Below are 72,089 nucleotides of genomic sequence, written 5' to 3'. Positions count from 1 at the left end.
CCAGCCGACCGCTTAGAACATTGGGGTGTTTGCGGTTTTAGAGGTGTTTGAGTCTCTACTCTATGGGTAGCAAAAGATGTGAAGCCAGGTTCCTGGGAGAAAGTCTTTTGCTTACATATTATTAGCTGGTGTACCTGCTCCCTCTCTGTGGGGGTTAGTCAGTCCCCTAGTTTCACCTCACTGAGGGGATCAATAAGGTTAACCATGCCACACTCCACATCTGGGTGGTCAGTTGTTCGGTAGTTCTTTCGTCAGTCGAACTGACAATGGTGGTATAGGGCATAGCTGTATTTGGTCGAACGGATAGGCGAAAGGGTAACATAAACTTTAAAAATCCAGGGACAGAGGGTCTTTCACAATGTGGGACACTCCGGCAGACCTGGTATGAACCTTTTCGGGTCAACTTGGGGATGTCCAGACTTTGGATTATGGACTGAGTTCTGTCTGTTGAGACAACCCGTCGGCGTGGCCATTCAGCTTACCGGGCCGCTACTGTATAGTAAAGTTGTAATGTTGAAATGCCAAGTTCCATCTCAGTAGTCGGCCATTGTCTCCTGTGACCCGCTTAAGCTACACCAACAAGTTGTGGTCAGTTATTAATGTAAATTCCCGTCGGTATAAATACGGGGTAAGTTTTTTCAGGGCCCACACCAAAGCCAAACACTCTTTCTCCACTGCCGCGTAACTCACTTCCCAGGGTAATAGTTTTCGGCTGATGTACGTGACAGGGTGCATTCCTCCATCCTCTCCAACTTGGCTTAAATGGCCCCCAGTCCGAACATGGAAGCGTCTGTATGGATAAAACGTTTGTTAGAGACTGGGGCAGCCAAGACAGGGGCATGTACTAGGACATCTTTTAAAGGCAGTTTCAAAGGGTAGGAGACCACAGGACTTGTCTAGGTAGGTTCTTCTTGGTAAGGTCAGTGAAGGGTTTGGCTATGGCCAATAATACGCGGCTGTCCTTAGGAAGGACTTGGGTCTTGGTGCGTGGTGTGGGCCAGATAGCGCATATATTTAAATTAACTGTTTCCTCATATATGAGGAACATATATGTTGCCATATATGTTTCCTCATACATGAGGAAACAGTTAATTTAAATCAAGATGATCTTATCAAAAGGAAGGAGGTTCATGGTGTTGAAAGTAAAAGCCATGATAATGTACCTTTAGTATTTGATTTTAATATTGCACATAGGGATGTTAAAAGGATAATTATTAGGCATTGGCACCTACTAAAGGAAGATACAGAGTTGGCCAAAATTATACCACATAAACCTTTTATAACATTTAGGGGCTCCCCCATTTTAATCTCATTTTAACTCATAAACAACCCGAAAAAATTGCACAGAAACATTTTATGAACGATAGAAAGGGTTTTTATTCCTGCGGCAAAAGTACAGGTTGCAAATATAGCAAAAATAAGACCTTAAATGGTATTAACAAATTTAAGAGTAAGCATAATGGTAATGATTTTGATATTAATGATTTTATCACTTGTTTTACTAGAAATGGGATTTAGCTTTTAATTTGTTCATGTGGACAGCAATATGTGGCTCGCACAATACACCCACTCCACAAGAGAATGGGAGAACATGTAAACAATATTTTAAGAGGTGTAACTCAGCATAGTGTCTCAGCCCATTTGAAAGCAAAACATAATATGGACCCCAGGGGTTTAATTTTCTTAGGAATTCAAATAGTCAATAAACCATACAGGGGAGGAGACCATATTTTAAAAATTAGAAGAGAAGAAATTAAGTGGGTCCACAAATTAAAAACCCTAGAACCATATGGTCTTAACAAAGAATTTGATCTTTTTATTTTTTTATAATTATTTATAGTGTTGAATATACAAATATTTTTTATGATGATTATTTTCTATGATCATTTTTTATGACATTAGTATGATAATTTATGATATTTTAAATAATAAGTGCATATGGTTCACATTATGTGTACTAATCTTCCTTTCTTTCCTTCCCCTTTAAGTAGGTATAGCTCTACTAACTGATAGATAACAATATGATGATATTGTTATATTTGTTTCTAGTAAAATTATGCTTTAAAAGATCTAATTTAGTGGGGGGGCGGGGCCGGGCCGCCGAGCTGAATGGTCGCAGTAAAGACCAGCTCCTGCAAACCATTTGCTATTAAGCATAAAAATCAGGACTTTCAATATCTTAAATGACCCACAACTGCGACCCTCAGTTTGTAAGGGCCACCGGAGCCGAGGAGAGGCTTGCTCCTTGAGTTTTAGTCCCTCGGGGGAAAGAACTCTGCTGTACCAGGCGGGACCTTGCCCGGCGGTGAGTGGAGCGGACGGCCGCCGCTCCACTATCCTGCCCAATGGAGCTCAACAGACAAGCTACACCGTAGCAGTCCCGGTCCCGATCCTCCCCCCTCTGGACAGGAGGGGTGATCCCGGTCCTCGCCTCATACCAACAATCGGAGGCAATACCATGTTGCCACATGGGCTCGGGGCCCAAAACAAGATGGCCACCAAACCTGGACCCGCTTGTTTGAAGGCCTGCTTACAGCCTACTCTCATGGCAGACCTGCTTGTACAGGACCCTGAAAATTCATGCCCACAACTCTGGACGAAGCGGCAAAAGAGCGGACAGCCTCCGGTCCATTAGTGCCAACCTACCGAAACACGATGCTTGGAGCAGCCCGGCTGCGTGTCCCTCGGGTGATACCACCGAGGTGTAGACACAGACGGGTGGTGCAATCTGAACACCAACCTCGACGGCACAACCTCCCAAGCCAGATAACCCTTACCCTAACCGCAAACTGCCCAGGGGGATCCCTGTCAGTAATTACCCAGCAGAAAGAAGACTTTGAACAAGCAGTGCCGGATACGCGGGACAGAAAGCCCACACGCCCTGGTCCCAACGACCGGTCAGGAATGGCCTCAGAGAGCCACTACACCAGAGCGACCTGCTCAAGCATGCTGGACTCAGTCCTACCGCACATCGCAGGATGACTCTTGGACGCAGGGACTAAACTCCTACCCGGGCCTGAGCACGAAGATCGGCACTGATACTGCATCACAGACCACAATCCACTCCACGGACTGGGTAACCTCCTTTTCCTAACTGGTCTAGAGGGGGCAGGAGAGGCCCAGGCTGTGACATGGCGATCAACTCTATCTCCTTACCAGACTGTGGTGGCGGAGGACCATCAGCTGCAAATGTTGTCCTTCATCAGTTTCCAGTGCTGTAGAGTTTGGTTGTAATTTATATTGAATATGCTTATTTTTACATCAGTCAGCGGTACATATATAAAATGGTCTCTAGCATGTTACCTACTTGTTACACTTATCCTGTAACACCTGATATACCAGCATACCCTCTCAAAGCCTCATCTTAATGCTTAGTGACAGCATATATACCAGAATAGGCATGTTGTGCAAAACCTAAATCGAGTGAAACGTAAATAAAATGCACGTTTTCTTGTTTAATTATACAAAAAAAAATGCTGTTAACAGGGACTGCAGGGATTCCCCCTCGGTGGGCATTGGATAGGGGGCACATAAACCAGTGTGGCGGTCTCACTGATAGGGGCCAGCAATAACACAGCTAGGCTAGTCCGACTACACTGCATATTTGCCTGCAAATTTTTACACTCATAATACCCAGTGGCACCAACTAACTTGACACTAGCCACATGACTCAGACAAGACACACTTGCCTAGCATAGGCCTAAACATCTTAAAAATCTGTGTCAGATACCAGTGGAATAGCTTGTTTAACTCATACTTAATAGTAATATTAATGCCTTACTGACATAAATAGTTTAGCGACACAAACGACTAAGCCTGTTTTACACTGAGAACATACTATTAATGTTGAAGCTTTTTCTTGCTTAAAATTGTACCTCATCTTGTGACACAACGTTTCCAGTTTTAGCCTGATACTATTATAAAATGTGCTGTCAAATGTTAACTGTCTATACATACACAAGAAAAAGAAAGAATGAAAAAAAAAAAAAGATCTAATTTAGTACAGACAAAAGATTGGGTCTTGTAACATGTGAGGCAATGATATAGTGTGTGTGTAATTTATTGTAAACTATAGTTAATAGTTAAAATTTGGTAGTGTAATTTTAACATTTTAGTAAATAATCCCCTACGTATGCAATGAAACATGGGTTTTAACAATTATGTATGATAATGAGTTCTTTCATTGTGGCCAATCATATGGCTTGATTTGCAGACTTTTTGTGCAGGCTCCCTCAGCATTGTCACACGAGTAGTCTGGTAATTGTTCCCAGAATTCCCTGCTTTCAACTATAAAACCAACTGTATCCTTTTGGCTGCCATGCCAACCCTTCAGGGACGCAGTCATGCTCCCCCCTCCCTATTCGCTCCGGAGGTTGGCCTAACTGCTGCCATTTCCATCAGGCTGAATTAATTCTGACTGGAATTAGCTTTAGTAAATATGATAACTTCCATTTTAGTTGGAATTTCCACATGTTCACCATAAATTGCCCTGTCGGTGTTTCTGCAGAATAAAGCATGACTGATAGACGCAAACTAGATACAGCACAATAATTTTAACAGCCTATTAAAAAGCATGTTCCTTCTTTTCTGCATGTCTCTGCATGTTTACACATGTTTCTGCTAATCTCTGCTAATTGCCTGTTGATGAATCTAGTTGTGCTGTATCTAATTGAGTTATTTGGCTGTACTGACTATATATGTGATATCAGAGTGTTTGTATGAATAAAGTATTATTTTAATTTTATTTAGTGCGCATCTTCTATGTACTTAGATTTGCATTCTTTACTACAACATGCGTGATTTACTGTTCTAATGACTATTTGGGTAACACAATGTGCAGCACCTACGTTAAGCATCTCCACGATCTGCATGGAGATGCTTAACACTCCTATACAGATGCATTCCTTCAATTCATCTCTATGAGGAGATGTTGATTGGCATAGTGCAGCGTTTTGCTGTGCAGGTGCAATAGCCTCCCAATACTTTCCTATACAAAAAAAAAAGCATTAGATTGGCTGAGATCATCAAGATTGATGATCTCAGTCATGGAGGCCTGGCCAGTCACAGCGAGATCAGTGCAGCGAGGGAGAAAATGAAAGCAAAATTATCTTTTAACTCCACAGAGGGGGACAGACACCTAAACAGCTAGTTTAACACTATAATGTTTGGAATATTGTTTGTATTTGTGACACTATAATGTTCCTTTAAACAATGCCATTATGGCGTTCTATGCCACCTCCATTATAATGGGCTTTAAAGCAACTTTCTACCCCAGTAGCTGAAATATACTCACCTTCCCGGCGATCCACTTCGGGAGGACTGTCTGACAGCCCAGGCAGCCCTCCCCAGCAAATCAGGCCCCCAGGGACCATGTGATCGCCATCAAAGAGCGATCACATGGCCCCCTATAACTGGCTGTGGATCTGCCAGCAGGGGGACAGTCTGGGCTGTCAGACAGTTACCCTCCTGGTGGGAAGAATAAAAAAAATCATTATTAGCATTGTAAAATAAATCAAATATATATATACACTTATACACTTAAGTAATATATATTACTTATATATATATATATATGTAACGTCATACGTAGTGTATTTTAAGATTAATATAAGTAAATGTATTAGTATTAAAATGTACTTAGAATGAAGTTACATATGATATATATATATATATATATATATATATATATATATTATATAAATAATACATATATATATATATTAGATGTGTATATATACATATATATATATATAATATACATATATATATATATGTATAATAACAATAATACATAAATAAAATAATAAAATAAATAAATAAAAAAATGTAATGAAAATAAATTATATATATAATTGAATGTAATTCTAAGTGTATTTTGTTATTAATATATATATATATATATATATATATATATATATATATATTAGTAACAAAATACACTTAGAATTACATTCAATTATATATATATTAAAATTCTACGTGTATGTTTAAGTAATCTTTTAGCATAATTATGTGATTTTATTAATTAAAATTTCATTGACATGCCTGACAACCCATGCAGAAAGTGCATAGAATGTAATTCACAAGCCCTATATTTAATCCTGTAACTTTCCAAGGCAACATAAAACCTGTACATGGGGGTACTGTTTTACTCAGGAGACTTCTTTGAACACAAATATTAGTGTTTCAAAATGGTAAATTGTATTACAACGATGATATTTTTTAGTAAAAGTGAAGTTTTTTGCATTTTTCTCACATGAAAGGCACTTTTACTGACAATATTATTGTTGTAATATGTTCTACTGTTTTGAGATACTAATGTTTGTGTTCAGTGAAGTCTCCCAAGTATAACAGTACCCCCCATGTACAGGTTTTATGGTGTTTTGGAAAGTTAGAGAGTCAAATATTAGGCTTGCATTTCATTTTTTTCACATTGAAATTTGCCAGTTTGGTAATGTTGCCTTTGAGACCGTATGGTAGCCCAGGAATGAGAATTATCCCCATGATGGCATACCATTTACAAAATTAGGGAACCCAAGGTATTGTAAATTGGGTATGTCCAGTCTTTTTTAGTAGCCACATAGTCACAAACACTGGGCAAATATTTATTTTTGCTTGTTTCACACTTTGGCCTGTGTTTGTGACTAAGTGGCTACTAAAAAAGACTGGACATACCCCACTTGCAATACCTTTGGTTGTCTACTTTTGCAAATGGTATGCCATCATGGGGGTAATTCTCATTCCTGGGCTACCATACGCTCTCAAAGGCACACAAATATTAGTGTTTTAAAACAGTAAAACATATTACAACAATAATATAGTCCATAAAAGTGCCGTTCGTTTGTGAAAAATGCAAAAAACTTCACTTTTACTTAAAATATTATCGTTGTAATACAATTTACCAGTTTGAAACACTAATATTTGAGTTCAGCGAAGTCTCCCAAGTAAAACAGTAACCCCTATGTACAGGTTTTATGGTGTCTTGGAGAGTTACAGTGTCAAATATAGTGCTTGCAAATTAAATTCTCTGCACTTTCTCCCTGTGTTGTCAGGCATGTCAATCAAATTTTAATTAATAAAATCACATAATTATGTTAAAAGATTATTTAAATATACACATAGAATTTTAATATACCGTATATACTCGAGTATAAGTCGACCCGAATATAAGTCGAGACCCCTAATTTTACTCCAAAAAACTAGGAAAACGTATTGACTCGAGTATAAGACTAGGGTGGGAAATGCAGCAGCTACTGGTAAATTTCTAAATAAAATGATATCCCCCCAAAATTATATTAATTGAATATTTATTTACAATGTGTGTTTATAATGAATGCAGTGTGTGTGTGTGTGTTTGTATGAATGTGGTGTGTGTGTTTGTATGAGTGCAGTGTGTGTGTATGAATGCAGTGTGTGTGCATTAGTGCAGTGTGTGTGTGTATTAGTGCAGTGTGTGTAGTGTGTGTGTGTGTATATAATGCAGTGTGTGTATGAATGCAGTGTGTGTAGTGTGTGTATGAATGCAGTGTGTGTGTATGAATGTAGTGTGTGTGTGTGTGTGTATTAATGCAGTGTATGTGTGTATGAATGCAGTGTGTGTGTGTATGAATGCAGTGTGCGTAGTGTGTGTGTATATAATGCAGTGTGTGTGTATGAATGTTGTGTGTGTGTGTGTGTGTGTGTATTAATGTAGTGTGTGTGTGTATGAATGCAGTGTGGGTGTGTATGAATGCAGTGTGTGTGTGTATGCGATGCAGAGTGTGTTTGTGTGTCTGATGCAGAGCCTTGGTGGGGGTGGGCATTTTTTATTATTATTATTATTATTTTAATATTAAATTATTATTTTTTTATATATTATATTTTATTTTCTATTATTATTATTATTTGTAATATTATTAATATATTTTTATTTTATTTAAATTTGTATTTATATTTTATTCGTCCCCCCTCCCTGCTTGTTAGCTGGCCAGGCAGGGGGGCTCTCACTCCCTCGTGGTCCAGTGGATGGGCTGTGTAGGAGGGGGGCTGTCAGGAAGCTGTAACTTACCTTCACAGCAGCTCCTGTCAGCTCCCTTCTCTCTCCTCCGGTCAGCTCCCACTGTAAGTCTCGCGGCCGCGCGTTAACCCGTGGCAACGCTCTGACCCCGCGGCTCTCGCGAGACTTGCAGAGGGAGCCAACCGGAGGAGAGAGAAGGGAGCTGACAGGAGCTGCTGTGAAGGTAAGTTACAGCTCTCTGCCAGCCCCCAACAGGACCACGGGCTTGTAATGAGCCTGGCGGTCCTGGTCTGTATTATGGTAATGTAAGTTGCCATAATACAGACACTCACTCGAGTATAAGACGAGTGGGGGTTTTTCAGCACAAAAAATGTGCTGAAAAACTCGTCTTATACTCAAGTATATATGGTATATGCATTTATAGGTATTTAAATTCTCTGTGTATACTAATGTAATCTTTTATGTAATTATATGTATTTATCTATATAAATATATTTGCGGTTATTTGTATTTTATATATAGATATATATATATATATATAGAATGTAATTCTAAGTGTATTTTGTTACCAATATATATATATTAATAACAAAGTTGGAATGAAATTACATATGAATATATAATTTATATTAAATTTTGTTTCAATATTTTATTTATTTAATTATTTATTTATTATTGTAATTATACTTATATATATAATATGTGTATATATCTATTATATATATATAATATATATATACATATTATATATATATGTAACGTCATTCTAAATGTATTTTAATACTAATATATACTAATATTAATATTAAAATACACTTTGTATGACGTTACATATATATAATATGTATATATATTATATATATATAATATATATACATATATTATATATATAAAAATACTTTTAATTTAATTTTACACGTCTAATTTTTTTTCTTTTTACACTACCTACCAACAGGGGGACTGTCTGACATTTTAGACAGTCCCCCTGCTGGCAGATCCACAGCCAGCTATAGGGGGCCATGTGATCACTCTTTGAGAGCGATCACATGGCCCCCGGGGGCCTCATTTGCTGGGGGAGGGCTGCCTGGGCTTGCTGAAATGCATAATGTGTGAAGAGTGTGTCCTCTTTTTTTAATTTTTGCAAAATGTGCAGATTTCAATAAAAAAGGACACTTTTATAAATTAATCTGCTTACATCCCCTTGCTTTCAAGCAAACAACAGGTCCTCTTACTTGCTGGTTTGGTTAGCTCTGTGAAGCTAAACTTAAGTAACATCAATTGCCTATATCACCTGCCTTGCAAAGACTTCTTATTGGGGAAGAAGAGAATGGCTTGCAAAGGCAGCAGATGAGATATGTAGTTTTTTTGCAAGCTGTTTTTAGATATATCCCCAATGAAAAAAATGCACTATTAAAAGCCCTTTAAAGCCGGGCCGGCATAGAATGCCGTAACGGTGTTAAGGGGTTAAAGACGAATATGTAATTTGAAGCCTAGACATGTAGGGTTTATTCACTAAACAGTAAATAGTGGTGAATTTAAAAATAATTTCAATGTAAGGTTGTAGAATTTTGCAAACTTGACTATTTTGGCCTAAATTTGCCAATCTCATTTCAAGTTAAACTATTTTACTTCACAATTTATTTCATATGGTAAACATTACCGAAGACATCTCTCAATGTGCCTACAATAATTAAAGTCAAAAGTGGGGATAAACATTTTGTATGCCACACATTCAGTTCAGTAGTTATGACTGCTTTACATTCAAAGTGAATTTCAACATTTAGGCAACAAATGTCCAAATTAAAAAAATCCTAAAGTCCGTTTAAAAAAAAGAAAAAATTATTTGAATACTTAAAGGGACACTATAGTCACGAAAACAACTTTAGCTTAATAAAGCAGTTTTGGTATATAGATCATGTCTCTGAGCTTTCACTTTTCTATTCTCTGCCATTTAGGAGTTAAACCATTTTTCTTTCTGTTTATTCAGCTCTAGCCACACCTCCTCTTACTGTGACTGACTCAGCCTGTATGAAACAAAAATGGTTTTATTTCTAATCAGATGTTAACTTGCTTAATTTTTTTAAATGTCCTCTTTAAATTGAACTTTAATCACACAAAGGAGGCTCCTGCAAGCTATCAACAGAGCAGGAGATAAGAAATTGTAAATTAAATAAAATGTGCAATTAAGGAAGTTTAAATATTAGATGACTTTACTGGAAGTGTTTAGGAAGTCTGTGTAAGTCACATGCAGGGAGGTGCGACTAAGGCTTAATAAACAAAGTGATTTAATTCCTAAATGGCAGAGAATTGAGCAGTGATACTGCAGGGGCATCATCTAAACACTAAAACTGCTTTATTAAGCTACAGTTTAAGTTCACAGCAATTCTCAATTAGTGAATGACTAATTCTAGCGTAAGAGTACTTGCAATTGAATGTGTGAGAGATATGATATAGACGCTGCTAGTCTCATATGGACTAGGTACCATGGCAACAAATGTTGCTGACTTGGGTAGTACTGATGTAAATTGGGGGTTGAATGGTAAAGAGATCAGGAACCCCTTGGTCACTCAGTCTGTTTCAAATAAGTAGTGATGAAATAAGAATAATATGGCAACTGCCCCGTGTATGTTTCCCCTTTCCACTCCAGACTCTGAAAGCACTTTAGCTTGCTGAAATGCATAATGTGTGAAGAGTGTGTCCTCTTTTTATTTTTTTGCAAAATGTGCATATTTCAATAAAACATGACACTTTTATAAATTAATCCGCTTACATCCCCTTGCTTTCAAGCAAACAACAGGTCCTCTTACTTGCTGATTTGGTTAGCTCTGTGAAGCTAAACTTAAGTAACAGCAATTGCCTATATCACCTGCCTTGCAAAGACTACTTATTGGGGAAGAAGAGAATGGCTTGCAAAGGCAGCAGATGAGATATGTAGTTTTTGCAAGCTGTTTTTAGATATATCCCCAATGAAAAAAAGCACTATTAAATATTAAATGCATGGAAGTTTTCATTTGTGCTATATCTACAAAACAGTGTTTTTTCTTTATGTTGTATTTGGGCAGTGCAGTGTCTCTTTTAAACTATAGTGGTCCTTTAACCACCTTTGCCAATTTTGGAATTTCTTTAACCTTTTTTTGTATATTGACAATTGTAGATTTCTAGTCTACACATTATCTAAAAATAATGGAAAATTGACCAAGAGTTGCTTATACTTTTGATTTAAAACTAATGTGCAGTCAGTTGGATAAACATGTAGCTTTTCAATTTTGCAAGTAAGAATTTTGTTTGTGTATGTAGATTTTATGTTTTTCTTTTTATTAATTACATTTTTATTAAAAACTATATATATATATATATATATATATATATATATATATATATATATATATATATATATATATATTAGAGCTGTGTTTCAAACTCCAAAATAAAACAACTAATTGATGGTTATTTAACATGGTATAACTTCTTATTCAGGATTTTAAATAAACACTTATTATAACATGACTGCATTTAAATAAATTGTCCCTCATTCTTTACAAATTGTCAGTTTTTCCTTTAGCTTATTTTATCTATCTAGGCTTTTTTAGTACTGGCTGTAAATCAAGCTATGGGCCCCAACTTCCCCTCACATGTTGGACTTCAAAATTCTTAACTGCGCCCTCTGTTTCAAAAAGTCAGTGACTTCACCAAGAAAGTTTGATTAGTTTCTTTTTACTTTCTGTAATGAAGTGCCATCCTTTTTACACTTGAAAGGATCCTGGTAATTAATGCAACATTGATCCTGTGAATACAGATGAGCTAACCTAGATAATAGGGTTTGCTATCCAAAGATGGGACTCTATTGTAATAGCTAAGCTTATAGTGCCACCAAATGGCCGATTGATATATTACAAGTCACGATATAAATACTGACCTCTCTTTTTCAGTTATATTTTAGAAGTCTTGTCATGCAGATTTCACATAATTTATTCAGTATGTTTTATGTGATAATACAATTTTGAGTGATTATTCAAATATAGAACACAAGAACATGCATTCTAAATTTGTATGTCAGTATGATTTTTGTCCAAAAAATATTTCTTAACACATATGTTGAACACGAAATATTGCTAAAATAAAAAGCAGGATAATTTATTTTTTACCTGTTTAGCTATTTTGAGCAAAATATTGCTATGAAAAGAAGAAAGGACATTAGATGCACCCAGGGTTTAATTACGACAATATTTGAAACTACAATCGTGTGTGTGTATATATATATATATATATATATATATATATATATATATATATATACACTCATAATATATATTATCATTTATATAGTTTCAACACATTTCACAGTGTTTTACCTTTGTAGAACGTGGATATCTGACAAGCAATAACATACAAAACAATGTTGAAAATAAAGATAAAGAAGGACCTCAATTGAGCTTACAATCTATGAGGGGAGTGAGAGTGTGTGTTAGAGTGTATATATATATATATATGTATGTATATATATATATATATATATATATATATGCATTACAGTCAAAGTTAGCCAAAATATAATACACATATAGATTTTAAAAAAGGAGTAAAGTTTTTTAACATACCAGCGAGTCTGGCTTTGTAATTGTGTAAATTACAAATATCTTCTATCCTTAATATGTTTCTCTGATTAACACAAATAGTGCTTTAAAAAAAACTTTTCTTTAAAATATAATTTACTTTTCCTATGATCACATGAACATATTAGTAAGAAATTACCCCAGGAATTACAAATTATATGCAATCATAAAACAGCAGTGGGCTATTTTATGAAGATCAAATGAATGCAAATCAAACGTAAAAGCTTTTGGATGACTAAATAGGGCTTCTCGTACGGTACACTATTTTCAGTACAGAAAAAGGGTTTGGATTTCAAATACAAGATATTTGAAAAAGGGAAAATAAATATGCAAAACTAACTAAATTATGCTGTTTAATAGTTTTTGCTTTTCATATATAATCCATTTCAGTTTTAAGAAGTAAGTTTCTGGTCTCTATTTCAGCAGCTTCGAAATGACATTTAGATAAAATAAATATGCACACATGATTATCATCATTATTATGCAATTAATAGCTGTGAGAAAGAATAACAGAATGCCAAGTATGTGTACATACACTAGCATTAACTTGAACTATTTAAGCCCTGTATATTCATTCTTGAAAAAAAAAATAGGATAAAGGCTTGCAAATAAATTGCAAAAGTCATGCAACTGTCTGTTTTTTTGTGTGCAAAATTAGAAAACATATATAATAAATTAGAAGGTTGCAGATGAATGTAACCTTTTCCAAATCATATAAATTAACAGTTGAAAATGTTATTGCCAAACAAAAGGAAACATAAGAGAAACTTTACACTTGCTTGTTTGTTTGTTTTTTTGACAGAAGGCATTTTATTGAATTATACCAATATAACATTTGGTTATAAAACACTGCAAATACTAAGTTTAACCCCTGTGCTCGGTTTCAGGTTGGCTTATGTCAATTCTATGCATATTTTTATGCACATAATGTCTTTCATTGGCCATGAGCGGTCAGCTGACACACAGACAATGTTAGTTGAAGGGATTGGCAACCAGTTTGTGCAGCTCTGCAAAAGCTGACCTCATGTCACCAGAGCTGCAAGAAGTCTTGGTGCCTGGCAAAGCAGTTTACCTAATTACCAGAAAACAGTGCCAGGATAGTGGTTATGATGTGTGGAGTAACTCTTTTTTTAAGGAAGAAAATGCATGAAATATTTTTAATATGAAGGCAGCCTTGTATACAGTTTAGAGGGGTACCATAAGTGCCAGGAATACAAAGCTGTATTCCTGAGACTAAACCTGCCTCTGACTCCCCTCTTCCTCGTACCCCTTTATTTAGTTACCTTAACCCCGTGCTAATCTGCCCCGGTGCTCCTCCGACGACGATCAGCAACGACCCAGCGCTAATTTGCATTAGACCTCCCTATTGGAAAGCATTGAATCAATGCTTTCCTATGGGACAAAATCTGACGATGGATGTCATAATGCAGAGCATGACGACGTCCAGCGTCAGATATTGGACCAAAGGTCCATTTGGTTGCAGGAAGTGTCTCCAGTGGCTGTCTGGGAGACAACCATTGGTGGCAGACTTAGTGCTGCAATGTAAACATTGCAGTTTCTCTGCAACTGCAATGTTTAACATTGCAGCACTACGTCTGGGTTCCTATAGTGTTTCTTTAAGGCAAAAAGTTCCTCTTAACTAACATGTTGTTCTAACAAGTAATTATGTTTACTGCAATAAACATTGTTCTACCCTGTACTGATTTTCCATCTTTATGTTGCAATAGAACACATAAATAAGTATAGTGCATATAAACCTCTTTGCAAAGGAACAGGCATCACACAGGTACATTTGACATGTGCACATGTACACAAGTCTACATAAGCCAGTAAATTAACATTTTGTCTTGCCAAATACATGCAAATAAGGCCACATGCACACGTTCCCAGGCACATAGTCTTTCACAAACAATCACACACAGTTACAGGCAGCCACATATGGTCACAGAAAGACAGTCACAGACAGACAGTCATACACACAGTTGCAGGCAGACATTTACACACACAGTCACAGGCAGACAGTCACACACACAGCTACAGGCATACAGTTACATAAAGTCACAGGCAGAAAGTCATACACAATTACAGGCAGCCACATACAGTCACAGGCAGACAGTCACACACAAACACACATATGCACACAGTTACAGGCAGACAGTCACATATCCTCCTGAGACCCAGCTCATTAACTTGTTAACTCATTAAATTTAAAAGATTTTAGAATGGTAAGTTTTATTTTATTTTTACAGGTACTTAGTTAAAGGTCCCCCCCTCATTATTTTTAGAGTGAGGGGGGTAGGTAGGGGCTATTTTTTGGGGGGGGGGGTGACTAGGGGTTTGGGGACCCCTAGTTACCTGGGTGGGGGGGTTACATTTTTATTTAGGGCCGGGGGGAGGACAATAGGTCCCCCCATTGGTATTTATGGACCCCACCCACCACTCAAGAGTGAGGGCCAGGGGGGAGGAAATTAGGTCACCCCCTCAATTTTTATTTAGGGCCCCCACCCACCGCTCAGGGGTAGGGGCCAGGGGGGAGGACATTAGCTCCCCCCTAATTGGTATTTAGTTCCCCCCACCCACCGCTCAGGTGTGGGGGCCAGGGGGGAGGACATTAGGTGTCCCCCCTTATTCTGATTTAGGGTCCCCACCCACCACTCAGGGGTGGGGCCAGTGGGGAGGACAATAGGTCCCCTCTTATTCTAATTTAGGGCCCCCACCCGCCGCTCAGGGGTGGGGGCCAGGGGGGAGGATAATAGGTCCACCCCTTATTGGTATTTAGGGCCCCCACCCGCAGCTCAGGGGGGGGGGGGCTGGGGGGGACAATAGGTCCTCCCCCCTTTTTTTACTGAAGGGCCCCCATCCACCGCTCAGGGGTGGGGGCCGGGGGGCAATAGGTCCCCCTTTAGATTAAAAGCCCCCACTCACGTGTCATGGGGGCTCGGGAGGGGGGCCCCGGTTTTTTTTTAAACATTTTTTTTTTTTTTTTAAATGGGCTGCTTACTGTTTAATAGACATGCCCCTACTCGCGGTATAACAAGTAGGGGCATAATTGACTAATACTAAGTAATTTTTACTTAGTATTAGTAAATTTGGCTGAAAGACCAATTTAGGTCTTTCAGCCTTTTGGTAGATAACTCCCTAATACCGTGGGAATTAGGGAGTTATCTACTAAGCGGCTGCAATAGAAGTCCTGAAAGAAGTTCCGAAATTCCGAAGTTCTGAAATGCTGAAGTTCCGAAGCTGCTGAAGTTGCCAAAGTTCCGAAGTGCCGGAGTCCCAAATTTCGGAATGCCGAACCAGATCGAAAATGTTCCCCATACACATGCCTATTCAAAAGATGCAAAAAAAATAAAAATTAAAGGACTTTCCTATTTTGCAGAAAACTATTGAAAAAAAATCCTTGTTGGCCCCAGCAGTCAGATCTCTCCTTGAATCAAGAAGCTGTTACTCCACATACTAAAAATTACATCCCTGAATACTATGTTTTTGAAAGTATTCATCCAGTTGTTGTTTAAACATCTGTATTGGCCCTGATAAAACCATCTCTTCAGGCAGAGAATTCTCCATCCTTATTGATCTTACTGTAAAAAAAAATGTTTTTCCTTTGCCTTAGACTAAATCTCCTTTCTTCTAGTCTAACTAAGTTAACTATGTCCTATGTATAGTACTGTGAATAGAAACGAATCTCCATGTCTACTGTTTTCTATCTGCTTTTTTTTTTCGTCCTCTATGCACATTGGAAGCTGAACCGAATCTCCCCAAAGCTTGGGGAGACTCACGATAAAAACGTATGATACTCCTTCTACATCTTTTTTATCTCTTTTACATTTCTAGAAATTGGTTACTGCTAATGTGTACATTGTGTACAATTTGTTACTGCTAATGTGTACAATTTGTTCATAGGTTTGATACGTTGCCTAACATTCTCTCTTATGCAGAGAGAACCTGCCAGCATTTTGGATCTGGATTGCCCTTATGGGCGGAATCAGTCTGATATGCAAATGTCATAGGTTCTCTCTGTAATGGTACAGGTGAGCCATAACTATTGTGAGACCTGAGTTGGGAATATGCCTTTATGCCGGTGACAAAAAGATTCCATACTCCTCTCCCTATCAAAACCATACCTCCTTACCCCATCTGACACTCTCTATGTCCCTATCTTTCCCTAATCTATCCATAAAAATAAATAAAAGGAAAGAAAGGGAAAAAGGGGAAACCCCAAAATGAGTTCTAGTCTTTTACTTACCATCTAACTTAGATCACCATGATCCTCCTATGCACAATCTTAAATTTTTCACAAATATAAAGAAAGATCTTTCAGAAAAAAAAGACCCGTCTCTCACCTCCCCTCCCATCCCACCTCGGTCCCCCCAACCTATATCTGAATGTTATCTACCTTCACACCAGGGTAAAAAAAAAAAATGAAACACAAAAAAATGTAGGTATCTCACCTTCTAACCCTCTTGATCCAATGGATTCAAACCAAATTTGGAACCAATAAGGAATCTCTCCCAAGGTTCCCATTTCCTAATATGGTCTCCAACTCTATTTACCCTATAAGCTATTTGTTCAATCAATCTGATATTATTAACTCTATGAAGCCATTCTTTCCATGGTGAAATTATCTTTCTTTTTCAATTAGCTGGGATCCTTTCTTTTGCAGCATTAATAAGTCTTATCTCAAGAGAACCCACAAATCCCTGCCAGTTCTTATCAATATGAAACAACAAATAAGTTCAGGTGACAATTTTATCTGAAACCTACTTACTTTTTTTTAGGATATCTTCCATCTCTGTCTAAAATAATTGTATGGCAAGACATATCCACCGTATATGATATAAACTACCTTCCTCTTTTAAACATCGCCAACATTTATTGGACAAAGATGGATAGAGTCTATGCATGTCCGCTGGGGCTAGAAACCATCTAGAGATGATTTTATACCCAAGTTCCTAAAATTTGTAAGCAATAGAACAGTTTTTATTTATTTAAAAAATTGTATACCATTATAAGTTTGTAAAGTTACGCCCCAAATCCTTCTCCCAAAGTCTAGTGTAATATGGAAGATCGGATATTAATGGGACATTCAAAATGTTATAGATTTTAGATAAAGCATGGGGTACTCGGCTCTTCTGATCACACAGATAACTAATTACTTTTTCTTAATTTCTGCAACAACAAAAAAGAAAGTACCGTATATACTCGAGTATAAGCCGAGTTTTTCAGCACATTTTTTGTGCTGAAAAACCCCAACTCGGCTTATACTCGAGTCAATAGTCTGTATTATGGCAATTTGCATTGCCATAATACAGACTGGGGCTGTGGGGGGGCTGCAGAGAGATGTTACTTACCTTTCCTGCAGCTCCTGTCAGCTCTCTCCTCCTCCGCCGGTCCGTTCAGCTCTTCTGTCAGCTCACAGTGTAAATCTCGCGAGAGCCGCGGCTCTCGCGAGATTTACACTGGGAGCTGACCGAGGTGCTGAACGGACCGGCGGAGGAGGAGAGAGCTGACAGGAGCTGCAGGAAAGGTAAGTAACATCTCTCTGAAGCCCCCACAGCCCCCTCCTACACAGTGCCCATCCACTGGACCACCAGGGAAGGAGAGCACCCCTCCCTGGCCAGATAGCAAGCAGGGAGGGGGGACGAAAAAATGTATATATGTTAATAAAAAAATAAAAATCATAAAATAAAAAAATAATAATAAATTTAAATATAATAATAAAATAAAAAAATAATAATAAAAAAAATGTAATGAAACAAAAAAAAATATTAAAATAATAATAAAAAAATAAATAATGCACACCCCCACCAAGGCTCTGCATCACACTCTGCATTACACACACACATACACACACTGCATTCATACACACACACACTGCATTCATACACACACACACTGCACTCATACGCACACACTGCATTCATACACACACACTGCATTCATACACACACACTGCACTCATACACACACACAGCACTCATACACACACACAGCATTCTCATATACACAGCATTCTCATACACACACACTGCACTCATACACACAGCATTCATACACACACACACACTGCATTCATACACACACACACTGCATTCATACACACACACTGCACTCATACACACACTGCACTCATACACACACTGCACTCATACACAGCATTCTCATACACACACACTGCACTCATACACACAGCATTCTCATACACACACACTGCATTCATATACACACACTGCTCTCATACACACACTGCATTCTCATACACACACACTGCATTCTCATACACACACACTGCATTCTCATACACACACTGCATTCATTATATACACACACTGTAAATAAATATTCAATTAATATAATTTTTTAAGGATCTAATTTTATTTAGAAATTTACCAGCAGCTGCGGCATTTCCCACCCTAGTCTTATACTCGAGTCAATAAGTTTTCCCAGTTTTTTGGGGTAAAATTAGGGGCCTCGGCTTATATTCGGGTCGGCTTATACTCGAGTATATACGGTATTTGAAAATACAAAAAAGGAGCCCTTTTACAGATTTAATTGGCAAAGATCTTCTCAACCTTAGGTAACATCTAAACTACTCTTCAATTTAATGTACACTCCCTCTTTCGTAAAATAAATTAGTAAATTAATTAATTATTGTAAAGGCCAGGTTGAAAATCTAAATTATGAGATATAGGGCAAGCTATGAAATTTACTAACAGAGTACCTAGTGTCCTACATTTTTCCCAGACCCAAAATGTAGGTTACAGGGTAGGATGATCTTTTTCCTTCAGATAAAATGTTGGATTTTTCAACGAAACATAAAAAACTTGAGTATTGCGATCTGGTTGCCTTTTCTGAATAACTCACTTAAAGATTTTTTTTTTAAAGTTTGCTGATTCTGAAAGTTGGCATCAGTAAGCCAGAGTTTTTGTGGTTTTTTTTTTTCTATTATTTTTACTTATTTAGGTAAAAAATACATAAGGTACAGAATTTGTATTTGGGTTTTATGTCTCTTTTTAGTGAAGCACAAGCATTCCCAGGGTTATGCTCTAAACCCTGAAGTGTCAGAAATTCACCAGGGAATTGAAAATGTATGGACCAAATAGGTGAACTGAAAACATGTATTACTTGGAGATTTTTTCCAGTTTGACTAATTTGGCTTTTTAGCCTGGTGAATTCATACATTCATACATTTTCCCATGTACATTTTGTATTGCTGTTTTCTTATGTTTAATTGCTTACACTGGTAATGCAATTCAACCAAGTAAGAGGGGCAAAACAATCTAAGTAATATTACTCTAAGGCAGTGGTTCTTAACTCTTGTATTGAAACCCCAAATTGTGTCCCTGTGCTGTCTAAGTGGATCCCTAGTAGATGGAATAAGCACATCATATTGATCAATCTATGGGCAACCGTTATAGCATATACAGTTCTATTTCCACATGTACTGCTTATATTTCAAAAGTGATCAAAATCTCAGCTCAGAAATTAGTAGCTTATGTGTAACGCATTATGGCAACACAGTTGTACAGCGCTACGGCCCATTGTACAGCGCTACGGAATTTGCTGGCGCTTTATAAATAATAAAATAATATCAATAGTAATAATAATCTAAGTGCCTTTTCTTCTTTTACTTTATGAATAAGGTCATTTTTCTATTATTATTGCTATTGAATATTCAGCATGCTAAATTTGTAATAGAAATTTAATAATGATTAAAGCAAAAGCCAAACAAAATTAACTTATTTTTATACTTTCTTAATTAAAATAAATAAAGGGGATTTTGCTGCTGATCTATGTCTGGGGCTTTCATGAGACAAGGTGTCTCTTTTTTTTGTTTTTGATTGTTTTATTTTAACGCATGATCGCGTATAACGTGATTTCCAGTTTCCCCAGATCTGATCCCCGGTCACTTATTATTAAATCAATTAGATGGTTTGTTAAGGTATATATATTCACTTGTACAGAAAGAAAGGTTTAAGGAGGAAAAAAGCACTGCCAACCTATAGAGTGGAGCAAAGAACAGTGTATAGTTTGAACATCTACCTCACTTTGGAATGATAGTAGTTGTCAGATGCTACAGAAAATAAACAAATGTTCTATAATGTAAAAAAGTTTAACATAAAAATATTAAGTGTACAGATACTGGGTTAACTCACATGGTGTAATGGTATTTGTAGCAGATTGTATTGATGCTGTCCATAGATATTCGTATAAGAAATGTATTCGTGTAATTGTTTCCCTGTATATTGGTAAAGTGTATGTAGTATTCGTATGATGGTTCGGTAGTTTCATACGAATGAAGCTACCGAACCATCAGACCACCCCAGTGAGAAGTGTGTGCCTCGTTAAGCGTTCACACTCTGCAAACCGCAGCTTAATTGTTTCATTGTATGTGCCTGTGTGGTCGCCGTTCGGCATACGAACCACGTGCGCGGCCATCTTACGCATGAAAATCTCAGCGGTGTTTGGTCGTCGAGTGTCTGGAACTCAAATCGGATACTCAAACAACCGAACACCGCTGAGACCTCCAGAGCTCCATAACTCACGAACGGAGAGACTAGGCAGCCCCTCGTTCGGTAAAAGCAATGTACCGAACAAGGGAATTAAAACGAATAGAAGATTAGCTGTGGATGGCAGATATTTCTATGTGTTTTAACTCCTGAACAGAGACCGACCGCAAGGCCAAAACGCATGGAGCCTTTTTCGGATACCACCTCGTGTGCGGTTGGTCAAATTAAACCCTCCACCTAACTCCCGAACCCCTGGTCCGATCTGGGTGGATTTTGGATATGTTAGTCACCCAGATCTGGGCTACCAGGGGATACCCAAATTATTATTATTATTTTGGGGTACATCTAGAATTCAGGGAAAAGTACAGTATGTTTAATAGGATTATGTGTCACCCTGAGGGGAGGAGATGTGTGGGAGGTAACTGTCATATTATTGGCTACTGGGCTAATTATGGTGAATTATGGTGGGGAGGGACCCTTGCATGGGAGAATTCTTTAAAAGGAGGTTGTGTGAATTAAAAGTTCAGTTCTGCTCCTGATGCTGTGTGTCGTCCAGTCATTGGGATCTGTATGGGGATATTTGTGGATTACTTTGTTTGCTGGAATAGTAATACTTTGTATTACTTCATGGTATTTTTACTAATTGTTCCTGAGCCTCACTGGGATCTTTAGTGGAGTTAACCTGTGGAATACCAGGCCTCCGCTACAGTATTGATATAAGGATTTACATCATAAAATAAAGCATAATGAGGTTAATGCTTTAGAGGCAACTCTAGGGGCAGTGTGTAATATCCCATACGCCACGTGCTTCTCGGAGTGACATCACATGCCTGCCTACTTAGGAATACAATGAATAAAAACCAGGTGTAGGGATGATTCAGTCTCTCTGCCTTACCTGACTAAACCTAAGATGTAGTACCAGCTCTGACTTAACCCTAGCCAAAGGGCTGGGGCCTTGTAAGTAATATGAATCCATTGTAACATTTCGCAATGGTTATAGCCTTTTGTAAGGGATATGTTGTAGTTTTATATTGTATAATTATTGTAGTAAATTTACATTCTGCTAGCATTGTTTACTTGTTATCATAATTATATTAAATATACATTTAACATTACAATGTTTTGTGCATTTTCTAACCATATATTCGACCATAATACCACAAACTATAAAAAATATTAATGTTGTTACTCATTGCTAAATTATTATATATTAATTAAAAGATTAATATTCATATTTAAGTCACGGCCACAACACATGGAATGGAGCCATAAATGACAGTCTCAGATCATATTTACAGTGTGCTTTGGTGAAACAATCCCCCTTCAGGGTTCCTTGGAGTAAACTGGAGTAAACAATGAAAACTGGAAAAAAAGGAAGCAATAGTGTGGTGGAATCTCGGTAAAAATAAATTTAGTAGGCCGAGATTACCACGTGGCATGTGTACGTGCATATGCTGACGTATCGATCAGTTGGTTGCACGAGGCAAGATACGATCAGTAGTGTACGGAGCATGTGCAAGAATACAGGATGTAGTATTCCCCTCCTCCATTGTGCCGGTCAAGCTATGCGGTCAAGCAGGAAGTTAATTCTTATTTGTATTGATTGGTCAAGAGAATGTGCGGGTGGAGCTTAATATGGGAGGAGTTATGTGCCTATATAAGGAGCCTGCACTATTGTCCGGGGCTCAGAACTTGCTGTATTTTGGTGACATTAGTCCCTCTGAGTCCCGATCGGTGATCCAATAAAGAATCTCTTCCTTCCTGAAGAAACCTGTGTCCATCTCTCTGTGCTTGGCTTCCGTCAGTTTCTCCGGTATCAATAGCTCCTTGTGTAATATATCTAGGTATCAGGTAATCAGAACTTAAAACAAATAGCTGCTTATCTTTACTACAGCCTACTGACTTGGCTCTTGGTATCAACACTAATGTGCCTGTTTAGTTGGCACAACCCTTCTTTGTTGAAGCAGACAGTGGTACAGCACTCAACACTTCAAAAGGATTTATTTCAAATAAACATAAAAACACTCTTAAAACATTAAAACCAATAAAATGTTCAATATAATACTCAATTGTCCACAGGCTCTCCTCCTCCGATTTCAGTAAAATAGTCCAATCAAAGACTTCTCTATAAGAATCCAAAATAGGAATGGCGTGTAGTGAAGCTCTAGTCCTGACAAGGAATTTTTTCAGCTGGATCTGTGATACAGGAACTCTGGAACAAGGATACATTAATTTCACAGTATTTATATGCCCTAATCTAGAAACATCCAGTGAAACCAAAGAAGGTGGTAAGCGCACACAATAAGAAGAATAAACTACCTTATATACAAAATTCCTCTTATATTAAAGTAACATATATAATGCCCTATACAGAAATAAAGATAAAACACAACATAGTGTAATCTATAAAAATGATTTGTGAGTAAGGTTTACATTTCAGAGCACTCAAAATTTTTAGAGCCTATTAAAGTTGGCTCTGGACTTATAGAGCGTATCTGTCTCCTTATAAACACTGGTTAGGATCCACAGAAGTACAAAACTGATTGAATCATGAACTCCAAGAAGAGGTTAATAGGTTAAAAGAATTTATTACTTTAGTGTATAAAAACAAAGTATAAAAAACAAATGCACAATGCGTTTCAACCCCAAACTGGGTCTTCCTCAGGTGTTGATAAATGCCAAACTGACATAAGTCTCTCTCTCTCTATATATATATATATATATATATATAGAAACTCCCATTGCCATATATGGTCCGAACCGGAAACTCATTATGCCACTTCCAATATGGCAACGTTTCCAGTTTGGACACATACTTCCTGTATAGCTGTCATATTGGTAACCCCTGACATAAAATACATATACAGATAAAACAAACACATGTTTTCTTGGATATATATATATATATATATATAGAGAGAGAGAGAGAGAGAGAGAGAGATACTCATATATATATATATATATATATATATATATATATATCCAAGAAAACATGTGTTTGTTTTAACTGTATATGTATTTTATGTCAGGGGTTACCAATATGACAGCTATACAGAAAGTATGTGTCCAAACTGGAAACGTCGCCATATTGGAAGTGGCATAATGCGTTTCCGGTTCGGACCATATTTGGCAATGGGAGTTTCTTTTTTAACATGTGTGATTAATTAATTATAATGTTTGTACATATATATATGGCGTCCGTGGGTTTGGACACTGAGGACTGAATGCCTCTTTGGCTTAGTGACAACCTACGGACGTATGAACCCAGTGAAAGGAGTTCTGCCTATAGAAAAACATCACAAGAAGTGATGCTGTGGACCTCTCCGCATGGACGCGATACATCACAGGAAGGGAAGAAACGGAAATGACGCGACGGACTTCAAGGAAAGACCCGGAAGTGATGCGGTGGATTTTACTTCCAAGAAAACGTGTTTGTTTTATCTGTATATGTATTTTATGTCAGTGGTTACCAATATAGCGGCTACACAGGAAGTATGTGTCCAAACCTAAAATCGTCGCCATATTGGAAGTGGCATGATGCGTTTTCGGTTCGGACCATATTTGGCAAATGAGTTTCTTTTTTAACGTGTGATTAATTAATTATAATGTTTGTACATATATATATATATATATATATATATATATATATATAAAGATACTCATGTCAGTGTGGCATTCATCAGCACCTGAGGAAGACCCAGTTTGGGGTTGAAACGCGTTGTGCATGTGTTTTTTTATACTTTGTTTTTAAGTAATAATTTCTTTTAACCTATTTACGTCTTCTTGGAGTTCCTGATTCCAGCAATTTTGTACTTCTGGGGATCCTAACCAGTGGATGAAATCACCCCTATGTTTATAAGGAGACAGATATGTTCTAAAAGTCTCTGAACTTATAGAGCATATCTCACATAAAACATACAATACACAATGGGTGGGAAAAGCGTTAGCAACAAGTGCTATAAACCACCTGAGTGGGAACCCCTTATACTACTCTAAATAACAAAATATAAATACATACAATAGGTGGAATACTTTAGATGAATCTGTGGAAATAATATCACATAGGATAATACCGTAGGAGTATAGTGGATAATAATAGATGCATTCCAATACTCACAAACGTGGAGCCAAATATAATCATAAGGCTCTCATGTGTTGCGTAGAGGAACTCATAAAAGGATGTCCCCAATCCTGCTTCTAGCTGATGTTGATGGTAATAACCAATAGAAGTACCTTCTTATGGATAAACTTTGCTTTATTGATAAGGTAAGCACATAAATGAATGTTGTAACGGCACCCCCAGGCATAAAAGGGGTTAACAGCCGTTTAGTAGATCTTCCCCTTCCAGAGACACAGGCACAGCTACTGCAGAACACCAAACTCCCGAACTGGATACAAAATAGCACTCAACCTCCCGAACTGGAACCTCACAAATAGCTGCTAGCAGACGAACAGGAAAAGCAGACAATCAGCTTACACTCCTGGCAATCAGTCTCTAACAGCATACAGTAAATCCCCCCCAAGAACGAGACAAGGCTCCGTGTTGACGGTCAAGCAGTGGTCTGTTTTAATTAACACTCACAGACTTTTATGCAAGTGGACATCCCACAGGGAGGGACAACATGTAACCAATCCCGTACAGTAAAACATAAAACACACCCAGCACAAACACATAAAATCCTCCCTTCTGCCTGTGATATAATTACTGAACACAATGGGTTAATGTAATTTATCACAGGCAGGAAAAATACAGTTTTTACAGCATATTCATAACTTCTAAAATATGCATCATGTTCATATAAAAATGATATATTCACAATCAATCCATTCAGGGGAACAACATATCAAAAATGGCATGAATCAGACCAGTGGTTCAGAAGTTAGTAAAGTATCTTTTGGGGCCTGGCTGGCAGCATGGCTATCTGGCCCAAACCGGTTTTACAGAGCCCTCTATCCTGAAGACAATGGGGAAAATAATCCAATTATATCCAGGGATAGAGGCAGATTCCATTGAGCACGTTACCAGTAAAACACAAAAGGATACAAAAATACATAACTCCTATCATACTGAATTGAACGGGCCAAATCTCCCAGGGTCCATAGTCACAGGGCAAGAGGCGGGCAACCAGGCTTCTCCAATGCAATGTGGCGAGATTGGTCTCGTCACAAATGTGCACAAAATTATATAAAAATATATAGAATCATATATGTATGGGTGCTAAAACAGCAAATCCCAAAGGTAATGTCCAAATAAAAATTCATTCCAATGCCGATACGCGTTTCGCCCCTATGGGGGCTTCCTCAGTCGGTCTAATGTTGTGAAGAGTCTTCCCGGCTTTTTATATCCTGTTCTCGCCGTCCGTGTGCACACTTGGACTGCAACGTGCGTTCCAAATCGCACATCGTGCCTTCTATTTCTGGGTCGCGCAGAATGACGTGAAATTATTGCGACTCTGACGCCCCTGGAACGCACAACGTGTCTATTGTGCGTTCCAATGGGATTATCTCTATCCGCATTATGTGCAGTTTATTTACACAGAGTGTTAGTCGTTCAAAGAGAGCATATTCCACATAATCTTTATAATCCTGACACATGTTAAGGGGCATATTCTCCAAACAATCATTGAGGTTGAATCTAAATATTAGATGAGAATAATAAATAGACATTCGAGCAAAATAGTACATATCTAACCTTATTATGATTTTCTTACATATTAAAGTGCATTTTCAAAAATGGTGATTAAAACTGAATGATGGATATATATTTCTGCAAGAAGTGGTGTTTTGTAATAATAAAAGCTACTGGATGTCGATACACATTTTTGTAAGAGATGATATTCTCTGATAATAAAGACACCTAGTTCAGGGCTAGTGTCTTCGCTAAGAGTCTTTAGTTGAATTCCACAAACTGGGCAATCAATAGCCTCAGTGATCTCAGAATAAAAATATAGAAATATATATTAAAAATTTGTTTTAAAAATTCTACTTAAAAAAAACACATTTTAATTAAATAAAACATTATCTTAAAACATTAAAATATAATTTTAAAACTAAAAGAAGTGACATAACTCGAAATCTGAATTCAGACCATGTGACATTAAAGTATTACAATTAAAGATAAACTTCATTTCTTCCTTTCCTAATTTGGTGGTATAGTCTCCGCCTCTCCAATCTTTTTTCACTAATTTGAGGGGACAAAAAAAGAGGCTTTCTGGGTTTTGGTCATGATACATTTTAAAATGGTTAGAGATGCTGTGAGTTTCCAGTCCTCACATTGACACATCTAATGGTCCGTCCGATATATATCAACTTACATGGGCATTGCAGAAGGTTTATTACACCTTTAGAGTAACAGGTTAACTTATCTTTGATCGAGAATGTTACAACAGTAAATTCTTTGATTTCTATTATGTGTCTTTTTTTACTTTTGGTTGATCTGCACGCTAAGCAAGATCCACATCCAAAGAAACCTTTTGTTTGGTTTATAAAGTGCTTTATTGCATGGGGTTCCTTACAACCATGTACAATTGTTTGTTTAAGGTTTGCGGCCACTCTATAATTAATCTTTGGTTGTATGGGTAAAACTTTCTTAAGGACTGGGTCGTCATGCAGTGCATGCCAGTATTTTTTGATAGCCCTATTAACCTTATTACTGTTACCAGGCCCGTCGCTACCGGGCAGGCAAACTAAGCAATTGCTTGGGGTCCCGAGCTGGCCTGGGGCCCCAAGCAGGGTCGGCGCTTCCTATAAGGCTGCAGCCACCTGAGCGCTCTATTGAGAGCCTCAGGCGGCTGCAGCACTCCTCTCTCATCACCTCCCCTTTCCTGTAGCGTAGCCCGGTACCGCGCGGTACAGGAGATTCAGTTTCCTGTTCCTGGCCGGACAGGAAGTGCACACTGAGTGCTCACTTCCTTTCAGTCCAGCCAGGAAGAGGAAACTGAATCTTCTGTACCGCGCGGTACCCGGCCAGACTGACAGCCAGGAGGAAAAGGAGCTCGGCCACGCTACAGGGAAGGGGAGGTGAGAACTGAGAAGAACATAGGGAGGGGGGAGTAAAAAGAACATATGGAGGGAGGGGGGAGTAAAAAGAACATAGGGGGAGTTAAAAAACATAGGGAGGGGAGGGGGAGTAAAAAAACATGGGGAGGGGAGTAAGAAGGACACAGGGTGGGGGAGTAAGAAGGACATGAGGGAGGGGAGTAAGAAGGACACAGGGAGGGGAATAAGAAGGACACAGGGAGGGGGAGGTGGGAGTAAGAAGGACACAGGGAGTGGGAGGTGGGAGTAAGAAGGACACAGGGAGGGGGAGGTGGGAGTAAGAAGGACACAGGGAGGGGGAGGTGGGAGTAAGAAGGACACAGGGATGGGGAGGGGAGTAAGAAGGACACAGGGAGGGGGAGAGGGGAGTAAGAGGGGCACAGGGAGGGGGTAGTGGAGTAAGAAGAACATAGGGAGGGGGAGGGGGGGAAGTAGTATGAAGAACATGGGGGGAGGAGTAAGAAGAACATGGGGCAGAAGGAAGAACATAGGGAGGGGGAGGGGGAGCAGTAAGAATAACATAGGGAGGGGGTGGTGTAAGAAGAACACAGGGAGGGGGAAGGAGTAAGAAGAACACAGGGAGGGGGTGAGGAGATGAGAAGAACACAGGGAGGGGGAGGTGAGGATAAGCGGAGATGATGAGAACACAGGGAGGGGGAGAGGAGCAGCAGAGATTAGGAGGGGGTGAGGAGAAACGGAGATGAGGAGAACACAGGGAAGGGGGTTGAGGAGAACACAGGAAGGGGGCTAAGGAGAAGCAGAGATGAGGAGAACACAGGGAAGGGGGTGAGGAGAACACAGGGAGGGGGGGTATGGCTATGCTGTGGTTCCTGTAGGCTTTGCGTGCGAGTGGGGGGGCCTCCATGTCCATTTTGCTTGGGGACCCCAAATTCCTTCACATGGCCCTGACTGTTACCATTAAAATTGCAAAAGGAGCATCCTGAGAAATGTTTTGTAATGGCATCCCCGGGCATAAAAGGGTTAAACCGCCGTTTAGTAGATCTTCCCTTCCAGAGACACAGGCACAGCTACTGTAGACACCACTACACCGAATGGGAGAAGCATACGAATGCTCTCAAACATACGAATGCTGTAAACAGTTGAATAAGAAAAACATACGAAAGGCTTACACTTCTAGCAGTCGAACTGGAACAGCATACCATAAATCCCCCCAAGAACGAGACAAGGCTCCGTGTTAAGGGTCAAAACAGGAACAGACAAAGCTGTGGGTTTATTGTTCTTATATACACATTCTTACACATTAGTACCACCCACAGGGTTTTGGAAAACAACCAATAAACACGTACAATACACTCAAACACTCCCACACTAAATCCTCCCCTCTGCTTGTGATACAATTACCTTACACAATGATAATGTAATTATCACATGCAGAGAAATACAGTGTTTCCACACTATTCATAACTTTAAAAGTATGCATCACATAACATTTTCAGAATCAGCATACTCCAAATACAAATATATGTCAAAATCATCCAAATTGGTCCATTGGTTTAAAAGATACATCAAAGTCCTTTGTGACCAAATGAAGCATGGCGTTTCTGCCCAAAACCAGTTCCACAAAGTCTTCTATCCTGGAGACAGAGGCAAAACTTCTTTAGCCACATGGTAGCAAAATACAATAAAATACACAAGGTTACATTTATTACATAAAATACAGACATGCAACATATCACCAGATAGCTTAGGTCTGAGTGCACATTATTACTGAATGGCGCTCAGACCACACACATACAGTTCAATTGCCATGGAGCCAAAGTCTTTTATTACACGAATAGGCTCCATGGGATAGCTATCTGGGTTAAATTAGTTAATTCAGTAAATCCGAGAATCTGCCGAACGCCAGGGCAGAAATACATGAATAAACCTTTCTGCATAGGAAAATAAAGTATTTAAATGCCGGTCCATAGTCAAAAGGCAGTAGGCAGGCAACCAGGCTCCTCCAATGCACAGTGGCGAGATTGGTCTCGTCACATGTTTCTATTCTTTTTTGGTTTTTAAGTTAATAATTGTTCTCTTGGGATGTTTCTACCATTGAAATTACAGCAATAGAGGGGGTAAAAAACATCCCAAGAGAACAATTATTAACTTATAAACCAAGAAAGAATAGAAAAATTTAGCAGGATGCTCCTTTTATGTATGTATTTATAGAGCATATTTGTCTCCTTATAAACATAGGGTGATTTCCTCCAACTTTAAAAGGCTCTAAAAATGTTGAGTGTTCTGAAATTTAAACCGTACCAATTATTCATACAGAATACACTATGTTGTGTTTTTTTCTTTATTTCCGTATAGGACATTATGTACTTAATGTAAGAGGAATTTTGTATATAAGGTAATTTATTCTTACTGTGTGTGCTTACCACCTTCTTAGGTTTCACTGTGTTTCCCACTTTTAAGTATAGTGACAATATACTTGGGTGAATTAGCAGCACAGCACTTTTTTCTGAGTGCCTCCTATATCTTGTTCTGAATTACTAAAAACATCCAGCCCTATTAATTTGTGTCTTAATTTTATCAATAAGCCTAAGCTGGTTTTCTTTAACAAGGGCTTGAACCGTAATCAAAGGCATATTGGGACTATAATGAAGCTGTCAATTCCATAGGTAAGCATATTGGTAGCATTGTTTGTATAGAAAGCAACTCATATGTAAACCAAAATAATATGTAGTAAGTATCAGTTCGAGGACTCTGGTGAAGAAAGTGTTAGTAGAATATTGTTGGTGTAAAGAGAAATCTTTTGTTTGGGCGATGGGAGTATGAGTTCTGGCTAGTGAGGTGTCATAGGTAATTCTGTAGACTAAATATGTGAAAATGAGTGATGATAGAGGGCAACCCTGATTAGTGCCATTTGTGATCAAAAAACGGTGAGAGAGAAAGACTGTGCAAAATACTGTAGCAGGTGGGACCATGCTAACTTTTTTTTAAAGTCCAGCGCAGCCTACTGAATGCTTTCTCTGCATCTAAGGCTTGGTATGTGATTCACTTGTATTTGTTCTGAAATATCCAGGGCATGTTTGGTGTTGTTAGACACTTGCCACTTTGGAACTAGACCAGCCTCTTCATGGGAGACTAGGCGAGAGGCCAGAATATTTTCAATTGGTTGAATGTAGGCATTGAGTTAAAAAAGTAGACCTTAAATTGCTGTGCTTAGTGTGTGCTTCACCTGGTTTGAGTAAGGTGTGATTATTGGCCGATAACATTTCCCTTGGTATGCGACTCGCTTGGATGTGATTGCAAATGGAGGTCAGGTATGGGGTTACATGGTTATACATCTTATAGTAAGAATTGGAGAAGCAGCCCTGGCCTGGAGAGGGGGAAATGATTTGATGGCTTGAAGCATTTCATCAACAGTGATAAGCTGATTTAATGAAGCAACTTTGGGTTGGATCCGTACTGGCATGTCAATGTCAGAAATGTACAAGTGTGTATTTGACTATTTGACTCACCATGTTAGTTCCAAGTCTATACAATAGGTTTTTGTTTCTTGTTGCTCTTAATGAAGTGTTACAAATTTAATGTTGAAATTTGCAAGAAAAGTTTGTACATTAATAATACCCTCTTTGGTCAAATATCTGCGACTCACTTAGACGTGTGATCTCCCAACTAGTGATGTCGCGAACATAAAATTTTCCGTTTGCGAATGGCGAACGCGAACTTCCGCAAATGTTCGCGAACGGGCGAACCGGGCGAACCGCCATAGACTTCAATAGGCAGGCAAATTTTAAAACCCACAGGGACTCTTTCTGGCCACAATAGTGATGGAAAAGTTGTTTCAAGGGGACTAACACCTGGACTGTGGCATGCTGGAAGGGGATCCATGGCAAAACTCCCATGGAAAATTACATAGTTGATGCAGAGTCTGGTTTTAATCCATAAAGGGCATAAATCACCTAACATTCCTAATTTTTTTCAAATAACGTGCTTTAACCCCTTAAGGACACATGACGTGTGTGACACGTCATGATTCCCTTTTATTCCAGAAGTTTGGTCCTTAAGGGGTTAAAATATCAGGTATGATGTTGTATCGATCAGGTAGTGTAAGGGTTACGCCTGCTTCACAGTGAAAGACCAAACTCCCCGTTTAACGCACCGCAAACAACCGATGACAGTCCATTTGCACAAACGCAAACTCCCCATTTGCACAAGGTTGGATACCAAGCTAGCTATGTCCCGTTCCTTGTCCTCACTGATGTCATTGAAGGTCTCTTCCTCCACCCAGCCACGTACAACACCAAGGGTCCCCGAAAGGTGACAACAAGCCCCCTTTATTTTATTTTTTTTTAAATGTACACTAATGTTACACCAGATATGAGTTGCACTTGTGTTACACTGTGCCCTGGAAGGCCCTAAAACGCACACATGTGAAGGAAACTGACTGCTATTATATTACAGTCAAAAAATGTTTTTGTTTTTTTTAAATGCAAGCTATTGTGACACCAGATATGAGTGGTGGCACTGGGACCACCTTAAAAATATTGGATATCGCTAAAAATCATGATCACTATATACTTTCTCTGCAAACCTCTAAAACGAACCAAACTACTCATCCATCCGCTATACCACTTTATCCCACCTAGAACTAGTGCCCAGTTAAAATACTTGACTCTTACTTACCCACACTCAGTCATGCTACACACATTTCACCACTACTCTCACTGAATCCCTCTGACTACGGCTAAATTCATCTTCTACATCAGAACACTACTCCTAAGATTGGGTTGTATCCATGTTTTGGGTCTTTCATTTAGAATAGGGGCAGCTTCGGTCTCCTTTAACACTGACACTCCAGTGCATATTATTAAAAGATTGGGCAGATGGAAATCCTCAGTCTACAACCGATATATTCCTCATCCCGAGACAGAAATGAGGAAAGCTTTTAAAAGTTTGGCTTTGTAAATTTGATGCTATAAGTGTGTTTTTCTTTAATACCTTTTCACCCTCTTTGCATGAACCCGATTTACATATGTTACTAATATGTTTCTGAACATATATATTATATTATTCACTCACTCACTCTCTGGGCCGGCCTAAGACATCATGCTGCCTAGGTCCAACGATAAATGACTATGGGAGGATAATGTATAATAAACACAGGTTACTGGCTATGGGAGGGATAATGTATAATAAACACAGGTTACTGGCTATGGGAGGATAATGTATAATAAACACAGGTTACTGGCTATGGGGGGATAATGTATAATAAACACAGGTTACTGGCTATGGGGGGATAATGTATAATAAACACAGGTTACTGGCTATGGGAGAATAATGTATAATAAACACAGGTTACTGGCTATGGGAGGGATAATGTATAATAAACACAGGTTACTGGCTATGGGAGGGATAATGTATAATAAACACAGGTTACTGGCCATGGGAGGGATAATGTATAATAAATACAGGTTACTGGCTATGGGGGGATAATGTATAATAAACACAGGTTACTGGCTATGTAGTGATAATGTATAATAAACACAGGTTACTGGCTATGGGGGGATAATGTATAATAAACACAGGTTACTGGCTATGGGGGGATAATGTATAATAAACACAGGTTACTGGTTGTGGGGGGATAATGTATAATAAACACAGGTTACTGGTTGTGGGGGGATAATGTATAATAAACACAGGTTACTGGCTATGGGGTAGATAATGTATAATAAACACAGGTTACTGGCTATGGGGAGGATAATGTATAATAAACACAGGTTACTGGCTATGGGAGGATAATGTATAATAAGCACAGGTTACTGGCTATGGGAAGATACTGTATAATAAACACAGGTTACTGGCTATGGGGATAATGTTTAATAAACACAAGTTACTGGCTATGGGGGATAAGGTATAATAAACACAGGTTACTGGCTATGGAGGATAATGTATAATAAACACAAACACAAAAATAAAATAAAAATAATAATAATAAAAAAAAAAATGAATGCAGCTTCAGAATTAATCTAAATTGTATGCTGTCTAGGAGGTGGGAGGGTCTGGGAGGGAGGGTCTGCTGCTGACTGGCTGGAATGTGTCTGCTGACTGTGAGGTACAGGGTCAAAGTTTACTCAATGATGACGAATAGGGGGCGGACCGAACATCGCATATGTTCGCCATCCGTGGCGAACACGAACAAGCTATGTTCGCAAGGAACTATTCGCCAGCAAACCGTTCGGGACATCACTAATCCCAACTTATAAATATGTGACTCTATTTGATCTTTCACCAGAGGCTAACTCAACACTTTTTCTTCTTCTGTAAATTGTGTCTTATTAGTGGACTGCATAAAATACTGTGTCTGTCATTTTTTATCATTATTTTCTTTAAATATACCCTGTTTACCTGAAGTTTGATACTTTGCTTGTACCAAAGACGTCATCCTGGTTTACTTTTTGTGCACAATCAGTCCCTGAATTGAATCAGATTGCATAGCTTCTATTCTACCTGTTATTTCAGATTGCTTTGTATTTTATTCTGTAGTTCTGCTGTTACACAATCATTCAAAGTTAATTTCTCACTCAGAGTGAGATTAGCCTGTACAGTGCAGGTATAAGATCATTATATATCCTACTGACATGTGAATATAGGCACTTGGCCACTTGGTGACGGAGAGTAATGTTGAAAATCTCTCAACATTATCATGTTCTCATGACTTAACTTGGAATTTCTCATGGTAGCTCTGTTTAGAATGGAAATAAACTGTAGAAAAATTATGGTTTGCATCTTTCTCAAAAGGGAACACATTTCTCAGTGAGCAGTTCAGAGATTTTGCTAGGATGTATTTATAGTAGGAGGGTGGGGGGGTGGGCAACTGCCCCCCAAAACAAGGACAGAAGGTGCCTGTAGAAAATGTGTTAAAATTATAAGCTTAGACTCATGTCTACTAATGCTCGCAGTTTAGGGAATAAGATCCATGAACCTGTGGCAATAATGGCAACTGATAATGTAGATTTAGTCGCTGTTACGGAGACATGGTATAGTGGGTAAAATGACTGGAACATAGCAATACCAGGGTATTCTTTATATCGAAAAGACAGGGAAGGCAAGAAAGGGGGAGGTGTGGTGTATGTGAAGGATAGCATAAAATCTAGCCTAATAAAAGTTAGTGAGCAGAACATAGAGTCCGTTTGGGTTACGTTACAATTTGGTAATCACACTAACTCGTTTACGTGTGATTTATAGGTCCCCAGGACAAATAGAAGAGTTAGATAATTTACTAGTTGAGGAAATAGCTGAAATAACAATGAGGGAAGTTATCATCATGGGTGACTTTAATCTTCCTGATGTGAACTGGAAAACCAAAATAGCTGCTTGTGCCAGGAGCACGCATATTCTAAACTCCCTACTGGGATTGGCTCTAAAACAAGTCTAGCTGACTGCCTCAATGTATATTCTTGTTCAGTATTTACAGATAAAAATGAAGGAAAGGGACCTCAGTTACGAAAAAGGACAATTTTTTCAGCCGACATTCAGCCGACGGGGCGGAACGGAGGCGGAGAGGAGGAGGAGAGCTCCCCGCCCAGCGCTGGAAAAAGGCAAGTTTTAACCCTTTTTTCCTTTCCAGAGCCGGGCGGGAGGGGGACCCTGAGGGTGGGGGCACCCTCAGGGCACTCTAGTGCCAGGAAAACGAGTATGTTTTCCTGGCACTAGAGTGGTCCTTTAACAGATCTATTTAACAAATCATTATTCACAGGAGTAGTCCCAGAAGATTGGAAGTTAGCAAATGTTGTGCCCATTCACAAGAAAGGTAGTAGGGAGGAGTCGGGCAACTATAGGCCAGTAAGCCTTACTTCAGTAGTGGGGAAAGTAATGGAAACCATGTTAAAAGATAGGATTGTTGAACACCTAAAATCACATGGATTCCAAGATCAGAGACAACATTGGTTTACTTCAGGGAGATCAGGCCAAACTAATCTTATAGATTTTTTTGATTGGGTAACTAAAATAATAGATCAGGGTGGTGCAGTACATTGCTTACTTAGATTTCAGCAAGGCTTTTGACACTGTTGCACATAGAAGGCTTATCAATAAACTGCAATCTTTAAGTTTGGATTCCAATATTGTTTATTTTTATTTATTTATTATTGCCATTTATATAGCGCCAACAGATTCCGTAGCGCTTTACAATATTATGAGAGGGGGATTGTTGAATGGGTAAGGCAGTGACTGAGTGATGGGCAACAGAGGGTTGTAGTCAATGGAGTATATTTGAAGCATGGGCTTGTCACCAGTGGGGTACCTCAGGGATCTGTACTTGGAACCATTCTCTTTGATATTTTTATTAGTGCTATTGCAGAAGGTCTTGATGGTAAGGTATGTCTTTTTGCTGATGATACTAAGATATGTAACAGGGTTGATGTTCCAGGAGGGATAAGTCAAATGGCAAATAATTTAGCTGAACTAGAAAAACGTTCAGACTTGTAGCAACTGACATTTAATTTGGATAAGTGCTAGATAATGCATCTTGGACGTAAAAACCCAAGGGCCGAGTACAGAATATTTGATAGTCCTAACCTCAACATCTGAGGAAAAGGATTTAGGGCTGATTATTTCTGAGGACTTAAAGGTAGACAGACAATGTAAAAGAGTAGCAGGAAATGCTAGCAGAATGCTTGGGTGTATAGGGAGAGGTATTAGCAGTAGAAAGATGGAAGTACTCATGCCATTGTACAGAACACTGGTGAGACCTCACTTGGAGTATTGTACGCAGTATTGGAGATCATATCTCCAGTAGGGTATTGATACTTTATAGAGCGTTCAGAGAAGGGCTACTAAACTGGTTCATGGATTGCAGGATAAAACTTACAAGGAAAGCTTGGAGGAGAGACGAGACAGGGGTGAAATGATAGAAACATTTAAATACATAAAGGGAATCAACACAGTAAAGGAGGAGAATATATTTAAAATAATTAAAACTACCACAACAAGAGGACATAGTCTTAAATTATAGGGGCAAAGGCTTAAAAATAATATCAGGAAGTCTTTACTGAGAGGGTAGTTGCTGCATGGAATAGCCTTCCAGCTGAAGTGGTAGAGGTTAACACAGTAAAGGAGTTTAAGCATGCATGGGATAGGCATCAGGCTATCCTAACTATAAGATAAGGCCAGCGACTAATAAAAGTATTTAGAAAATTAGGCAGACTAGATGGGCCAAATGGTTCTTATCTGCCGTCACATTCTATGTTTCTATGTAACTCATATTGTGCATAACAAGTTAGAAAAATAATGAATAATTGTTCATAGAAAATTAATTATGCACACTGTTTTGTTTGCTAAAATTGGTGGCAGCTGTCATGTAGCAGATTGCAAGATTAGAGCATTCTCTAAATTAACTGAACATACACATTAAAACAAATATACATAACTAGCTACTGGCACATACAACTTGTCAACACACATACACCTATTTAGCAATAACTTCATACTTATATTCACACCCATACATGGATATTTAAATTGGAGGGCGTCCTGTGCCCGGTGGAGATGTGGTCACTTGGTCTAGAGGACTGATGGAGTTGGTCCGTGGGTCAGTCACTGTGGCAATGTGGGCCTGCTACAGTAAGGTGTGAAGTGAACGGGATGTGTGGGTGCGATCCCTCAGGGGTTTCCAGGATTCATCCACTGGCTTACAGGTTTTGTTCCGTCTCTAAAGGGTGTGGGAGGCTGCAGGGTTGTCCCCCTCTGTGATTTCTTTGCGCTTTGCAGGGCTCAGCTTCCTGTTCAAGTTACAGACGTGAGCTGGTGGGCGAGTGCTTTTTAGTTGTGTTGTTAGAGCAGCAGACCGGATTTCCTTCAGGATTCACCACTTGAAGACTGTTGACTTTGGGAAGGGTAAGTGGGTCCGATTGCCGGGTTCTGACATTTGTCCTGTTTTTTCCTTCAGTGAGTTCTGTCCCTTCCGCCTTGCTTCTCCGGCCTCCACATAAAACAGTGGGATTGTGGATGGGGGTATGTCCTTGCCAATTAAGTTTAAAGCGGTTATGTCAAACATTAGATACCTTCTCACAGGAAGTGATTAGGAAGACTGTGTAGGTCACATACAGGGAGGCGTGCCTAGGTATGCATAAACAAATTTCTTTAACTCCTAAATGGCAGATAATTGAATAGTGAGATTGCAGGGGCATGATGTATACTCCAAAACTGCTTAATTAAGCTAAAGTTGTTTGGTGATTATAGTGCCCATTTAATGTCAGTTATTTTCCCAGTGTAGTGCAAAATCTGAACTAATACTGAGTAAATATAACTTCAAGAGTTACTCAACTGCAGTGGTTTCACACTATTTGGCAAATTGACTAATACATTTTATTATGTGTGAATTACACAGTCTGCATAATATGTAGTATTGTGATGTCAGTGCAAAATAACATGCTGCTACAAAATATAGTTGCCTGATCCACGATGGTTGAACATACATCACTTTCTTATGCTGATGTGCCATGTATGAAAAGTACTACCCTGTAATGTTTAGAGTGTAGTATGTAGAATTAATTGATTTGCATCTAATATCATGTGATTTATGTGTACTGCAGCGCAGCCATGTCAGATACTGCTAATAAGCATGCTATGTATCCAGGAAAAGATAGTGGACATGGCAGTTTTATTGTCAATAGCAACAAAAACAGAGAATATGAGAACATTGAGAATGGACAAAAGCTTAGATAAACTCAGTAGCTTGCATTGCAGTAAATCCCCACTCAGGTCACGAAATAGTTTTTGCTAACTTATGCCATTACAGAGAGAGCCTATTCCAAGACCCATTAGACTGATCCCACCCGTACAGGCAGTCCAGAACTGAAATCCCAGCAAGTTCTCTCTGCACAAGAGATATATCATCCCCAGACAACATGTTCTGCCTTCTTTAGACCTTGTCAGCAAGGTGCAGCTGATACTCCTCTAGAAACAGTGAGCACGTGGTCCATGTCTGGATTACTCTTAACTTGGGGAGATCCAAGTAAATGCATTGCAACAAAAAACAGAGAATATTGGAACACTGAGAATGGGCAAAAGATTAGAGAAACTCAGTAGCTTGCCCATTGGTAAATCCCTGTTCAGTTCTTTAAAATAGTTTTTGCTCACTTGTGCCATTACAGAGAGAACATATTCCAAGGCATATCAGATTGAAATCACCCATAAGGGCAGTCCAGAACCGAGCGATACAGCAAATTGTCAATACTGTGTCCTACCTGTAGTCAATCCTACACCTCTTCCTTTATTAATAGCAATTCAAAAAGGAAACAAATAACCAATGATGTGTTTTTTATGATGATTGAGTTGAATGAGAATATTTCAGTGCTGTTAAAACAGCAAGTTGCTAATTAGAAAATAAATAGAATGGAGGATTTTAAACAGACATACTTACACCTAACGTGCAATGTAGAAACCTATACAAACAGTTAACATGTTTAAAGGTCTCTAGGGTAAAACTAGTTTCAGCGTTGAAACGTTTAATAATCCAATATTGCCAGGAGGGATCTAAATGACAAATTATCTTAAACTATATATTATACATTTTAAGATACATTCTGATGCATCCAGAAAACAGCTGCATTGATTTAGAGTATTGCTTGCACCCGTGTTATTAACAGTGTCTTGAAGTTTTGTAATATAATGAGGGCTTCCAAATAAGTTGCACAGCTCAGTAAGCTCTTGAAAAATATCAAAGCTATTGCTGATAAATCATAGCAAAATTACCCAGAGCAAACATGACAAAGTGAAGCATTTTGTGAGCGCGTCTCATTCTGCACTGCTTAATTGATCATTAAATAATCCCTGCTTGAAAACTAAAAGTTGAAACCACAGAATTATCAAGCATTGAACAAAGAAAGGTAGATATTCACACAACTATAAGAAAACTGTAATTGATAAACTGCAAAAGTAAACGCAAAAACAAGTATAGTTCTTTATTTGCAGAGTATTCCCAAGTTGACAAAGGATCAGGCCCTGGGGAGATAGTGCAGCTAAGCGGACAAGGGCACATGTAGGAGTGTGGGGATAGATGCAGGGGAGGGTCTTTGATAGTGGGTGTATTGTGTGGGTGGGGGTTAGGGCTATGTGAGCTAGCAGGGGGGAGGTCTTACCTCAGTGCCACTTGGGATTCGGGCCAGTGAACAGCTTCCTGTCTCTTGCTCCTGTTTGCCTGGGCCTTTAGTCTCCACAGCTTGAGGGATGGATGTTGAGGCGATTCTGTCGTCCCTCAGGGCTGCTGCTGCGCTGGATGGTGGCCGGCAACTGAGGGAGCAATTTGCACACATTACTGGAGGTATGGCTAGCGGTGTGGGCACCCCCCGTGGCCTACCCTCCCCTGGGGTATCCTCTGTGGTCCCCCCTGCTGCTCCTTCTGCGGTCCCTGCCCCTGGGGGCCGCACCAGCACTGGCAGGCGTTCCCGGCCGCCTGCCAGGCTCTCCCCTGATCCTACTCCTCGGGCCCGGTTGAGGACTGGGAGCCCGGGCCCGAGTCTTCGCCAGAACCGCGTGTCTGGGGCTCCAGACACGCGGCCTACTGCTAGGAGGTGTAATTTGCGGCCTTCTGCGGCCGCGCGCATGGCACGGCCTTCAGACACGGGGCCTGCCACTGCCGCGCGGCCAGCCGCCTCTACTGCCGCACGGCCTTCCAACTCGAGGCCGGGGACGCGGCCTACGTCTGCCGCGCGGCCTGCGGCCTCCGCGGCCGCGCGGCCTCTCACTACCAGGCCGGGGATGCGGCCTGCTTCCGCCGCGCGGCCCCCTGGTGCGGGTGCCGCGCGGCCTACTCGTGGATCCCCCTCTACGCCGTCCGCCCCGGCCGCCTGTGCTGGTTTGCGGTCCGGGGGCGGTGGGCGGCGGAATGTGCCATCCGGGCGGCAGGCGGCCGCCCGGCAACGACCCAGGTCCCCCCGCGGCCGGCGGGGCAGTAGGGCGGTGAGTAGGCCCTCGCGGGCCGCGCGGGGTACCTCTGTACCGCCGTTGGGGGTCCGTGGGGGGTCTCCCTGCCCGTCGGGAGCCTCCTCTGCCAGTGAGGAAGGCTCCCAGGGCTCTGTCTCCCCTGCTCGTTCTCCTGTATCTTCTAGGGGGCCCAGCCTACCCTTTCCTGGGCCCCCTGGTCCCCCTCCCTCTGGCCCGGTTTCTGCCCCCCCCTTTCCTCCTCTGGGGGGGCCCCCTCCCCCTCTCCCTTCGTTTCTTACCCCTCCCCCCTCTTTCCTTGCTCCTCCTGTCTTTTCTTCCCCTTCTGCTGGTCCCCTTTCCTCCCTGTCTACCCCCCTCCTTTCTATCCTGCCTCCTCTGCCCTGCCTGGCCCCCCTCCCCCCCCTGCAAGTCACTTACCTCGGCCATCTCCGCTGGGGCATGGGCTCACGTCCTCTCTGCTGCTCTCTTCTCAGGATACTGCTGCACTTCATGGATCCGTCCAGCAGGTGGCGTCTGGATCCCAGCTGACGTCTTCAGTGGATGCTGGAACTGCAGTTTCCTTGCCTCAGCCTTCTGTGAGCGCAGTACCGGGCTTGGATCGCCAGTCTGCGACCGGTGAGTACCTTATTCCTTCCGTTTCTGGCGCTGCGGGTCCCGGGTTGGGGGGGTTCCTCTTAGGTCTTAGGGTTTTTTTGGATCAGTGGGAGAAGGGGGTGGCGGTTAGCGGTAATGCTATTGATGGTCAGCTCTGGTCAGCGTGGTCCCCTGCCCTGCTCCCTCCTCAGGTTCAGTCTTCTCCTACTACTGGGCCCCTTCCCGGGTCGGGTGGCGGTGCGGTACCCCTGGGTTCCCCGGCGCCCACGGTGGCCAGTGTTGGTTCCGCCGCGGACGATGCTTGTCTCGCGGTCGCAGACGTGGCGCGAGGTGCTGCTTACATGTGCTGGTCTGGCCCCCTGGGCTTGCACTTGAAGCAGGAGACTAAAGAAACAATTTGGAAGGGGGAGTTTGTAGAGATATTTTCCCTTCTGCCGCTGGAGGAGGCTCCTCCAGTGGCGGACAAGGACAGCAAGGAGTCAGAAAAGGATAGGGAGAAGTACCGTTATCGCAAAATTCCCAAAAACTTTGGGAACTGGATTCGGGCTTTCTCTATTTTGGCCAGTGTGGTGGGGGAGAAGTCTCCCCAGAAGTGTTCCGCTCTGTTCTGTTATCAGGACACGATTTGGAACGCTTGTCGCACCTATGGGGGATTAGGTTGGTGGAGGTACGACGAGCAGTTTCGACAGCGGCTGGCAGTGCGTCCCTCGCTGTCGTGGGACCAGATGGATATCGGTCTGTGGCTCTCCATCATGACTCGTCCTGCCCCTCAACAGGGTGCTTTTTCGTCTTTTCTCGGGGGGGCCGGTGGGGGCGCATCCTCCTCCTCATCGGCCTCCAGTCCGAGGTCCGGCTGTTGTTGGAAATTTAACGACAGTCTCTGTAAGTGGGGGTCCTCGTGCCGGTTTAAGCACGAATGCTCCGGCTGCGGTGGGGCCCATCCTGCCTCCCGCTGTTTCAAGCGGGGCAAAACGGGGGAGAAAGGGGACATGGGGGCAAAGGGCGACGACGCCGGTCCTCGTAAACGCGATGCGCCCGTGGCTCGACCTTTATGAGAATCGGGCTGCGGCGCGTATCTTAGTGGAGGGGTTTGAACAGGGGTTTTGGATCCCGTTCACGGAGCGCCCTCCTATGCTCACCGTACGGAACCTCAAGTCCGTGCGGGCTTTTCCCCAAGTGGTGCGGGAGAAATTGGATAAAGAGGTTTCCTTGGGTCGGATGGCCGGCCCTTTCTCCACCCCACCGATGGCGAATTTGCGGGTTTCTCCCTTGGGTGTGGTGCCCAAGAAGGACCCCGGGAAATATCGTTTGATTCACCATTTGTCATACCCTCGTGGTGGTTCGGTGAATGACGACATTTCCACGGAACTCTGCAGGGTTTCCTACGCATCCTTTGATGCGGCGGTTCGCATGGTGAGAGCAGCGGGCCCGGGGGCGCTGCTAGCTAAGGCGGATGTGGAATCCGCTTTCCGGCTGCCCCCGGTGCATCCGGATTGCCATCATCTTTTGGGGTGTGCCTTTGAGGGCCAGTTTTTTGTGGACATGTGCCTCCCCATGGGTTGCTCGCTATCCTGTTTTTTATTTTGAGTGCTTTAGCACTTTTCTGGAATGGGTGGTGCGGAGGGAAGCGGGGGTCGCTTCCCTCCTGCACTACCTGGATGATTTCCTGTGTGTAGGCCCGGCGGAGTCGCACGTCTGTGCTCTCCTGCTGCGGGTTCTCGGGGAGGTGTTTCAGCGCTTCGGGGTCCCGCTGGCGCACGACAAGACGGTGGGTCCGGTCACGTGCTTGAGCTTTCTGGGCATCGAAATTGATTCGATGGCTGGGGAATGTCGGCTGCCGCCCGATAAGGTCTTGGACCTGCGCCTTGCGGTGTCCCGTGCACTGGGTCGGCGTAAGATCCAGCTGCGCTGCCTGCAGTCTTTGCTGGGGAAATTTAATTTTGCTTGTCGGATCTTGCCAATGGGGCGGATCTTTAATAGGCGCCTAGCGGCGGCGACATCGGGGGTCGCTCATCCGCTGCTTTTTATCCGGCTTACCCGGCCCTTGCGGGCCGATTTGGCTGTCTGGGACTCCTTTTTGGCCTCCTATAATGGCAGGTCTTACTGGCAGGCATCGGAGGTCTCTAATGCGGACCTCCATTTGTTTACCGATGCGGCGGGTTCTGCCGGTTTTGGAGCCATTCTAGGGGCTAAGTGGTGCGCTGACTCGTGGCCGGAGTCCTGGTATGCGGCGGGGCTCACTCGGAATCTGGCGTTTCTGGAGCTCTTCCCAATCTTGGTAGCATTGGAGGTATGGGGTTCCCTGCTGGTGGATAGGCGGGTGGTTTTCCATTGTGACAACTTGGGGGTAGTCCAGGCTATCAACCAGCTGTCTGCATCTTCCCCCCCCCGTGGTTCGCTTGCTCCGGCGCCTAGTGCTGCGCTGTCTGGAGCTGAATGTGTATTGTAGGGCTGTGCACATCCCGGGTGTGCGTAATGTGATGGCCGATGCTCTCTCTCGTTCACAGTGGGACGTGTTTCGGGCCGTGGCTCCACAGGCCGAAATGGAGGGTGTCCCGTGTCCGGCAGAGATGTGGTCCTTGGGTCTGGCAGACTGATGGAGCTGGTCCGTGGGTCGGTCACTGCGGCAACATGGGACCGCTATAATAAGGTTTGGCGGGAATGGGAAGGGTGGGAGGGAGCCCACGGGGGCTTCCAGGACTCATCCTCTCGTCTGCAGGGTTTGGTTCGGCTCTTGGGGGATTGGGAGGCCGCAGGACTGTCGCCCTCGGCCATTTCGGCTCGCTTGTCAGGACTCAGCTTCCTGTTTAAGTTACGGGGTTGGGAGGACGCTACTAAGGCGTTCATTGTGCGGCAGGCACTAAAAGGCTTGAGACGGGGAGGGTGTCTGTACCGGACTCAAGGCGTCCGGTCTCGGGCACGCTCCTGACTGCTTTGTGTGAGGCGTTACACGAGGTTTGCCATTCGGATTTCGAGGTTCGGCTGTTTCGCCTTGCCTTTTCCCTGGCATTTTTCGGCGCCATGCGGATTGGGGAGCTAGTATGCCCCAGCCGGCGGCAGGTAGGGGGGGTGCTATTTGGTGACGTTTCGTGCGTCACTGATCAGATCTCGTTCCGAATACGCCGCTCTAAGACGGATGTCTTGGGGAAGGGTAAGTGGGTCCGTTTGGGGGCTGTGCCGGGTTCCGGCATTTGTCCCGTGTGGTCCTTTGGGGAATATTGTGCTGTGCGCTCTTCTCCTGCGCTGCCTCTCCTGGTGCATGGGGATGGTAGTTTCCTTTCCCATTTCCAGTTTGTTAGAGTGTTTCGTTTGGGGCTGGAAGCAATGGGGTTGGATAGCAGGGATTTCGGGGGCCATTCCTTCCGTATTGGGGCGGCGACCGAGGCCTCTCGGATAGGTATGCCAGCGCAGGTGGTTCAGAGGATTGGTAGGTGGGACTCAGGGCGCTATATTTCCTATGTTCGTCCGGCCGGTTTATTGACGTGATTTCTTTCCACAGTTTCTGTTCCCCCCAGGATCTGGATCGTCGGACACTCTTATGTTTACTGGGCTGGGCAGCGGGCGGCGGTTCGGCCTGGAGGTTCGAGGTTGGGTTTCACGCCTACCGAAGCGGAAGTTCGATGGCTCGGTGCGCGGGGTATGAGGTGGTCACGGCTCCTCCCCGAGTTAGTGCGGCTGTCTCAGCTCCTGGGTGCGCCGAGTGTCCTGGTGATCCACCTGGGGGGGAATGATCTGGGTTCGGTGCCCATTTGGGATTTGATCTCGGCAGTGAAGCGGGACTTGGCCCGCATCTTGGTTTTGTTCCCGGGCGTGCGCTTAATCTGGTCTGAAGTTGTCGCCCGCAACTATTGGCATGGCGCCAGGAGTCAGAGTGCCATGGAGCGTTGCCGGCGCAAGTTGAATAGGCGGGTTTCCCAGTTTGTTTTGGGGGCTCATGGACTCCCGGTCCGCCATAGGGTTTTTGAAAAGGAGGCGGCTCATTTTTTTTGCAGGGACGGGGTACATCTCACGGATGTCGGGCTCGACCTTTTTAATCTCGCCCTACAGGAGGCGGTGGAACAGGCCATGGCTGTTTTTGGTGGGGTTCCCCGCTGATTTAGGGGTAAAACAGCGGGTCTGGTGGCGGGGGTATGTCCTTGCCAATTAAGTGTGGTTATGTTAAGGATGGAATAAGTTCCTCATGTTTACAGGTCTCAGCCTCCCCTGCTTCAAAAGGTTTAACTTTAGGTTGCCTGAGGTCTCGTGCCCATCGAGCGTGGATAAGGTCGGCTGATGGCAGGCATTGGAATATGTTTTTTATGACGGGGGGGGGGGGAGGTGAGAGGCAGTGGTGTTTAGGAGCCACTGCAGGTTTTTATTGGCAAGGACGGGGGGTTCTCTGTATAGCACTGTATGTTGAGTTGTTATTTATATATATATGTTATTTATGTTTTGTTGCTAACAATTTCGTTACAGAAAGAAGAGTTTAATATATGGAGTTATGGGTGTGTTATACAGTAATTTATTTATGTTTTAATAAATGCTGTGGCCTGTTCATCCATACCACGTTGTCTGTCGTTATTGGGGGGAGGTTGAATGGGGTTTAATTATGTTTATGCTGCATCGTAATTCCCCACTACGTACATACATGATTACAAACGTAAAGAAGAAAGGGGCTGCACACGTTAAATCAATCAACATAAACAAACCAGTCTGTACTACCATCAAGGAGATGGCAAATTCTCTTGAATTGCAAAAATTTCCACGATAAGTCTGGGAACTCAGACTTCATTTTTAAGGCAGACTTGAGTAGACTCCAAGTATCAGCAGGGCAACGTTTCGGACGTGCTATGTGTGTTTTGTCAGGTCATAACAATCACATGTTGCAGTGCAGTTTATACAGTGAAAATAAAATAGAGGTACTTAGGAGGCCGTCATCCATGTAGAATGCCACATACGAGGAAGAAATTTACATAATTTAGTCACATGACTCAAAGCTCGATGTGGGCCGAGCTAACATATGCTAAAGACATGTATAACACATTCAAATAGATATTCTATTTCTGTATAATGTATCTCCATAGTGACAGTACCAAACACTGTGAAAGTACCAGTATCCAGTGCATGACACAAGCAAGGAGCATGTTCTAGCAAACTTTAAGCGTTGTGCTTATGTTACCTTATTTTGCCAGGCTCTGGCACACCCTGGAGACGTCATGCAAGTGGAAATAGAACTTTCCCATGGTCCTTTTATTTCCTTAGCACTTCTGGCACTGGCCACTGTAGTTCTGCCCCCTTTTGAACATTTTAGGGGGGCTTGCTTTAAAATTAAAGAACCATACTATAAAAAAGGTGGTTAGGGGGGCGTGGCTAACCACGGAGCAAGATGGTCGCATGAAACCTTTGCTCCGGCACCAGGGCACCTAATCTAAATGCAATCTTAGAGAATTAAGCAGCATCCATCGACAAAAATCAGCGATGTCTCAACACAAGAACAAGAGGAGCTCGGCAAAACCGGACAAGCTCAATTTTTTTAGCCAGAAACAAACCCCTGTGTCTTTGGCGGCGCAGGCCTCAACGGACCCTACAGATCCTGAAATGGATGATGGCACACAAGCTACTCCCCAGTTGAAGATGCCTGATACATCGCAAATAACGAAAGCTGACCTTACTGCGGCCCTGGAGATACCAAGCTCATCACCACATGGCAGCACACGGCGGACTCTATGCGCAAGGATATACAAGAACTCGGCAAGCGAACGTCGCACATGGAAGATAAATGCAATGAATTTGCCACTGCTCACAATGACTTAGCCACAAATGTTGAGCGTATGGCAACAGAAATCAATAAATTGGAGGATAAGTTAGCGGATCTGGAGGATAGATCGCGCCGAAACAACCTCCGCCTGAGGGGAGTCCCCGAGGAGGTCTCCAATGACGAGCTGCAGGCTTATATGAGACATCTGATGCATGCTTACGTTCCAGAGATACCGGCAGACATGCTGCTTGTGGACAGGGTACATCGTATCCCGAAACCCCGGCATCTCCCACAGACGACACCCAGAGATATCTTACTTCGAGCACATTATTTTCATATAAAGGAACATGTACTCAGAAGTAGCAGAATGAGGGATAAACCCCCAACCGATTACCCCACTGTCCGAATCTATGCAGACCTGTCAGCCGCAACCCTCAAGAAACGAAGGGAATTCTCCCAAGTGACCACTGCACTGAGGTCACATGGCATCCGATACCGCTGGGGCTTTCCCACTAAATTGATCGTTACCAAGGATGGCAGCACGACGGTGATGAACACCCCCCTTGAGGGTGCAACGACACTACTAGCTTGGAATATACCGGCGGACCCGGCAACAAATGCTACACGCCAAGCAGGTACACTGAAAAGGGACTGGGAAAAACCCCATAGCAAATCCTAAACCAGAGGATAAACAGGCCTACGGACACTCTTTATTTCCAAGTAAGGACTATGTATCTCCACACAACGAACGAGACATTTACCGATCTCCCTCAGCCTTCAACAATATTCCGGGTTGTCCCGGGCGGATGGTTGCCCCAGGGGGAGCCTTGGTGGCCAGGGGATAACGGACCAGGTTCTTCCGCCATCCCTGTGACGAAGCGTGCGCAGAGCAGTGGACATTCGCGGGAGGGCCTGATCTGGACTTCCATCTGTGCGAAGGGACACCCTCTATCTTGGCCTCCGACACTGTCTTCGGTAACCCTAAGCCATCAGAAGGCGAGACGCCTGAATCACGACCTGCTCAAGAGAACTGGATGCCCATTACACGAACTGAGCCAGTGAACAGTGTTAATGGACATGGCCCGACCGTTGGGGCCTTATGGGGTTACGAGTAACCGCAAGGTAATGGAGACCTGTGACCCAGGTTCCCCAAACGAATAAGACTATGGTGATTTGGGGATACGCTATGTAGGGAAATTGAAGGACAGGGGGGGATGTTAGCGATAGGAGTGGCAGTCTTTTTGATGTGCAACTTAGCAGCCTACTTATGTGTGTATGGTGGGATGGGTATAATGGGTACAATGTGTGACATGGAAATCCCACCCTAAGACGAGCCCATACCAGGCTGACAACGACTGGGCTCCTCTATAGGGGTACATAACTGGTTGTGAACCGCTAGTTCGTGACGTAGGGAATGCCCTAGTTCAGACCGGAATACCCCAAACCCGGTGAACCGGGAGTAGAATAAGCTAACATGCCAAGGCGTAACCCACACACAGTGGATGCACCCATCATAGTATATATAGGTGCCCAATAGCCACGTTATGGTAGAGAGTTCTCTCCTCCATCCCCCGTTTGTGGTACAACCACATACTGTCTCCGTGCGAGACACTCTGTATATAGTTCTAAGTTCTTCCCCTAGTTTACACTCCCCACCCCAAGATGCCACAGATCGGCTACAAATCCCTACAGGAACAAATAAAAATTCTTCCCAGCACTGCCACTACTTGTCGCTTATATTGCTATATAGACCTGGACTTGAACCTTGTTTGCCTAATTGGTTAATATACAACATACAACAAACCTTCCCTCCATACGGAGGTAATGACAGTCTAATACTACATTCATTTATAGCATTGCTAGTACTTATTCATGAATGGTGAAATTACTGACCATTAACACTCGAGGCCTTAATACACCACACAAAAGGAGGCTCCTCATTGACGAAGCAAAGCACACTAAATCAGATATATTGTGCATACAGGAGACCCATTTTGTACATAACAGGGTACCCACATTTGCGAGCAAAGATTACCCAATACAGTATCACTCTACCAATTCATCCAAATCTAGGGGTGTATCCTTCCTTATTCATGCAACAGTCACTTTTGAGCTTCTGAGCCTCAAAAAAGATACGCAGGGCCGTTATCTAATACTGCACTGCAACATAAATAATGCTTTATATACTTTGGTGGGGATATATAGCCCTAATACCGACCAGAGGAATTTCCTCCAGAAGGTCCTACACAAAATCCCCAATACTTACCCTTCCTCCACAATTCTCTGTGGTGATTTGAACCATGTCCTGCAGCCTAAACTGGACACCACGCAGTTGGCTGGTTCCTCAAGATGCAAAACGCTAAGCAAACAAGCAACGGCGTTAGTAAAACTCCTTATGGAACATAATTTATATGATGTGTGGAGAGCGCAACATCCGAACGATCGGGAATTCACCTTTTACTCCTCAGTACATAGAACATATTCTAGAATTGATTTTATATTCGTGTCAGGTGATATACTACCGACGGCTCTACAAAGTGAAATGGGTGATATAGTTTGGTCTGACCATGCCCCAGTAATGTTGACATTACCAGACAAATTTCAATCACGCACAACATCGCCGTGGCGCTTGAATGAGGCCCTCCTACACAACCCTAACTTTACCGCTAAACTTGCGGAGGAGATTAACTCATTTTTTGCTACAAATAACACACCCGACGTCTCCCCGGCTACGTTGTGGTTGACGCATAAAGCGTTCATTCGTGGCCTCCTGATAAGCCAAGCTTCTTATCTACATAAGCAAGCAAAGGCAAATTATGTAACTCTCATGAGACGACTCAGAGACGAAACATCTACACATACACTGAACCCGTCAACAGTCACTCAGCAGACTATAGACCAAATCAAAAAACAATTGAATGACATCCATCTCCACACATCAGCTACTATCTCCCACAGACTCCAGCTTCGAACGTATACACAGGGGAACAGGGCAGGGAAAGCTCTAGCAACTCTCCTGCGGCAAAAAAGACAGAACTCCAAAATACCGTTTCTTATTAATCAACAAGGGAACAAGATATACAACCCCCGCGACATTAATAAAATGCTAGCTGATTACTATGACGCGTTATATAATCTAAAAAAAGACGAACATACTTACCAACCGACTGCCTCGGACATAGACTCCTTTTTAGAAGGCGCACATACACCACAACTCACACAAGCAGACTGGTTATTCTTAGAAGAGCCCATCACCCAGACCGAAATAATGAACACAATCAAAGCACTCCCAAAAGGGAAGTCTCCTGGTCCAGATGGGTTTACCAACGCTTATTACAAAACCTTCTCTCACACACTATCCCCCATATTAGAGGAACTCTACAACATTATCATCCAGACGGGCAAATTACCGCAAGAGATGCTGTTAGCTCACATAACCACCCTCCCCAAACCTGGGAAGCCACCACACAAATGCCAGAATTTAAGACCTATTTCGCTTTTAAATACAGATCTAAAAATACTGGCCAAAATCTATGCAAATAGATTAGGAACACTTCTCCCCAAGCTAATTCAAGATGACCAGGTGGGGTTTGTAAGGGGCCGGTTGGGTTCCGATGGAACCAGGAAACTGGTCAACATTCTACACAACATCCAGATTTCGGGGGAACCCAGTGTGGCGCTGTCATTAGATGCTGAGAAAGCGTTTGACAGGCTACACTGGGGATACCTAACGGCAGTATTAAAGAAGTTTGCTTTCCCGGAGAGTTTGAATACACTAATATCGGCGTTATACGATAACCCCTCAGCAAAAATAGCTAACGGAGGCTTTATTTCCAAAGCATTCCAGGTATCCAACGGATCTCGGCAGGGTTGCCCATTATCTCCACTGTTATACATACTGGCATTAGAACCCCTAGCTCAACGCATAAGGGACTCACCCGACATTAAGGGGATACAAATAGGGGGGGAAATGCACAAGATTACATTATTCGTGTCAGGGTACCTGTAGTCTCTACCTCAGAGGAGGTGAGAGACTTAGACGTTTATCCTCCCAGAGGGGTTGTTTCTTCCGTTCCTCGCGGTCCTCTCGGCCATTTACAAGCCGACTGCGAGGGATCCACTTCCTTATATGACGCGACGCTCAGTAGTCGACGTCATGACGCCAACCCGGGTCGACCTGTCAGTCAAGTCCCGAGCACTAATCAGGACTCGTCGGGGGCGTGATTACCCTCTAGAATCAAGGTATAAAGTAAGGCTTTCGGCATCTGCTCATTGCCCTGTCGTGGTTCTTGCCTGTCTAGTCACTCAGTGCTCTTGTATTCTAGTTGTCTCTTTGGTTCTGACCCGGCTTGTTTGTACTACCCTGTTTATCTCTGTTACCCTTTGACTCGGCTTGTCTCTCGCTTACCTGTCCTCTCGTTCCCTCGACCTCGGCTTGTCCCTAGACCATTCTCTACTTACTCCTTATGTTAAGTCCGGCCATTCTAAGGTCCGGTATACGTACCTACCACCTGTTTGTACTCTGCGTGTTGGATCCCTGTCCCGATCCTGACATTACGACAGGGCCAATGGATCCTGCAGGTACAAACACTCAGGTTGGTCCTTCTGACTCTAGGTTCGACGCCATGGATCACAGAATGGACCAGATGGCTCTAGCGTTACTATCTCGTTCTAGTAATCAACCAGAGGAGATGCGTAATACTTCTATCTCCCCTGTGAGTTCAGGTCTAGAGGTAGCCACTGTAGGTGCTTCTTCCCGTATCACTCCACCTGTACGTTATGGTGGTTCTCCAGAGAAGTGTCGTGGTTTCTTAAACCAAATAGGTATCCATTTCGAATTACAACCCCGCTCCTATCCTACAGATAGGGTGAAGGTTGGATTTATTATCACATTACTTGTTGAGAAAGCTTTGAGATGGGCCAATCCATTGTGGGAAAATGATAATCCGTTAGTATATAATTATAATGCCTTTGTAGCTGCTTTCAGAAGAACTTTTGACCCTCCAGGTAGAAAGGTCAATGCAGCTAGATTACTGTTGCGCCTTAGACAAGATAACCGAGCACTTGTGGATTATGCACTAGAGTTCAGGTCCTTGGCGGCAGAAGTTAAGTGGAATGAACAGGCTTATATAGATGTATTTTTAAACGGGTTATCAGACATAATCCTTGACGAGGTTGCTACTAGAGAGCTTCCTGAAAATTTGGAGGATTTAATTTCTTTTATTTCTCGCATTGATAAACGTTTAAGAGAGAGGCAGAACACTCGAGAGAGAAACCGTAGACCTTCCTTTAAACTAGCTCCTTCATTTCAAAGTTCTGAATCCACAACCTCACTTTTTCCAGAACCTATGCAGATAGGCAATACTCGCCTCTCAGAAGAGGAGAGACAGTACAGGAGAAGGGAGGGGTTGTGTATGTACTGTGGAGTCAGAGGCCATTTACGCCTAAATTGTCCTAATCGCTCGGGAAACGCTCGCACCTAAGTTTCTCTAGAGGACAGGCCTTGGGTGTTTCTATTGTGTCCTCTAATCATAATTATAAAGATCACAGGCTTCTGCTACCCGTTTCTTTAACTTGGGAGAAGGGAGTACTAGAAACTATGGCATTGATAGATTCCGGAGCTGCTGAGAGCTTTATCGACCAAGTTTTTGTTACCAAACACGCTATCCCATCCCAGTTAAGGGAGACACCCTTGGCCGTTGAGGCCATAGATGGTAGACCTTTAGTTGAGCCTGTTATTTTTCGTGAAACCATACCCGTTAAATTAACTGTTGGTATCTTACACGAGGAAGACATATCTTTATTGCTTATTTCGTCTCCTTCTGTTCCCATAGTCCTGGGGTATCCTTGGTTAAAAAAACATAACCCTATTATTGATTGGGAATTAGGGGAGATAATCTCATGGGGTCAGGCTTGTCAGGACAGGTGCTTACGGACAGTGTCACCGCTTTGCGCAGTTAACACACCGATTAATTCTACCTACTCTACAGAGGTACAAATACCGCCCCTGTACCTGGATTTAATGGCAGTATTTGACAAAAAGAATGCTGATACTTTACCTCCACACAGGTCTTTTGATTGTAAGATTAATCTACTACCTGGTACTATGCCTCCCAGGGGTAATGTATATCCTTTGTCCACTAAAGAGAACTTAGTCTTTGAGGAGTATATTCGTGAGAACCTTGAAAAAGGATTCATTAGGAGATCCTCCTCCCCTGCCGGGGCTGGGTTTTTTTTTGTTAAGAAGAAGGATGGTACACTAAGACCTTGCATTGATTATCGAGGTTTGAACAAAATAACCATTAGAAATGCCTACCCAATTCCTTTGATTACCGAGCTCTTTGATCGTCTAAAATGCTCCAAGATTTTCACCAAGTTAGATCTCAGAGGGGCGTATAACTTGGTGAGAATTCAGCAGGGACACGAGTGGATGACGGCGTTCAATACCCGTTATGGGCACTATGAATACACAGTAATGCCTTTTGGTCTCTGTAATGCACCGGCAGTATTTCAGGACCTGATCAATGAAGTTCTTAGGGAATTTCAACATGACTGCGTTATTGTATATCTGGATGATATACTTATACACTCTAGAGAGATTGAGACTCACCACAGACAAGTCAGAAGGGTATTGCGCAAGCTTCTTCAACATGGCCTGTACTGCAAATTGGAGAAATGCAGCTTTGACCAATCCCAGATTAACTTTCTTGGTTATGTGATTTCTGGGGAAGGCTTTAAGATGGATCCCGACAAACTCCAGTCTATTTTAGATTGGCCATTGCCTAAGGGACTCAAGGCTATTCAGAGGTTTATTGGTTTCTCCAATTATTATAGGCGCTTCATTAAGGGATACTCTTCTATTATTGCGCCTATTACCAATATGACCAGACAGGGGGCTGACACTAAGAACTGGTCTACTGAAGCTCTCCTTGCTTTCAAGACTCTCAAGGAACTTTTTGCTTCTGCTCCAATTTTAGTCCATCCTGATACGACTCTGCCGTTCCTACTCGAGGTCGATGCCTCTGAGACAGGCGTAGGTGCTATTCTGTCACAAAGGTTAGGGGTGGACAAACCACTACACCCTTGTGGTTTTTTTTCCAAGAAACTGTCTGGGCCTGAGAGCAGATATGACATCGGTGACAGGGAATTATTAGCGGTCATTATGGCTTTAAAAGAGTGGAGACATTTATTGGAGGGGACCTTACATCCTGTTACCATTTTAACGGATCACAAGAACTTGTCCTATATTGGGGAGGCTAAGCGACTGTCCGCCAGACAAGCTCGTTGGTCCTTGTTCCTGACCCACTTCAATTATGTGCTTACTTATAGACCTGGTTCTAAGAACTCTAAAGCCGATGCTTTGTCTCGCCAATATGAACCTTCTACTATATCTGAACCTGTTCTTTCCTCTATAGTTCCGAAATGCAATATTATCGCTAACACGAATCTCAGGATTCACTCTCCGTTACTTGCCGAGATCTTAAAGCTGCAACATCTAGCCCCTAAACAGACTCCCGGGGGTCGACATTTCGTTCCTCCTGCTCTTCAACTGGAACTGTTACAATGTTTCCACAACAGCAAGGTGGCTGGACATCCTGGCATTCGCAAGACGTGCGCTTTGATCTCTAAAGACTTCTGGTGGCCTGCTTTACGTAGGGAAATTAAAGATTTCATCGGTGCGTGTGAGGTTTGTACTAAGACCAAGCAACCTCATACGCTTCCATGTGGATTTCTGCATCCCTTAGAGGTTCCAGAAAAGCCATGGTCCTGTTTGGCTATGGACTTTATTGTCGATTTACCTATATCTAAAAAACAGACTGTTATCCTCACCGTGGTTGACAGATTCACCAAGATGGCTCACTTCGTTCCTCTGCCTAAACTTCCGTCTTCTCCCGAGTTGGCAGAGATATTCGCAAGGGAGATTTTTCGTTTACATGGGATACCCTCCCAAATTGTATCTGACAGAGGTTCCCAATTTGTTTCTCGTTTTTGGAGATCCTTCTGTTCTCAACTGGGTATCAAATTGAATTTCTCTTCCGCCTATCATCCTCAGTCTAACGGAGCTGCTGAACGCACCAACCAAAAGATTGAACAATACTTACGTTGTTTTGTTTCCGAACACCAGGACGATTGGGTCGGTTTGATTCCTTGGGCGGAGTTCGCGCACAACAATCTCGTTTGTGATTCTACTCATTCAAGCCCCTTCTTCATGAATTATGGCTTTCATCCATCCATTCTTCCCTCGGTTTCTCCTTCCCAAGGGGTACCGTCGGTTGATGTTCATGTTGCCAATTTGAGGAAGTTGTGGGATCAGACTCGACAAATTCTTCTGCACAATTCTATGCTGGTTAAGAAACACGCTGATAAACGTAGAAGGTCGGCTCCGGTTTTTGTTCCAGGCGATAGAGTATGGTTGAGTACTAGAAACATTTGTTTAAAAGTGCCTTCCATGAAGTTCGCTCCTCGTTATATTGGACCTTACAGGGTTCTGACTCGAATTAACCCAGTTGCGTATCGTCTAGCTCTTCCATCTGCCTTACGCATCCCTAACTCCTTTCATGTTTCATTGCTGAAACCGCTAGTCTGCAACAGATTTTCCTCCACGGTATCCTCTCCTCGCTCTGTTCAGGTGGAGGGTCAGGAGGAGTATGAGGTCAACTCTATCATCGATTCTCGAATCTCCCGGGGGAGAGTACAATATCTGGTCGACTGGAAAGGATATGGTCCTGAAGAGAGGAGTTGGGTACCTCAAGAGGATGTTCATGCTCCTCGCCTCCGCAGGGCGTTTCACTCCCGCTTCCCATCTCGCCCCGGTTCCTTCCGCCCGATGGGCGTATCTGAGAGGGGGGGTACTGTCAGGGTACCTGAAGTCTCTACCTCTGAGAGAGGTAGAGACTTAGAAGTGTATCCGTCCAGAAGGGCTGTTTCCTCCGTCCCTCGCGGTCCTTCCGGTCATTTACACGCCGGCCGGGATCCACTTCCTTTTGTAACACGACGCCCAGCAGTCGACGTTATGACGCCAACCCGGACCGACCTGTCACTCAGTTGTCTGGAAACTAATCAGGACTCGTCGGAGGCGTGTCTACTCTCCTGAGCCAGGGTATTTAACAGTGCTTCTTCCATTTGCTCATTGCCCTGTCGTGGTTCTAGCCTGTCTAGTCACTCAGTGCTCTTGTATTCCAGTTATCCTTTTGGTTCCGACCCGGCTTGTTTGTATTACTCTGCTTATCTCTGTTACCCTTTGACTCGGCTTGTTTCTCGCTTACCTGTCTTCTCGTTCCCTCGACCTCGGCTTGCCTTTGACCATTCTCTCTATCTCCGTACGTTAGTCCGGCCATTCTAAGGTCCGGTATACGTACCTCTCTACTGTCTGTACTCTGCGTGTTGGATCCCTGTCCCGATCCTGACAGTGAGAGACTTAGACGTTTATCCTCCCAGAGGGGTTGTTTCTTCCGTTCCTCGCGGTCCTCTCGGCCATTTACAAGCCGACCGCGAGGGATCCACTTCCTTATATGACGCGACGCTCAGTAGTCGACGTCATGACGCCAACCCGGGTCGACCTGTCAGTCAAGTCCCGAGCACTAATCAGGACTCGTCGGGGGCGTGATTACCCTCTAGAATCAAGGTATAAAGTAAGGCTTTCGGCATCTGCTCATTGCCCTGTCGTGGTTCTTGCCTGTCTAGTCACTCAGTGCTCTTGTATTCTAGTTGTCTCTTTGGTTCTGACCCGGCTTGTTTGTACTACCCTGTTTATCTCTGTTACCCTTTGACTCGGCTTGTCTCTCGCTTACCTGTCCTCTCGTTCCCTCGACCTCGGCTTGTCCCTAGACCATTCTCTACTTACTCCTTACGTTAAGTCCGGCCATTCTAAGGTCCGGTATACGTACCTACCACCTGTTTGTACTCTGCGTGTTGGATCCCTGTCCCGATCCTGACAATTCGCTGACGATGTGATGCTAACCATGTCACATCCCGACACATCATTGCCGCAGCTACAAAATATACTAACAGAATTTGGAAACTGCTCCTATTATAAACTCAACATCAGCAAAACTCAAGCCATGGGACTAAACCTTACAGCTACTCACCTCGCCAATTTACAAAATAAACACACATATGACTGGAGACGGGACTACTTGACATTCCTAGGAATCCACCTCACACCCACGACTAAGAAGCTGTATAAAGCGAATTACCTCCCATTACTCAACAGTATTAGGCAACAACTGCATAGCTGGAAAGGTAAATATGTCTCCTGGATGGGTAGGATAGCAGCGGCAAAAATTATGATATTACCCAAGCTGCAATACCTATTCAGAACGCTCCAAATCCATGTACCAAAGCAATTTTTTATTGAAACCCAACGTTTATTAAATAGTTTCATCTGGGGAGGAAAACGCTCTAGAGTGGCAGCAGCTACTATGTACAAACCATTTAAAGAGGGTGGGATGGGAGTACCAGAGATCATGGGATATTATACAGCAGCCCTCATGAGTACACTCATAGCGACCTTTCATCACACAACGACGCCGCCATGGCACCAAATCGAAATGGTGCAGGTTGGCGGACTAGCTTTGTCCACCCTGGCTTGGATTCCCAAACATAAAAGGCCAAGATATATAAATGCAAACCCTACCACAATAGCTACACTCGCGGTATGGGACAAATATATTACAAAGCATTATCCTGCTTCATATTTTTCCCCAGCACTACAGATCCAAGCACTACAGGTTCTTATCCCTGGGTTTGATCATAGTCTATGGCAAAACCAAGGGATTAAATGCCTATCCCAATTGATGCCGGAGGGTCACCTGCTAACTTACGACTCACTCTCCACAATGTTTAACTTGCCCCATAAAGCGTATTTCACCTATTTACAACTGCACTCGTGGGTGCGGAAACATGTTATCATAGATAAGACGCTTCGACAAGACTGCCATGTCCTTAATAGAGAGAATGTGTGTCACCAACAAGCAACCGCAAAAACTACTATCACTTTTATATAAAATATCTAGACCCCAAACATTACCTAAGACTCTGAAATTTGCACGTGCATGGGAACAAGAACTACACACAGAAATACCCAATGAAGACTGGTCAAAAATAGTATTGGCTCACAAACAGCTATCATTGAATACGTCCCATATAGAGACAAGCAGAAAAGTGTTATACCGCTGGTACATAGTACCGACTACACTACAAAAATATGACAGAGGGAAGTCACAATTATGTTGGAGGTGTCTCAAGGAGCCAGGTACGATGCTTCACATATGGTGGACATGCCCAAAACTGAATGCCATTAAAGAATCCACCGGCAACGATATACCATTCTCACCAGAAACCTACTTGTTATTAGCATTACCTCAGAAATTACGGAAAATAGATCTATATCTTATCTATCATATAATTATCGCAGCCCTCATGTCCATAGGCAAACTGTGGCTTAAGGTAAATACCCCGGATATTAACAAGTGCCTAGACTTGGTTGAAACCACCAAATCTTATGAAATAACAGCAAGGCAGATGAGGACAGGGAATACGTTCTGGCAACTAGCGTGGGAAAAGTGCGATACTTGGCGACAATCAGCTCCATAGAGCGGAAAGTTTGGAAGAAGTTCTAGATAGGGGCCGAACCCCTGGCAAACTAGCCGATCTTACAACCCCATCCCCGCCCCTCCCCCCTTACCCTCCACCCTCCACCCTCCCCTTTAGTTCTTTCACATTTCATAAAGAATGTTGGTCAAGCCTAACCTGACAATAGAGGAATAGTAAGAGCTGGATATTCAGACAGGTTGTAATTACGCACCTAAGCAACTAAACACTCAGACAAACGCATTGGGTTACCTCAAAACACTTTGGAAAAACAAGCAACTTCAGGAATGTGATGTATTCCTCTAATGTAACCACCACCATTTTATGTACACAAGCCCGATTGTTTAAAATGTTAAAACATATGAGAAATAATATCTTACAATGCTGAAATATTTGTGAAAAATATATGTGAAAACTGTTTTTAAAATGTTCATTTGTGAAGAATGTTTTACACATTGCAAAACTCAATAAAAACTTATTACACACACAAAAAAAAAGGGTGGTTAAGGCTTACGTCATTGCCCTGTTGTGGTTCTACTTTTGGCACTCAATAGAATGTTATATTCTTGCTGTGTAGTTCTAATTTATTGATCTTGGCTATTCTCAGTATTCTTCTTTCTATAATTCTTGACTAGGCTATTGCACCTCACTTTCCTGATTTCTGGTTTCCCTGGCTCTAGCTTGTAGCTGACCATTCTCTGTCTCCCTAACGTAAAGCCTGGCCACTGTAAGGGTTCAATACAGTCGTGATTGTCCTTTACACACTGCCTTCCTGACACTGATAAAGATATGCAAATATATAAATTAACTAAAAGTAATGTAGCCATGCAAATAAATATTTATGAGATCATTTAGGTATTGATATGCAATTTATTGGTTAATTGATGTATAAGAAATGATACCGGAGAAACTGACGGAAGCCAAGCACAGAGAGATGGACACAGGTTTCTTCAGGAAGGAAGAGATTCTTTATTCGGTTCACCGATCGGGACTCAGAGGGACTAATGTCACCAAAATACAGCAAGTTCTGAGCCCCTGACAATAGTGCAGGCTCCTTATATAGGCATATAACTCCTCCCATATTAAGCTCCACCCGCACATTCTCTTAACCAATCAATACAAATAAGAATTAACTTCCTGCTTGACCGCATGGCTTGTCCAGCACAATGGAGGAGGGGAATACTACATCCTGTATTCTCGCACATGCTCCGTACACTACTGATCGTATCTTGCCACGTGCAACTAACTGATCGATACGTCAGCAGATGCACGTACACATGCCACGTGGTAATCTCGGCCTACTAAATTTATTTTTACCGAGATTCCACCACATTCCCCCCTTTGATGCCTCTTGATATTTCACAATTACTTGAGGCATCACTTAACCTTGGTTTGCATATACCTCAGGTTACCATGAACCAGACCAGACTTTTCCCATGATGTGAATCCCTCAACACTCCTCTTCCTGCATTGGTTCTCCCTGATCTAGAGCCTTATATTTATATATGGCCATTATCTGTGCTGCAGCCTTCCTTTCTGCTATATTTTCTATCAGGCTTTGCACAGACCTAACTACTAAGGGGATAAGACATGGCAGGAGTAGACACAACATTAAAATCAGTATGACTCTGCCTACCAATGCCTTAAGCCCTCCAAACTGCTCATACCAGCTACCAAACCAACTGCTTGGATTGTACCCTTTCCATACCTGAGTAGGCACATGCGCTAGTTTAACCATATGGCTAGTAAGCTCAGCTATTGCTTGCCCTTCGTCATCTATTTGAAGACAGCAATTGCTCAGGTTAAACTTCCCACATACACCTCCCTCTACTGCCAATAGATAACCCAAGGCTAATCTATTTTGGTACACTGCTGTCCTCATCTTGGTATTATGTTTTGCTAGAAGATTGAGCGCTTGTGAGGTCTCATTAGTAATAATCTCAACCACCGCCTGTAACCTTATAATACGGTTGAGCATATAAATTGGGGTTCTATAACCAAAAGTACCATCCTCTGCCCATGTGGCTGGCCCATAATAATCTATAATACACTGGGGAGGCCATTCATTATCTTCCCAAGCGCCTATCTCTATGGGTCCCCTTTTCTTCCTATGATTCACATCATACACTTTAACACCCAAAGTCTCACCTGTTTCAATAGGTAACAAGAAGAAGGATGGTTTGAGCATACCCAACACACATGCCCCTTCCCAGTCCTGTGGCAACTCCAAATAGGCTTTCTTACCACAGATCCAGTACAAATTCGCTGGGGCTTTCCAACTAGATATGATGGATAAGTCAAACCATACGTCCTTTAAATTGGCATATCTTGCAAACGGGTTAGATGGTTCTGAGACATTTGAAGCCGACCACCAAGTTGTATTCTTTGTATCATCATCATAAGCTTTTTGCCCTAGACAAGTTAACTCTCCTACAGAAGTATTATACATCATTCCTTTCCTCGCTATGCAAACATAACCTATGATGGGGGTCTTTAATCTCCACTCAGATTTACCTCTAACACTCATCTGATAATTGGCTTGTGAGGATATTAATTGTTCAACTGCCTCAGAACCGGACATTACCTCCTTTGCTTCCCAAGGCCATTGGTCTCCCATGTTAGTACCTCCACACACATAGCAGTTGGTAACATTAAGACTACCGGCAATACTTTCAGCTAAATCAATGAACAGGTTTTTAGCGTTATGGGGGATCTTATTATCTATACTCATCTCTTCATAAAAGGAATGGTATACCTGATGAGTTTGGGAGGTTACCGTATCGGTCTCTATCCCTATAAACAATACTGTCCCAGGGTCTAAACCCGTCCCGTATATTTGAAACCCAAATAAATTACCATATCTATCTAAGAATTGGTCAGGATTATTTATAAGAATATGGACTGGATTGGATAGTCACAATCATATCCTTGTCTGCTGTCTGTCCCCAAGTTGCCTACCCCACACAAAACCAATATGGGCAGAAATTATAATCCCTATTTGGGCATCTAGGACTCACATACTTATTTTTACTGCTGGGACAAATATATTTATCATTAGACCCATACGTTCTCTCCCATTTAAGATCCCCACATACATTTCACGGCTTTCTACCACTTTATATTGCTTTACATGCATCAAATAGCAGAACACCCGAAGAATGTACGGATTCTAACACTGTTTTATTTATTAGGGTCCCCTGAGGATCTCCATTCCTGAGAGTCAACCAAATTGTACGGGGTTGATACTCTGGATTGAAGCACTTAGGTTCTCCTACCCCTAGATGGCATACACTATACTCTACATTTAGATATCTACACCTAGATACATCTCCTTTACATTCATATTGCAAATGCCAAATTAGGGTCTGGGAAACATGATTACCTGTTCTTGTAGTCTTAATGCATACCTCACAGCTAGGAGTGTCGGTACCTCTACCTTCCTGAATATAAAAATACATATAAATAAACATTATCATGAGCACATCTTTCGTCGGCATCCTCAGTCTTCGTTCGTGCGATGGCATCTCAGCTTCCAGGATGTAAGGGCTGCAGGGAATGGAGTTCTGCTCGTCTTCACAGGGGTCCCTTCGAGACTTTTCCTGACTTTTAAATCACTCGTTGGTGGGCGGACAGGCTTTATTATGGCCGTCTCACTCACTTACCAATCTCTGAAACAATAAAATTTGTAATCCACAAGGTTCCTCGTCACTCCGACTGAGTCGTGCGCTTTAACCGGCTCTTGCAGGGATTCTCTGGATCTGCTGTAGCTTGCCAAGAATCGACCGCTGCTGGTTTAACCCTGGAGTGATGTATCCACGGAGTCACTTCGGCCACTTTTATCGCTGTAGGGGTAGACAAAAGAACAACATAAGGACCTCTCCACTTGGGCCCTAACGGTACATTATTCCACTCTTTAATCCACACTTGGTCTCCTGGGTGGTAACTATGAACAGGGGGATAAATATTCACAGGTAATCTATCTTGTACCCATTTCTGTACCTCCTCCATAGTCTTACCCAACTCTACAACCTGCTGCCGAGTAATTCCTTCTCCCAACTGACTCAAATCCCCCCTTAAGTTACCAAGTACGGGAGGTGGTCGCCCATACATGATTTCAAAAGGAGAGAGGCCCATCCTTCTGGTAGGTGTACTGTGGATTCGTAACAGAGCTATGGGCAAAAGAACGTTCCACTTAAGTTGGGTTTCCTGACACATTTTTGCCAACTGGTTCTTAATAGTTCTATTCATTCTCTCTACCTTACCAGAACTCTGAGGTCTATATGCCGTATGAAGCCTCCACTTTATACCAAGCATGCTACATGGAGAGAGAAGGGGGCACAATGAAAGGTAGGAGGGGAGTGGAGTTAGGGTGGGGAGAAGAGTTACAGGAGGGGGACACAATAAAAGTAACAGGGGTGGGGAGAAAAGTTGAAGGAGGGGGACACAAGAAAAGTAACGGGTGGGGAGAAAAGTTGAAGGAGGGGGACACAATAAAAGTAACAGGGGTGGGGAGAAAAGTTGAAGGAGGGGGACACAATAAAAGTAACAGGAGTGGGGAGAAAAGTTGAAGGAGGGGGACACAATAAAAGTAACAGGGGTGGGGAGAAAAGTTGAAGGAGGGGGACACAATAAAAGTAACAAGGGTGGGGAGAAGAGTTACAGGAGGGGGGACACAAAAGTTACAGGGGTGGGGAGAAGAGTTACAGGAGGGGGGGACAAGAAGAGTTACGGGGGGGACAAGAGGAAGTTACAGGAGGGGGGGGACAAGAAGAGTTACAGGAGGGGGGGACAAGAAGAGTTACAGGAGGGGAGGTGGGCAATAAGAATTACAGGAGAAAATGGAGGGGCAATAAGAGTTACAGGAGGGGAGGGCGGTACAAGAAGAGTTACAGGAGGGGGGGACAAGAAGAGTTACGGGGGGGGACAAGAGGAAGTTAAGGAGGGGGGGGGACAAGAAGAGTTACAGGAGGGGGGACAAGAAGAGTTACAGGAGGGGAGGTGGGCAATAAGAATTACAGGAGAAAATGGAGGGGCAATAAGAGTTACAGGAGGGGAGGGCGGTACATTAAGAGTTACAAGAGGGAGGGGGGAGGCAATAAAAGGTGGGGGACATTTAAAGGCACAGGAGGGGAGGTGGTACAATGAAAGGTATAGGGGAGGGGGACATTGAAAGACACAGGAATGCTGGGGGGCACAAATAAAGTCACAGAGGCTGAATGCACACGGGGGGCAAAGAGACACACAGAGGGGCTGAGGGAGGACACATAGACAGACAGAAGGGTTGTGGGGAGAAAGAGACGTACAAAGGGACTGTGGGGGAGAAAGAGCCACACAAAGGAGCTGGGGAGAAGAAAGAGACAGACAAAGGGGCTGGAGTAAGTAAAAAATACACAAATGGGTTGTAAGAGAAACACGAGGAGATAAAACACAGCAAAGCGGGTGTAAGACACATAAAGGAGAAAAAGGGAGTAAGATATTCGAATGATAGGATATAAAACACTGAAGGGGGTAAGAAATTCAAAAGGGGGGGTTACTTGACACACAGGTGAAGATGCATTTTTTTGGGGGGAGGAGGGGCGGCAAAACGCATCTTCACCTGTGTAGTCAAAAATCCTCGCACCGGCCCTGCATATGAGTCAGTTGTTGTAGGCATTGATGAACAAAAGCTGGACCATTGTCCGATCCTATAGAGCAGGGTAGTCCATATCGGGGTATTATTTCTCGTAGCAGGAATCTCACAACTTCTCCTGCTTTCTCTGTACGAGTAGGACATGCTTCTACCCAGCCTGAATAGGTGCACACGACTACTAGTAGGTAGCGATGTCCACCAGATTTAGGCATTACTGTATAGTCAATTTGTAAATCGGACATAGGGAGTCCCCCCATAAACTAGACTCCTGGTGGCTTTACTGGTCCTTGCCTTGCATTATTTTTAGCACACGTTACAAATCTTCGTACAATGGCTTGAGTTAAGTTGGACAATCTTGGTATGTAGAAATGTTTTCTGAGAGATTCTTCTGTACTGTCTCTCCCAGAATGTGTCCCGTTGTGATAGTTTTGGACAATTTCTACCGCTAGTGATGCTGGGATAACTATTCTCCCATCCTCTAACTGATACCATTTGTTCTCCAAATACTTTCCAGATTCAGTCTTTAACCACTCCTCTTCTTGAGCTGTATAAACTGGAGTCCATCGAGACAGTGGAGTTGGTATAAGAGCAGCTATATTTTCCACATATTCCTGTCTTCCTGATTCAGCGGCACGCTTAGCTGCATTATCTGCCATCCGGTTTCCTTTAGTTACATCACCATCACCTCTCAGATGCGCTCGACAATGTATAATACCGACTTCTTTCGGTTCCCATACTGCTTCCAATAGTTGTAGGATTTCAGCTGCGTACTTGATTTCTTTGCCCTCTGAATTCAATAGTCCTCTTTCTTTATACAAAGCTCCGTGGGCATGAGTGGTTAAAAACGCATACTTGACTCGTACGGTTAGCACAGGTCAAAGTACAATTTAAGGTCACAATACAATTATTAGTGGTTATGGTGTTAGACATGCAATAGACGACAATGATTAGTACTTATATACAATGTCAGTAAATATACAGGGTTATGGTACCGTGCACTATAGTACAGCAACACACTATTAACACTCTCGCTAGATGACTGTGGGACTCGTACATAAAGTTCTTGACCCAGAGTGAGTTTATCGGCTTCAGCTACCAGCAGGGCGGCTGCAGCTACGGCTCTTAGACAAGGTGGAAGTCCGCTGGCAACTGCATCCAGTTGCTTAGACATGTAGGCAACAGGTCTTTGCCATGATCCCAAGTACTGTGTCAATACTCCCACAGCCATTCTTCTTTGCTCGTGTACATACAGGTAGAATGGTCGTGTGTGATCAGGCAGACCTAATGCTGGGGCACTCATCAAAGCCTTCTTCACATCTTCAAATGCCGTTTGCTGTTCTTGAGTCCATAAGAAGGGGTCATGTTCTGTACCCTTGATAGCTGCATACAGAGGTTTTGCCAATATCGCATAACTGGGAATCCATATCCTACAGAAGCCTGCTGCCCCCAAGAACTCTCGCACTTGTCTTCTATTCTTGGGTGTTGGTATTTGGCACACAGCTTATTTTCTCTCTGGCCCCATTATTCTTTGACCTTCAGAGATATGGAATCCCAGATATTTGACAGTTGGCAGACACAACTGAGCCTTCTTCCTAGACACCTTGTATCCTGTATTCCAGAGAATGTGTAGTAGATCGTGCGTTGCCTGCTGACATATTTCTCTTGTGACTGCGGCTATCAACAAGTCATCTACATATTGTAACAATACACACTCTCCTGGGATGGACTCGAAATCCAGTAGATCTTGACTTAGAGCTGAACCAAATAGGGTCGGTGAATTTTTAAACCCTTGAGGCAGTCTTGTCCAAGTCATTTGGTGTTTCGAGCCCGTTACAGCGTTTTCCCATTGGAAAGCGAAGATACATTGGCTTTCTGCGGCAATTCGGAGGCAAAAGAAGGCATCTTTGAGGTCTAAGACTGTAAAATAGGTAGCCCCGCCCGGAATTAAAGCAAGCAGGTTATACGGATTGGGCACAACTGGATGTATACTAACAACCGCATCATTGACTGCTCTCAAGTCCTGCACAGGGCGATACTCATCTGTACCGGGCTTTTGAACAAGCAGCAATGGGGTGTTCCAGGGGGAAGTACAGAATTTTAGGATACCATACCGTATGAACTTATCCAGATAAGATTGAATGTTATTCTTAGCCTTCTGCGGAATGTGATATTGTCGTAGGCTCACTGGATAAACCCCAAGTTTTAGTTCGATTTTAATAGGTGGAATATTGCGGGCCAGTCCTGGTGGGTTGTTCTCTGCCCAAACTCCTGGTATGTTGAATAAGGATTCATCACTCCTAGGGTTTTGTCTAGCCAACGCTGTATAAAGTCGCCACTCTTCTTCCTTTGGTACGGATAATGTCATAATACCTGAAGGTCCATTAAACTTTAAGGATGTTGTTCCGTTTGGTAGGAACGTAATCTGTGCTTGTAATTTGGATAGCAAATCTCGTCCAAGCAATTGGACTGAACATTCAGGTATGTAAAGGAATTGATGTTTTACTACGTGGCCTCCCAATGTACAGAGTCGACTTTTAAGAACCGGTTTTGCAGCACTTCTTCCAGTTGCTCCTATTACGGTAATAGTTCTTCCAGATGGAGGAGCAACTAGGTTAGTCACCACCGAATGTTCAGCACCAGTGTCGATCATGAATGCACTCCTTTTTCCCCCTATTGATACATCGACCATAGGCTCCGCTCGACCAAGGGGGATGGAGCCCGGTCGGTATCAATAGTCCTCCATGACCGTGTCAGCCAATCCTACAAAGTCCCTACCTTCTCTATCGCGGGACCTTTGCGCTGCCGGATAGTATCTATCCTCTCTTACACTTCCTCTATTACCATTACTCCCTCCGGGACCTCCTCTACCTCTCGCCCTGCCTCTAAAGTTTCCATACCTGCCCTGGGTGGGTCTCTCTCGTACTGCTCTCTTTTCGGACACTCGCTTCTCCAATGCCCTTCTTCTCTGCAATACGCGCACTGATTCCTACTCAGGGGCTCCCTATTCCACCTACTATCGCCTCTATCTGGGCCCCGTCTATCTACGCCTGCGATCGCTACCGCTAGCATATCTGCCTTTTTACGCATCTTGCGCTCTTCCTCTTTCTTACTTTCTGATTCCCTATTCATGTACACCTTATTTGCTACCTCCATTAGTTGGGTGATGGACATTCCTGCAAACCCTTCTAACTTCTGTAGCTTGCGCTTAATATCCCCGTAGGCTTGGCTGACAAAAGCAGAGTTTACCATTCGGGAATACTCGGTGTCTTCCGGATTACAGGGGGTATACAAACGGTATGCCTCCAATAATCGGTCATAAAAGACACTGGGCGCTTCATCACTTTTCTGAATCACCTCAACTGTCTTCGACATATTTATGGCTTTCTTCCCTCCGGCTTTCATGCCAGCAATTATAGCATCTCTATAGGCTTTTAGGTGATGCATATCTGCGCCATTAACATTCCATTCGGGATCGGTATTAGTATAATGAGTTGCGGCCCATGCTGCTGGATTGGCTTGATTTAAAGTACGGGCTTCTTCCTCTAGCGCTTTAATGGCCGCTTGATTAATCCTAGTCCTCTCCTCATTGTTAAATAATGCCATTAATAATTGCTGGCAATCAGCCCAGGTCGGATTATGCATCTGAACTATCGAGGTGAACAGGTCGGTCATGGCTTGTGGCTTCTCAGTATACGAGGAATTGTGGGTCTTCCAATTCAAGAGATCGGTAGTCGTGAACGGGACATATACAAAGACTGGGTCAGCATACACCATTTGACCTGAGGCATCAAGATAGGCTGACCCAGGATTCAAACGAAGAGGCATCTGATAATGTTTGGGTTGTTGGGTACCGGTCAGTTGTCGGGTTAGTATAGGGCTACGTGGAGGGGCGTCGGTTAGAGGTTCCGGTCGGGGGGTAGTAAGACATGAGGATGTAGAAGCTTGATTTTGGGGAAGGTCGGTGAATAGAATATTCCGAGCCGGGCTAGAAGAAGCCTGACCGGAAGCTTGAATTGGCGCCAAATCAGGATATATGGGTTTAACGGGGTTGGTACCGGAAGGGGAGGTTTAGTAACGGGTGGGATGGATTCTGAGCTGGAGGAGGAAGTAGATGGGGACAACGGATGAGTGGGTGTGGAACTTCCTGTACTTGTATCACTTCCCTCTACAGGGAAGTAAGGGGGCGGCATAGGGATCTCGGACTCAGGGGCTTAACCATGGTCCTAGTGGACAAACAAGTCCTGGCCACCATGAGGCGACATTGCTCCTCGTGGCATATTCGGACCCATCTTGGCGAGTCGTTTACGGCCTGCCTCCAACAATCGATGTATGGAAACTGTCCGTAAAGTTCAGGCCTACCTGATACAGCCACGTGTACACGCTGTACCAGATTTGGATCCAAACTGCCACGTGGCGGCCATGCCGCAACCAAAGTAGGGCACTCCCTAGTGCACAAAGTGACCAAACGTGCAGGAGACATTTTAACCCCAAAATCACATACTTTAAATCCCTTTTTAAAATTCTTTACCATACAACCTAAGGGATCCAAAATCCTCGACTCCGACGCGCCCATACTTAGCAATGGAGCGTCGTTGACAACGAATGCTATACACACACTCTATTCAACAGTCACACCCGTTTCTTCCGGCAACAGCACCACGTGGTACAGTTACCAAGTGAAACGTATACAATAACACGACAAACACTCAGGGAATTCCCGTACACACACAGCTGTTACACCAGTCACTAAGTAATCAATATTATGCCCTTTGGCGAAACTATACAGTCACCCACGCTATAATTCTCTATATATGAATTACCCGTCTATAACACACCCCAGTAACATCGTCTTTTACAAACAGCAGTTACAGTACGGTTAGCACAGGTCAAAGTACAATTTAAGGTCACAATACAATTATTAGTGGTTATGGTGTTAGACATGCAATAGACGACAATGATTAGTACTTATATACAATGTCAGTAAATATACAGGGTTATGGTACCGTGCACTATAGTACAGCAACACACTATTAACACTCTCGCTAGATGGCTGAGCTCGCGCTATCTAACAAGATATACACGTTACTAACAATCTTTAACACATATACAATCCCAACTAAACTATTGGCCAGTACCTTGATGGACTACCTAAAACTATCTACATCCGTTTTGGTTAGCCACACTGCCCAAGCACCACATATAGCGAACTAGAGGGCGGAATTTACAACAGAACCCTTTTAGTCTTTCTACTCTATCAATAGTCTAGTGGGTTCCAGAATTTAAACACCTTCACACTTAGCCAAGATAGGTTGAGAGCTAGCGGACCGAATTTACACAGACGCCGCTTAGTCTCCCGGTCCCTCCGACCTAGCGAACAAATCGTACACCCTAGAACGCTAGTCTAGACAAGACACCGGTGTCCGGCTAGGGCTATTTACACAGAACCCCGCCTGACTCCAAACCAAATCAAACGGTCTTACTTAAGAGCGTTCGATTGAGCGGTGCGCCTTCGCTCCTTCCCTCCGACAGAGGGGGCAGATTCCATACACAGATTTAACCCCTTATGGGCCTACCGCACAATCGGTATACCCCTAGTGGGTCCGCCGTCTAAAACAGCGGTCGTCTTACCTCCTCGTTCCTGAACCTGAGTTCACACTCATCGACGGGGACACCCCAGCTCTTACTACGTAGAGGCCGATGATCTCCTGGACAACAGACCAGTGGCACCGAGACGAAGGGAGGTCCACGCAGAAGTTCAGGGGTGCAGCCGTAGAGAACGTGGGCAAAGATAGACAGTCTCACGCCTCTGCTTCTCAGCTACCGTTGAACGATGAGCTTCCCGGCCAATGCACCAAATGATACCGGAGAAACTGACGGAAGCCAAGCACAGAGAGATGGACACAGGTTTCTTCAGGAAGGAAGAGATTCTTTATTCGGTTCACCGATCGGGACTCAGAGGGACTAATGTCACCAAAATACAGCAAGTTCTGAGCCCCGGACAATAGTGCAGGCTCCTTATATAGGCATAGAACTCCTCCCATATTAAGCTCCACCCGCACATTCTCTTAACCAATCAATACAAATAAGAATTATCTTCCTGCTTGACCGCATGGCTTGTCCAGCACAATGGAGGAGGGGAATACTACATCCTGTATTCTCGCACATGCTCCGTACACTACTGATCGTATCTTGCCACGTGCAACTAACTGATCGATACGTCAGCATATGCACGTACACATGCCACGTGGTAATCTCGGCCTACTACATTTATTTTTACCGAGATTCCACCACAGAAATATAAATCTCAGAAAATAAAATCAACTAAAAAGGGTGTAGTAAAGTTTTATATATAATAAACCCTTGGATATCATAAGGTAGCCCTATAAAGTGAATGTTGGAGGATCTGATGTAATAATTTATTTATTTAATACCACAGTTAACCAAAATCTCTACAATTTCATTTTAGTTTTGTCAATTTCACAATCTTCATAAAGCATAAATGTTTTAAAACCAGAGCAAAATTAAGGTTTCCCTAGGTACTAGGCTGCATGCCAGATTGGGGGTTTCTCATTGACTCATAAGCTCTGTTGTTAGAATATGGGTGGCTAAATATTTTCTATGTAGTGGCTGAGTGTTGTGTGTGGCGCCTTAATTTTGTATGTATACAGTGTGTGGGGGAGGCTGTGCTGTGTGCACGGTGGCTGAGGGTTATGTGTATGGGGGAAAAGGCCTGATAGTGTGTGGAGGGAGGCCTTCCCACACAGCTTTCCTTTTTTAATTGCCCACCCTGCTTACCTATTGGCAGGTGGTGGATATAATCCCTTTTGGTCCAGTAGAATGCATTTTCAGCAGGATCCCTGGTGATCTGTGATATCTGTACCTAGGCCAGTCAATGACTCTAGCTGCAGAATTCTGAGACATTGAGAAGCAGCAGCACAGAGAGCAGGCTTCTAACATGATCTGCACCAATACAGGTGCAGAACACACTTCCTCATGGCAGTGAGGTGGTGCAGTATTAAACAGAGAGATCTGTTCAGCTCAGGATGCTGATTGGACAGGAAGATCCCGTCATTCAGATACTGATTAAACAGGCAGATGCTGGAACAATATGGTTTGTTTAAAAGTGTTCATAAATAAATATACAATTGCAGTGCCACAGGACAAGGTTATAGATGTCATGGGGATGAAAATATAGCCTTGATGTTTCAAAATATACCTTTGTCCAGATGGCAAGGACTAGGAGTTCAAGCTCTTGCATGTACTTTAATCAAAACATTATCCAGCAGCTAAGTAGTGAGATGCTGATAATGTACAGACATGGAGTTTGCTTACAACATTGTTATTTCTAGTAACCAGTTGCTCCTCATTACTATGCTTCTCACTGCTGTTACAAAAACAATGTTTATCCTTTATTTTACCTTATGGGGATTGACTGCCTTTACAAATTAGTAATTTATCCACCAAAGAAGTGTGCGGTAAT

This window comes from Pelobates fuscus, chromosome 3, assembly GCF_036172605.1.
Source record: "Pelobates fuscus isolate aPelFus1 chromosome 3, aPelFus1.pri, whole genome shotgun sequence".
Lineage (NCBI taxonomy): Eukaryota > Metazoa > Chordata > Amphibia > Anura > Pelobatidae > Pelobates > Pelobates fuscus.
This window is presented reverse-complemented; position numbering follows the sequence as displayed.